The sequence below is a fragment of the Mus musculus genome, chromosome 7, assembly GCF_000001635.26.
Source record: "Mus musculus strain C57BL/6J chromosome 7, GRCm38.p6 C57BL/6J".
Taxonomy (NCBI): Eukaryota; Metazoa; Chordata; class Mammalia; order Rodentia; family Muridae; genus Mus; species Mus musculus.
The window spans coordinates 27,956,650-28,017,597 of NC_000073.6; the positions used below are offsets into that span (position 1 = coordinate 27,956,650).

Below are 60,948 nucleotides of genomic sequence, written 5' to 3' on the forward strand. Positions count from 1 at the left end.
AGGATCCAAAGGTTTGGAGACCAAGAAGAGGGGGGAGTTTATTCTGGATAGTAAATCTATTTCAAAGGTCCCTTCTTGTGGCATAGAGCTTGAGTAGCCATGTTTTCCCTGTTTCCTATTGCCAGAACTTTTTGTGATGTTCTTGGAAGTGGAACACAGCACTTTGAAGGGCAGGGCAAATAAATAGCTCCTAAGAGGGCCAAGATTTTTTGTCTCCTTCTAATGTCCTTTCCCACTACGATTGAGAAAACCTCTTTGTCTATACATATCATGTGTATGCACAGTAGTAAGGGTATAGCAACTGTCTTTGGTGGTGGAGTTTCCTTTTCCCCATTTGAATGCCTGGGTCTGATCAAAGATCTCTACTCTCTGGACTGAGGTACCTGACCTTAAGGCTGAGGGGTCCTACTCACTTCAGCCAAAATAACTGTTCAAGGCCCCACATACCAGTTTCATTTTTAATGAAGCTGCTCCCACTCTCGTAGAGTACTGCAAGATCTTCCAGGGGGATGTCATCTCGAGAGAGAGTCATGCGTGAGAACCTGTAGGTCCTCATCAGGCAAAAAGGTACCAGGATACTACTGGGTTTCTCAGATTGGACACAAGGGTGGCCCATGAGTAGGGCCTGGTACCTGCTCAGGCAGGCATTAGACAGCCAACATCTTGGGGTCCTTAGAAGAAGGCCTCAACCAGTTGGGGTGCTGAGTATAAAATACTGACCCAGAATAAACTCTTTTGTTTTTAATTAGACTAGTATTCCCAACACAGCTCTTACACAAGTGGGTCATCCTGTGGCTAAAGAGTCCAGTTGTTTGGACAGGTATGTCATAGGGTGTTTCCATGGCACCAACGCTTGAGATAAAATCCCTTTTGTATTGTATTACATGAACAAACAGATGAAAAAATTTTGAGGTATCTGGAAGTGCTAGGGCTGAAGCTGAAGTCAGCTGTTTCTAAAGCCTCAAATGCATTTTGTTTAGTCTCTCTCCCGATTGGGCAACCAGTGTGTGATTTGTTCTGTTATATAAAACTGGTGCCATTTTCACAAGCATGTTTCCTGGTCTTTGGTGTTGTGATATGAAAGGTGGCAGTAATCTTCCTCTAAGATGGGCTCCTTTTGCTGCCCCTCATCAGGTAGCCTCTGATGTACAACGCAGGGAGTTCTGAGCTGTGTTCTTTAACTCTTGCAGAGAGGTCCCTCAGGGGTCTTTAAAAATCTGATAGTTTTAGTGGCTAGGAGGAGGTTATCTACATATTGTGAGTATGGTCCCTTAAACCTCTGATGAAAGGGCAAGAGGTCAGCACTTAAGAGTCTCATTAAAGAAGGTTGGATATTTTTTTTTAAATCCTTGGGGCATCCTGGGTCCAGATAAGTTGCCCTCTGTAAATTCCCTCTGTCCATTCCAAAGCAAAGATGGGTTGACTCACCTCTAAGAAGGGGAGGCTGAAGAATGCATCTTTCTTTTTGTTTGTTTTTGGTCTTGGTTTTTTGAGACAGGGTTTCTCTGTGTAGCCCTGGCTGTCCTGGAACTCACTCTGTAGACCAGGCTGGCCTCGAACTCAGAAATCCGCCTGCCTCTGTCTCCCAAGTGCTGGGATTAAAGGCGTGCGCCACCACCGCCCGGCAGAATGCATCTTTCAAATCCAAGACTGTAGACATACTTCTCTGGAGGAATCAGACTCATGCAAGGGTTTGGGTTTGGGAGCATAGGGCGAGTAGTCTTGACCTTCTATATTATTTTTCTCAGGTTTTGGACAAGTCTATGGTCAGAGACCCAGGATTCATCACAGATAAGAGAGGTGTGTTTCAAGTCTGTCCCAGTAAGCCAGACAATAGGGACTTCAATCTCCCTTTTGGTTTCCAGGGTCACAGTATTGCTAAGTCTGATCAGGAGTGGCTGAACTGTTTAGTAGAACTTGTTTGGCCAATCCTAGAGGACTGATTCCAGCCCTCAGCCCTGGGTATGTTTGTTGGCAATCTGAAAGATGTCTTTTTGATTGGGAGCGCAACTTTCAGCTAAGAGATATTCTTCTGAAAGAGGGTCAGACACCAATATTTTGCTGGCTATCTGTAGCCTAACTCATCAATAGAGAAGTTGATGGTGGCTTTGAAGTTTATCCAAAAGTCTTTGTCAATCAGTATTTTGTTTCTGTTCTTGTTACCTTTTGAGCTATTTTCAAGAACTGGAACCTATTTGTACCTTTAAATTCATCTAAGTTTTATAACTTTTTTTTCTAATAGTGCCAACTGGATGAAAAAGTCATTTTTTTAGCAGCTGCCTTTAATTCTTCGAAAGAACTCTTAGAGAAAATTGCCTCCTTGGTCAAAGTTGGACAAAAGGAGAAATCCATTCTATGCTGCTGTGTTAACCATCAGTGTCCCCCACAACACAACGCACACCTGCCACAACATGGGGTCAGTTTCTCTTCACACAATGGTGGGTTTTGAGTTTGCCAACTACACAGGTCACATGATGAAAAGAAATAAACCAAGAAAGAAGGGGAGTTTAATATTGAGTACAACATCAGTTACACCACACAATTCGAATTATGGCATTCAAGTTACACCATGCATTATTTCGATATCCATTTAAAGTTGATTTCAATCTTTATTTATATTTAACCAAGAGTAAACTACACATATCTATGCTTGGAAGTAATAGTTTCCCCACATAGATTACTCCAAAGTAGACCTTTTAACAGAGCTCTGGCACTGCCATCTTATCCAAATGAAACTTAATTTCATCAGTAATGTGATAGCGGACACATACATGTCTTTGGACATGTTACAACAGGACATACAACCTACAATGTGTTCTTACTCAAAATGTTTCATCTGAAACTAATCTCCCTTGGGTAGAAGATACAATACCCAAGGATTGTGAATGCAGCTGGTTGGTTGAGAGCATCCCTACTATGCTTACAAAGCTCCAGGTTAAATCAACACTGAAAATTTAATAAAGCACAGAGCAAGGCCAAATGTTTATCTATACTGGAGTCTCCTCAGGATATATGCAGTTTAAATCAGTAAAGTTTGGAGGAAAATTACAAACTTCTGCATGCCATAAAATTCTCAGTCTTAAGAACATTTATGACTCTATGGTATAGATGGCATTCCATCTCGGCTGGTTAGTAACAGATAAAATGTCGTGTCTTTTTTTTTTTTTTAAATATAGGGGTCTCTATAATGCCTTAACTGGACTTAAAGTCATTATATAGCTAGGCTTGCCTCCAACTCTTTTTAATTAAGATTTATTTATTTATTTGTTTTTTATTTATTTATTTATTTATGTGAGTAGATATCATCAGACACACCAGAATAGAGCATCAGATCCCATTACAGATGGCTGTGAGCCACAATGTGGTTCCTGGGAATTGAACTCATGACCTCTGGAAGAGCAGTCAGTGCTCTTAACTACTGAGCCATCTCTCCAGCCCCTTGCCTCCAACTCTTGATTCTCCTAATTCATCTTTATAATAACTAGGATTCAGATATGCTTTGCCATATTCAGTTCTAAAACATATTAATGGTGCATCCCCAAACCTATATACACAGAAAAACAGGATCAACCTTGTAAATTGTTGACAATTTTCAATCTAGGTGAGGATACAGATGTGTATTGAATATTCCAAGCTTTCAACATGGATGAAAAATTGCACATATGTAGTCTCCCCTCCCCCAGCCTGAAACCTGCTTGTTCTGGGGTGGAGCTTCCTGCTCATTCGTTCTGCCATGCCCACTGCTAGAACCTGCCGCCTTGCTGTTCTGAAGCCATCACGTGCTCACCCTGCTACTGGATCCGAGATTATTTGGCGGGAATCGGGTCCCCTCCCCCTTCCTTCATAACTGAGTGTTGCAACAGTAAAAATGGAGCTTTGATCAGACTTTTGACTTGGCTTCGTTCTTTCTTCCGCCCGTCTAGTTCTTCTCTTTCAGCCCGAGTTGCCATCTCAGTAGAACCGTTCGTTGCGAGCTGCTGACTGGCCACAACACACATATATTTTTTTATAAGTAGTTTCACTCTGGCTATTTTGTAAAGGTGTTACAGGTTGCTCACTAGAGATGCCCACTCAGACACAGTGTAGAGCCAAATGAAAGGCTTTATTCCAGCCAGCTCTGAGTACATTCAGGTATTTGGGACCGGAGTATAATCCCAAGCATTTAGAACAAACCCACATTCTATTATCTTGCTCAGCAGCTGCAGGGGGAGCTTTTGCCCAAGCAGGCAGTTTAATAGTATGAAGATAAACAGATAGCTGGAGTGGGAGGTTTAAAAAGAAGTCACAATAAATTATCAGAGGCAATTTGACCTCTAGTAGAATTGGATATACCATGAGATTCTCCATCGAGGGAATCAAATTCTAGTTGAAGTTAAAATGTTCTCAGAAATAAGAGATTGGCTGGGCGAGGATGTACACGCCTTTAATCCCAGCACTCCGGAGGCAGAGGCAGGCGGACTTCTGAGTTCGAGGCCAGCCTGGTCTACAAAGTGAGTTCCAGGACAGCCAGGGCTATACAAAGAAACCCTGTCTCAAAAAACCAAAAAAAAAAAAAAAAAAAAAAAAAAAAAAGAGAGAGAGAGAGAGAGAGAGAGATTGAAGATCCAAAAACTTTCTTGTCCTATCACAAATATAGTTTATCTTCATGTGTGGAGAGGGCACAAATAATAGGATTTTAACTTTTGAACTTTTTATAGTTTTTACTCTTTTTAGAAAGTTCTTATTCATCAATGATTGTTTTAAAACTTTACACACAAATACTTAAGAAATGGACTCACAATTCAAATACTTTCAAGTTCCTAACCATCCATTACAAGTATTCAGAATAAAGTTATTTAAAACTTAACAGTGGGTAAAAGCATGAGACTTTCCTAAACTATCTACAGTGCAATCAGGCTTCCATGTCAGTTATGCTAATGCTCATGAAACTAGAACTATGTAAAAGCTGTATTATAGAACATGGGCACTGACCAATATTGTCAAGGACTTTATTTTCTATTATAACTCTGTTGCCATAACTTTGGCTGGTCCTGTGCTGGCCATTAACAAATTATGCAAAAAGTAAACATGTGCTCCACCATCTCAGGAACCATGGGGGGTGGGGAGCATCTCCGGCAAACACAGTTGCAGTAACTGCTCCCCCTTAGTTGACAGCCCTTGGTGACTAATGAGTGAGTTAAGTTTATACAACTAGCAAGATGAGAGTAAATCATGATTACTACATTGTATTTCTGACAATAAAAGACATTCGCAACAGAGTATCTTCTCTGAACAACCGACTTTCCACATACCCATTCCAAAGGGTTTCTTGGCAGCAACAGTACATGAATTCTTTTGATGTTGACCAATTCCCAGGACAGATTAAAGTTCCCACATTCTTTTAAGTCACAACCTTCCCAATATGAGTTCTCTGGTGTCCAGTCACATTTTCATCCACTGGCTTGTCCTCCTTGCCTACACTCGCAGGCCTCCTGGAGAGTATGGATTTTCTCAGGCTGTATAAGCTCACCCATTTGCAATAAAGGCTTTTCCTGAGTCTTCATCGTCACAGGATTTCAGACCTACAGGGACTCTCTGATGAGCTTTAACAGCTAATTCTATAAATGTCCCCACATTCCTTGTATTCACTGTATTTGAAGCCAGCATGGCTTCCTTGATTTTGAAGATCTAAGTTCCAATTAGAGCTCTTGGCACATTCTTTACAGCGATAGGGTTGATTACCGATATGAACTTGCCACTGTGCATGAAGGCTGAACTAAATCTTAACATTTTGCCACCTTACTCATATTCATAGAATTTCTCATCAGTAGAAATTCTCTGATATACAGCTCGCTAGCTTAGAATTTACTGTAGGCCTTTCATTTTCCTTACATCATGACTTCTTATTAATGTATGTATAATGTCAAAACAAGTTTCATATTCAACTAAGTCTTCCCACGTTCTTAACACTGTGAGTTTGTCACCAGTGTGAATGCTTTGATGTACTTTAACATCTCTGCCATGTGTAAAGTACTTCCCACATTCACTACATTCATGAGGATTCTTATCAATATGGATTCTAAAACGTCCAAGGAAACTGGTAATGGTATTTAAAAGCTTCCCCATATTCATTACATTGAAAGGGATTCTCACTGGTATGGATTCCCTGATGAATACTAAGGTTCGTTCCGTGGACAAAGTCATTTCCACCTTCCATGCACTGAAAGAGTTTCACATCAGTATGACTTCTCTGATGTTTACTGAGTTGGGACTTGTATCTGAAGGCTGACCCACACTGCTGACATTCAAATGATTTCTCTCCAGTGTGGATGCTCTGGTGCCGAGTGAGGTACGCCAGAACAACGAAGGCCTTTCCACACTCCTGACACTTAAACGGTTTCTCATCAGAATGAATTTTCCGATGGTGGAACAGGCTTGAGCGATGAATAAAAGCTTTCCCACACTCATTACATTCATATGATTTCACACCACCATGAATAACACTATGTTGAATGAGAGTGGATTCACGCTTGAAGGACTTCCCACATACCTTGCACTCAAAGGGTCTGTTACTTGTATGGACAATTTGATGGTTATTAAGTTCACTGGGAAGATGGAAAGCCTTTCCACATTCTTTACACTTATAAGGTCTCTCACTACTGTGAGATTTCTGATGACGAATGAGAAGTGTATTGAGTCTAAAGAACTTCCCACATTCTTTACACTCAAAGGGTTTGTTTCCAGTGTGAATACTCTGATGTTCAGTAAAATTTGATCTTTGACGAAAGCATTTGCCACATTCCTTGCACTGATAGGGTTTCTCATCAGTGTGAATTGTGTAATGTTCATTAAGTTGGTACTTACGTCTGAAGGCTGACCCACAGAGCTTACACTTGAAGGGTTTTTCTTCAATGTGAATTTTCTGATGCTCAGAAAGGTATACCTGAAGCCGAAAAGCCTTCCCACATACATTGCATTCAAAGGGTTTCTCACCAGTGTGAATAGTCTGGTGCATAACAAGGTGTGTGGCAGTTCTGAATTTCTTGCCACATTCGTTACATTCAAATGACTTCTCTCCAGTATGAATGGTCTGGTGCCGAGTGAGATGAGTCAGAACAATGAAGGCCTTCCCACACTCCTGGCACTGAAAGGGTCTCTCACCAGAATGGATTTTCTGATGTTGCATGAGGCTTTTGCTTCTTTTAAAGGCTTTCCCACACTCATTACACTTGTGTGGTTTCACATCAGCATGAATAAGCCTATGTTCAACAAGGTTAGAGATGCGATGGAAGGACTTCCCACATTCCCTGCATTCAAATGGTTTTGTACTTGTATGAATGGTTTTATGGTACTTGAGCAGGTCAGGAAGATGAAAAGCCTTTCCACATTCATTACATTTGAAAGGTTTCTCACCACTGTGAGACTTCTGATGTCTTGTGAGCTGTTGGGGGAGTCTGAAGGCCTTCCCACATTCATGACATTCAAATGACTTCTCTCCAGTGTGAATGTTCTGGTGCCTTGTGAGCTGAGCCAGAACAATGAAGCCCTTCCCACAGTCCTTACACTGAAAGGGTCTCTCATCAGAATGAGTTTTCTGATGTTGCACGAGGTTTGAGCGACGCTTAAAGGCTTTCCCACACTCACTACATTTGTATGGTTTCACATCAGCATGGATAATCCTATGTGCAACAAGGTTGGAGACACGGTTGAAGGACTTCCCACATTCCCTGCATTCAAATGGTTTTTCACCTGTATGAATGGTTTTATGGTACTTGAGCAGGTCAGGAAGATGAAAAGCCTTTCCACATTCATTACACTCGAAAGGTTTCTCACCACTGTGAGACTTCTGATGCCTTGTGAGCTGTTGGGGGAGTCTGAAGGCCTTCCCACACTCCTCACATTCATAGGGCTTCTCTCCAGTATGAATACTCTGATGCTGAGTAAGAGTTGACCTACAACCAAAGCACTTCCCACACTCTTTACATTCATATGGTTTTTCTGTATTGTGAGCAAGAGTCTGGCAGGTGTGAGGAGGCACTCCTTCCTTGTTAGTAATCTGTTGACCAGCATCACTCTGACAATCCTGTAGTCCATGGAATGTACTATAGTTGGGGCCAATACTAGTACTAGAGTCCTTAGGGTCAAAAGTTATTAATTGCTTTATGCTCTGTTTGAGGAATTTTTTATTATTAATAGGATTTTCTGGAGATATATTTTCAGCATCATAATCTGTCTCCAAGTCTGAAAGAAAATGAAAAAGCAAGAATATCTTATTTTCCTGTAACATAAAAGCTATTAAATGAATGGCCAGACTAAAGTAACAGGAGGAAGGAGAGCAGCAATAAACACAGTTTATGTAAGACAATAGTTTACAGTAGAACAGGTTAGAAATGGGAAGACATCTCTATAGTAAGAATTCTGATTTCTTTAAAAACACAGAGATGTTATGGGAATATGTTTTGTTTTGCTTCTTTTTGCGTCTTTTTTTTTTCTTTGTGCTTGTTGTTTTTCCTACGTAACAGCCCTGGTTGTCCTGGACTCATTTTGTAGCTGTGCCTGGCCCTGGCTCCCCTGTGCTGGATTAAAGGCGTAGGCCACCTCCTCCAACAGAAGTTTGTAACCCCAGGCGTGGTTATGGGAATGGACGTCCACAGCAGATGTCTATGATTTGCCTTGTACTCTGGCAGGGGCTTGTTTTTTCCAGTTGCAGACAGTTTTCTAAAGTGTCTGATGTTTGGAATTCTGGGACCTTTTGAGAGGGTATATGCTAGATGCTGTTGATGAGGTTTGTCAAGTGGTCACATACAAAAAGATGAGAAGAAGAAATTGGACATCGTGACGCTGAAGAACAAATTTGCTCCAAGAAATTTAACACCCCTAATCAGCAGGGCGTAGTCTTAACAATATCGACACCTCCTTTCCACTCAAGCCTTCTTCCCGTCCTACCCAGTGTTGGGGGTTTAGGAGGGTGGAATAAGTAAGGGTAGAGGACAGTGGTAGAAAAGAAACCCATAAAGTAGCCAAAAGTCTGTCTATATGTGTCTGCTTAATGAGATGTACTGAAATGACCTAATGTGCTCATTTGCATTCTACTTGAAATACACACTGTCAGCCATCAGACAGTTCCACCAGCCTGCCCTCAGGGTCCTAGCAACAGCAGCTTATGTCATTACCACAGCTATCCAGGTGTGCCAGGAGCAGCCCACAGAAGGTCCCAGCAACCCCAGCTCTCTCTCCTATTCTGTCTTTCTCTCTCAATCCCTGACTTCTTTTCTCTGTCCTTCTTTCTGCCTCCCTCTCTCTGCCTCTCTCTTTCTGTCTCTTCAGTCTCTGTCTCTGTCTCTCTCTCATGCTCCCACCAAGACAGCCTTTCAATTTCACCCTTGGAGCTGGTCTTTGCTACTCTGTGAGGTTCTTTTTTCTTCTGACCCCTTATTCCCCAGGTCCCAATCCCTTAACCCTAAATAGGAGAGAAAGGAGGATAGAGTGGGAAGAGAGAGAAAAAGAAAGAGAGATCCTTGGATCTAATTTATTTCCCATCCATTCTTCCAAGTTTTCAGACAAGCCCATTCAAACGTTTTTCCCAACTGTATCTCCCTCAAGCCCCCAACAATGAGCTTTAAACACAGTCCCTTCTAGCAGTTTTTCCAATACTAGAAGCTCTAAACTATAACAACTGTTCTAGCCCATCTGCTCACTTCAGCTTCTCCTGACCCACCTGTCTCCTAACAATATCTTCTGTCCCAATTGCTTTCTCCTCTCTGCTCAATCTCCTTTGTCAGCCCCTGCTGGCTTTTTATATCCTACACTGAAGGTAAAGCAGTACTAATGGTTAAGAATTCGTAAAAGTCCAGTTGATCTTTTAAAGGGCCAGGAACACAAGAGAAATCACACTATACCCCCAGCCCCCAGTGAAACTCTTACACTAGATCAGTTGTGTGGAATACTTTCTTTCTTTTTTTTTTTTTAAAGATGTATTTATTATATTTAAGTACACTGTAGCTGTTTTCAGACACACCAGAAGAGGGCATCCAATCTCATTATAGATCGTTGTGAAGCACTATGTGGTTGCTGGGATTTGAACTCAGGACCTCTGGAAGAATAGTCAGTGCTCTTAACCACTGAGCCATCTCTCCAGCTCCTGTGGTATACTTTCTTAGCACAGATGTATACCAACTAACTTCCTTCTCTATATTAATTGCTTTATCCCAGCCCCCCAACTCCATCAGGCCTTCCCTGGAAACTCAAAGACTACTCTGGTCAGTGAAACAGACAGACTAACTGCACATCTTCACCTCTCCCTCCATTCCTCCAAGTCCAATCCCCGGGCTCATCTCCAGTTCTGTAGGAGACCATCTACTTTGGCCTCTTCTCACTCTGTTCCCATTTCTAGGGGAATAAGCAGATTCTAGTGGAAGACATGCTTTCCTCCTTCTTATGGATCCCTGCTTTGTTGGGGTTTCACTGCTGTGAACAGATACCATGATCAAGGCAACTCTTATAGGAATAACATTTAATTGGAGCTGCCTTACAGGTTCAGAGGTTCAGTCCATTATCATCAAGGTGGGAGCATGGCAAAGTTCAGAAAAGCATGGTGCAGTATTAGCTGAGAGTTCTATATCTTCATCTGAAGGCCTCTAGAAGAGTGGCTCCCACGTGGTTAGCAGTAAGGTCTCACTGCCAACCTCCACAGTGACCCACTTCCTCCAACAAGACCACACCACCTAATAGTGGCATTCCCTGGGCCAACCATATTCAAATCACCACATTCCACTCCCTGTCCCCTATAGATTTGTTCAAACATCTGAGTCTATGGGGAGCATACCTAGACATAGCATAATAAATTCATTTAGTCCAATTCCAAAGTCCCCATAGTCTATAGCAGTCTCAACAATGTTAAAAGTCCAAAGTTCAAAGTCTCTTCTGAGATCCATCCAATCACTTGACCATAATCCCCAAAGCAAGACAGAAAAACAGCTGGGAAAACTCCAAACTCTGCATCTCCATGTCTGATATTAAAAGCAGTCTTCAGATCTCCAACTCCTTTTTCATCTTTGTTGACTGCAACAAAGTTCTTTCTCCTGGGCTGGTTCCATTCCCTGTTAGAAGCTTTCCTCAGCAGATAGCCCACAGCCCTGGCATCTTAAACATCCTGGGGTCTCCAAGGCAACTTCAACTTTACAGCTTTTTGTTCCAATGTCTGGGATTAACAAACGATCTTCTGGTCTCTACCTCTTTCCTCTGTAGCATTCTATCTAGGTTCTGGTTGACACCACTCCACTGCTGCTGCTGTTCTTAGCGATCATGCCAGGGTACTGACAACTCCAATATATTGGGGTCTTCAACTGTAACGAGGCTTCAGCAATAGCCTCTCCTAAGCTCCCGTCATGGTGTCAAGTCTCAACTTCTTTGCATAACCTCTTCAGTCCTGGTCATCACCTGCATCTGAAGCTGCCCCTTCACCAATGGCCTTCCCTGGCCTCTCACAGTGCCAAGCCTCAGCTGCTCTTCATGACCCTTTCATGCCTTCAAAACCTGATTCTTATACATTACCAAGTCCAGCTGCAGTATGAGGTACAACCTTGGTTATCCCTGGAACACAGCTTCTTTGTGCTCTCAGAAAACACTTCCAGCCATTTTCACTTCAGTGCTACTGGTTTCTTCTTAATCACTGATAATTTCTTAGCTCCGGCTAACTAAGATAAATTGTCCCAGTACTTCTATTCTGGACTCTAAAGCCAGAGCCACAAGGCCAAAGCTGCTGAGTTCTGTTGCTTCCAGAGGTGGAACATGGCCCCTTATTCTATTACCAGTTTTCAGATTTTCAAATCCCTCACTTGCCTAAGCTTGGCTGTCCTGGAACTTGCTCTGTAGATTGGCCTTGAGCTCAGAGATCTGCGTGGTTCTGGCTCCTGGGATTAAAGGTTTGTACCACCATGCCTTGATCTAAATTTAGCTGGGTGGGATCTTGCCCTAAAGTCCCACTGCCTTAATCTGTTATTTCCTAGAACACAGGATTCAGCTCCATTCTACTTCCTAGTGCCCCTTTACTACTTGAACCATGTTTTCTATTTTTCCTTTCTCAGTTTGTTCTTTTTCATTAAAACACTCAAACACTCTTCATAAGACTGAACTGTAGTAACCACAAAACAATATTTATACCACACTGTTTTGAGACTTCCTTTTTCAAAGCAATTTATCAAAATCTCTTCAGCTTAGCCTCAGGCAAACTCTTTGAACAATGGCAAAAAGCAGCCACCTTCTTCACCAAAATACCACAAAAACAGTCTCTAGGCCACACACTGAAATTCTTCTCCACTGAAACCTTTTGGGCCGGATCTGCACAGTTCAAAATCATTCTCAGCAACAAAGTCTTCCATATTCCTACTAGGATAGCCTATTAAGTCCCATTTAGAGGACTCCACTGCTTTCCCAGTCCAAAGTCTTAAGATCCACATTATTCCAAACAAAAGCATGGGCAGGCTATCACAGCAATATGCTAGTCTCTGGTACCAGCTTCTGTCTTAGTAAAGTTTTACTGCTGTGAAGAGACACCATGACCAAGGCAACTCTTATAGGACATTTAATTGGGGCTGGCTTACAGGTTCAGGCCAGTATCATCAAGATGGAAGCATGGCAGCATCCAAGCAGGAGGAGCTGAGAGTTCTACTTCTTTTTCTGAAGGCTGCTAGGAGAAGACTGGCTCCCAAGTGGTTAGGAGGAGGGTCTCATTGCCCACCCCCAAAGTGTCACACTTCCTCCAACAAGGCTACACCTCCTAATAGTACCATTCACTGGGCCAAACATATTCAAATAACCACAATCCCTGGACACACCCCTCCTACCCCATCCCCATTCCTAAGTGTCAGCTCCCATTACCTAGGAACACATTTTACCTGGAATTCTCAGTGTTTATACCCATCAGGATTCCACGAGAATTTCCTTCCAAGTAATACATAGCTACCACACTCTCCTAGGAACCGGAAAGAGCAATAGAAACCAAATAACAAAAAAACCCAGCCAACAAAGACAAGATCAGATATAAGCACTTCACAAATACAGATGCCTAAAAGTCAGTACAAAAACATAATAAAAGCTAGGTGATATGTGTGCACCAGAGCCCAGCAACTGTACCACAGCAGACCCTGAGTATTATTAAAACATTGCTGAAGCGCAAGAAAAATATTTAAATAGCCTTTTAAAACATGATATAAGTCATTAAAGAGGACAATATCCCTTAAAGCAATCTATTAAAACACAAACAGTGGAAGGAAATGAATGAAATAGTTCAAGACCTGAAAGCGCAAATAGAATCAATAAAGAAAACTAAAACTGAGAAACATCTGGAAACAAAAAGCTTACAAACTCAAACAGGACCCTCAGAGGCAAGAGTAACCAACGGAATACGAGAGGTGGAAGAAAAATCTCAGACACTAATGAAGTGGAAATTGCTGGAGACTTCGTTGTGTCATGTAATGTTTTTCTGGAAGCTGTCTTATGAGAGAGATGATGTTTTGCTGAGAACAGGCATATGGTGGTTTTCTGGAAACTCTCTGGTGAAAGGGCATGTGATGTTTTGCAGGGGCAGACGCTTGAGAGAGTATGTGATGTTTGGAAGGGTATAAGAATAACCCAACAGACAGTGGACAACGCCTTTGCATTGGTTCGCCTTGCAACTCCTCACTAGTCTTTGTTGGTCTTTCCTGACACTGGTCTTCGCTGATGATGCTCTTGAAATTGATTCGCCTTGCTTTCTTTGCTGATCTTTGCTTGTCATGATTTTGCAGAGAAAAATGCACCAAAGTCCTTCTGGTATCCAAGCTGCTTTTTGCTGCTTCTGCGGGCTTGTGCCAATCGGCACAGCCTTATAGTTTCTTCTGGCCTGAGCTGCTGCTACAGATTCATGTTTGGTGTTTTGCTAGTGAACTGGACTGCTAACAATAAAGATTGGAATTGCCCCAAAGAATTATTTCTAAACAGATCAACAACTCCTGTTTTCTATTAACCTTTCTTTTCTACTACCTCTGGTGGGTGGTGGGTTGAAAGCATTAAAGAACTAGAATTAAAATAGGTTTTGAAAAAAATCTAAGGCTACACATTGAAGACACAATAAAAGAAATAAATACCTGTCACAAATAAAATGGTAAATCTAAAAAAAAAAAAAAAAACCTGTGCAAATCGAAGGAGGAGGAGCAGGACCAGTTCAAAGATAAAAGAAATATTTTCAACAAAATCATAGAAGAAAATTCCCCTACTCTAATGAATAAGATGCCTACTACGGTACAAGAACCATGCAGACTCCCAAGTAGACTGGACTTGACACCAGAGTAAGGGAAGCAGACAAAGAGCAGAGCTTCCTTCACATCCTGTTCCCAGGCTGCACCACAAGGAAGACCCAGATGTAAGGTGGGTCTTCCCATCTCAAAAGATGTGGATTAAAGGTGGGTCTTCCTACTTTAAATACTTTACTTAACAAAAATCTCTCATAGGTGTACTCAGATGCTTGGATTTTAGTTAGTTCCTAGTCAATTTGCCAACTAAGAAAACCATCACAGCTCCCTGCCAAGCTAGGTAGAAGGCTGTGTGGTATATGCACTCAGATGTCCCCCTGGCTTGTCCATCTGTGCTTTGTGAGTCAGGGTCTCTCATTTGCCTGGAGCTGACTTGCCAGCAAGCCCAAGGGATCTGCCTTTGCCACCTCCCCAGTGCTGCAGGGAGGCGCCACCATCACACCGTGACTACAGTGACCACGAAGACACAGAATTCAGACATTTGGTGCCCCTCCCTGCGTTACAGCTGTCAATGCTGCTGAAACCGTCTTGGCTTTGGTTCAGTGGTCAAGAACTCTGAGAGCTCTGCCCGAGGCCCTGGGTTAGAGACCCAGCAGCCCCTATAACTCCAGCCCAGGGAGCTGACCCTCTCTAGGGCCTCTTAGGATACCTGCACACGTGTGTGCGCACACAACCAATAATGAATCACTTCACTCTTACTCACCTGGGCTCGGCCTGTCTGTTTCTTCCTTCACAGCCATCCAGGGCTCTTTCTCCTGCTCTAGTAAGACGATCAGATCTGGCTTGGAAATGCAACGTCCCACTTAAACGAAAGAAAGAGATGACTCATTGTGTAGATTTTCATTCATTCATTCATTCATTCATTGGGACTGGGTCTCTTTTAATAATCCCAGGATATAGAGAACATATTACATCAGCCTGGCCTTGAATTTACATGATCTGCTTGCCTCTGCCTCCCAAACGCTGGGACTAAAGGCCACTATTCCCTGCTTGTGTAGATTTTAAAAATACACATTTATTATAAAGATCTATACAGCTGGGCTCAGTGGATCATGCTTTGTGAGGCCAGCATGGAGGAAATGAGCCATACCATTTACCCTGCATAGCAAGACCCTTATCTTGGAAAAACGGATTAAAAGCTTCTAGAAGCCAAAATAATGCTGAGGAAAAGAATTCAGAGAAGGAAGAAAAAGCAACCTGGGTAAGAATTCAGCTGCTTTAGAAATTTTTGTGTGTTTTTTACCAGTGTCATATATATTTAATATACATTTTCTTGTTGCTTAAAGAAAAAAAAAGAATTCAGCTGCTTAAGATTAGTTTTAATCTCCTTTAAATGCAGATAGGGGCTTGTCACTTAAAAACAAAAATATAATTGAGTAGTGAGAACATGAACCCTTAAGCTATACTGTCTAGTATAAATCCCATCTCTGCAGCTCACTAATAATAACATTCATTTAGGCAAGTCCCACAACATTCTATGCTCAATTTGCCATCTGAAAACTAAGCATGGTAGCATACACACAAATGGTCACAACACAGCAAGTCCATAGATGGCCTGTGCTGTGGGAGACTTGGCCTCAAAAACATGAAATTAGTAGAAGTGGTAGTAGTAATGATAGTAATTGAATTAATGTTTTCTTTTTTTTTTTTAAGATTTATTTATTTATTATATGTAAGTACATTGTAGCTGTCTTCAGACACTCCAGAAGAGGGAGTCAGATCGGATGGTTGTGAGCCACCATGTGGTTGCTGGGATTTGAACTCTGGACCTTTGGAAGAGCAGTCGGGTGCTCTTACCCACTGAGCCATCTCACCAGACACGAATTAATGTTTTCTATTTGATAGAGTTGATACTAAGATTAAATACTATCACAAGTACTTTAAAGATTGTCTGACCTACGCTAATACAAAATCATTATTTTTTTACACTTCCATGTATTTATTTAGTAATGCCGGGAATGGGACTAGGGCCTTGAGCATCCTGGGGAAGTGTTCTACACCTGACTTACATTCACAGCCATAAAAATTATTCTCATTATTGTTATTTCTATTGCCTTTTGTTAAAATTTACACCTCGTTCTTCAGATTTGGTCAATGAAAAGCAAACTTCAAATCCTAGAATTTCCACTACAAAGCGGATAAAGGAAGTGTTCGCTGAAGGGAACAGAATGTGCCCACTTCTGTTTTTGAGTAAACTCTATAAATTCACTAACGAGTAAATGATAATGACTCTTTCATTTAGTTATGCATGTAAGGGGGATGTATGTGCTCATGAGGGTCTGTGCACACATGTACATGCACATATAGGCCAGAGAAAAATTACTTTATGTGTATGTATTGCTGAGCGCCACATACAAGCATGGTGCCCATGGAGGCACAAGGGCATCAGAGTCCTGGAGCTACACCTGGTTGTGAGCCCTCTGTGGTTCTGGGAATTGAACCTGAATCATCTACAAAAATAGCTGGGTTTCTTAAGTGCCAAGCTATCTCTCTAGCCCAAGATTCTATTTATGGATTTATCTCTTTATTTATTTTATTTATGTTTTTTGTTTTGTTTTTTTGTTTGAAACAAGGCTTCTCCCTGTACAGTAGGCTAGCCTGGAACTCAGGACATATCTGAGGGTGATGCTGCACTCACAACATTCTTCCTGCCTCAGCCTTCTCAGAGAAGCAATGACAGGAATCGGCCTCCATCCCAGATTCAGCTACCACTGGAAAGATGTCACTGTCTTTTAATTCAGAGTGAGGAAAGCCCACAGTGTAGAGGACACATCCCCCATTCATGGGGCACAGGCTTACCCACTGCGACCAGGTTGCTGTAGGTCTCCAACATCATGTCCCTGTATAAGACCTTCTGAGTAGCATCCAGGCAGGCCCACTCCTCCTGAGAGAAGTCAACAGCCACATCCCTAAATGTCACTGACCCCTGAAAGAGCAAACACAAGGAGAGTGAAACTGGGGAAGCTTTCAAGATGGAAACCAGAAGGGAAAGGACTCAGCGTGGGAAGGGAGCCATAAGGAAATGCTCAAGGCACCTGACTGCATGAGCCCCCCATAAACGACGACTGTGCCCACCTACATAGCCAATACCTGTGCCTCTCCACTCCACCCACATCCCTCAGGCTATACCCACAGAAGGGAAATGTCACCTGGGGTCAGAGCAAAACACATAAGGAATGCTGTGAGTCCTTGAGTTTATCATACTATCACATGATGTCATTAAGATTTTTTTGTCATGAGAATGATTTTATACACTATGTAAGAGTCCACATTATGTACATACTATGTTTAACCTTTCCGGGGGTCAGTGTGTCTCAGGTCTTCCCCAACTCGGGAGACTACAATCACCTCCCTATCACAGCCTAGATGATCTTTCTCTCTGATACCTCAACTCTCTTCTAAAGCCTCCTCAGGGAGGTCACCTTGTCACACACATACACAGGGAATACTCATTCTCACACTCTGGGTCATCAGCCTGACAACACCTCAGATGTCAATCAGGTTTCCCAGGGCAGTCAATGAGACCATCCCGTCAAAGCTCTGAAGCCCCCAAGGCCCCTGTTTCCCTGTGGGACTGACACCTCCACTGCAGGGACAGTCCTCCCTGAGCACAGACCAAGCAGAGAGCACACGTGGAGGAATGCATTCAAAGTCAACCGCAGTGCCAGCTGGGAAGAGGCACAGACAGGAAGTGCTCAGACCTGCCAGCCCTCACTGGAAAGGGGCAGACTGGGCTGGGGGATTCCGGATCCTTGGGAAGCTTCAAGAGGGAAAGAAGGAAGGAGTCACGTAACCTGAAACTCGCCCTATGTCAAAGAGAAAACTCAACTTACACAGACCATGTCTTGAGAATTAGAGTTGGCCATTCTTCTTCAGGCTTCCTCTCCTGGGGGACAAAAGGAAAGCCTCTCATTGGATTGTGACTTGATGTTCCCAGACTGAGTTATGTTACTGTGATGTCATCGACTACACTTATTTCTCAAGCCTCCCCACTCACTCTCTCCCCTCCCACCGCTCACAGCCTCCCACACACAAATTGGAAGCACACAGGAGTCTACAAAAAGCCGATCCCCTCCTAACCCAGACAACCCACTGCCAAGGGGGCAGTGTGGGAGTGCAGGGCACAAACATGTCTGCCTTGAACTCCTCCAGAGAGTCCAGCAGAAGGGAGCCATCTTCCACTCTGAGATCCAGCTCGACCTGCACCTGGGCCGCTCCTCCTACTGTGCGCAGATCTCAGATCTTCCTACTGGAACCCCACCTATCAAGGCTCAAAGGGGCTCACAGCATCCAAGTGGCCCCTCCTGTGTAAACTCAGGGCTGAAACACAGCGAGGCTGGAGGGGCTGCAGTGCTCAGGCAGCGTCCAGCATTCTGTGCCCACTGTTAGTGAATGGGACTGTGCACCATGGACCACTCTCCTGAGAACCTTCCCTCATCTATGATAACGCTTATGTTGTCTCAAGCCATGATCCTTTATGAAGATAATAACTATAAAATATTCTGTCACAGGAGGTGAGTATATGTTTCCCTCTCTCCATAATATGCGATACTTTGAAGAAAATAATACTAAATTTGGTCTGGGCGTCATAAGTGTTTTGCCCCTAGAACTGAGTTTCTCAACCTCCGCACGGCTGACACAACTGTTCTGTCTTGGGCTGTGTGAGGACCATCTTGTGCTCTGTACTACACTCCGCAGCACTGACCCTCCACTCACAAGCTCTGGGCAGCACACACAACCCTCAGACCTCCCTAAGATGCTGCACCAGGGAGCAGTCATCACCAAATGGGGACCCAGTGCTCTAGCCAACAGGTCTAAGCCTTTATTCAATCCTCTCTGGGACTGTCCATCTGTTTTTGAGATCGTCTCCTGTATACCAGGCTGACCTTGAACACCTCTTGCTCCTTCCTCCTTCTCCTCTCAAGTACACATCTGATCATCTTATATGAAATTTTACATTTTCATATCCCCAGAAAGTTTACAGACAAATTTTCCTTCTATCTTTATCCTTCCTTCCCTCCTCCCTCTGCGTACACCAGGCTAGCCAGCCTGCCAGGGATTCTCTTGTCTCCACCCCACTTCTTGTCATAGAAGGGCTGGCATTGCAGACATGCACTGCTGCATCTACACAGTTCCATGCTTGCATGCACGGCACCCACTGAGCCAGGTTGGCAGACTACATTCTATGCTATTTATAATGTTTGTACATTTTATACACTTCCAAGAGATAGTCACACCCTCGCTTTCATTCCAGTATCATTTCCATAGCAGTGATATGCGACCCCACCAACAGAGGAATGGACCAAGCACATGGAGGATGGGGCTGACGCACAGTGAACCACTTACTACAACGTGGATGGATGCACATGGAGAATAACACGCGCAATAAGCTAAAGAGGAAGGCAAGCTCTGGGGCTGGGGATGGCTCAGGGGCTGAGAGCCGCTACGGCTTTTCCAGAGGAGTTCAGCCTCCTGACAGCTACAGTGCCTGGAACCCAAGCTGCAGGGGATCCTGTACCTCAGGCCCCTAGACCACCTGTGCTCATGGACACACAACTCCACACACATGCATTTCAAGAAGAACATAAAGGGTTAATCTTTTTTTTTTAATTTTATTTATTTATTATATGTAAATACACTGTAGCTGTCCTCAGACACTCCAGGAGAGGGCATCTGATCTCATTACGGATGGTTGTGAGCCACCATGTGGTTGCTGGGATTTGGACTCAGGACCTCTGGAAGAGCAGTCAGTGCTCTTAACCACTGAGCCATCTCTCCAGCCCCAAGAGTTAATCTTTAAAGAAAAAGACAAATACCCACACTGTCACTCACGTGGGATCTGACCCTGTCGTCTCATTGGAACAGTGAAACGCTGGACAATGCGGTTTGAATGGCAGAGGTTGGATGTGCAGCACTGTGGTGGTGGGAGAGACGAAGAACCATAAGGAAGAGTTGGGAAGATGCTGATCATATAGAGACGACAACACTTCAGCTACGCAGCAGAAGTCCAGAGATGCACCATGAGACATGGTGACTGTGATTAATAGTTTGTAAAGACTAAGGAGCATAGACAGGAAGTACACTCATTACAAAAATGGCAATTCAGTCGTTCCGATGCACACAAAGTCTCCAAATTATCACACTGTACACAATACAAACAAATCATCTGAAAATTGAGAAAGTTCTGCTTTACATTAATACACAGTTTGTGTTCTTGTTGTTTTGAGACAGGGTGTCACCATGTAGTCCAGCCAGCCCAGAGCTCGTCCTGTGGATCAAGCTGCTACGCAAGTCACAGGGATCTCCTGCTTCTGCCTCCCAAATTCCAAGATTGAAGCCTAGCTTTTCTTTTTGAGCCGCTTTCTTAAACATCCACCAGCAATCGCATTGTTTCTCACACTCCCTTGTCCTGCAGAACACTGAGGGGAATGAACCCAAGATGGCCTCACAGAGAACAACTAAAGCACACCAGGCCCTTAGGATATGGTGGCACTGCACTAACAGGCTTCACCACAGGCATCCTAAGGTTCCTGACAGGCCTGGAGAGCCTGAGGGAACAGAACCAAGACTCCAACCCGATACCACAGATCCACACCCACTATCAGCCATGGCATTGCTCATCTGGACCTGGCCAACATTACCCATTACACACACACACACACACACACACACACACACACACACACACACAGAGTCAGAAAATCACTAGCTCTCAAAGATGCCAAATTCAGTGCTATCACTTTTCCACTCCCAAAGTTCTCAAGAGTGAACAGAAATCGTCTACCACCTACATTTTCCCCTGTACAGAACACCTATTAAACACATCCCATCTAACCTTAAGTGAATGAGACTCAAACTACCATATTTATTTATTAGGTTCTGTGCAATTACTGCGGGATGACCCTAATCTATATCTCTAAATGACAGTCTGGCGACTGGCTCGACTGCACTTCCCAAATCCTTGCTGTTTCAAACTTCCAGGGCTACTTCTGCTCCAGCCGTCTGGTGTCCCCGGGAGGCATATCACTCTGTCAGGAACGGTTGGTCCAGCTCTTGGAGACCTCCTGTTCTCTAGTCTTTTCCTCCCCTGTGCTCTGCCTCTGTTCTCTCTCCTCCCCTGGTGGTGCCTACTTGAGACCCACAGCTCAGTTACTCAAACTCTACCTCTCTCTATTCCTCTCAGGAACTGGCTGTGGCTAGTTTTATTTAAACTCAGGTTTTAAGCTGGGGAGCAAAGTTCACATAGCATCACTTGGAGTATGTGAGGATCTGCTCATGGCGAAGGGTGGGGGGGGGGGGACACCAGATCTTGGGAGCCAGTATTTAGCATTAAATACAAGCAGCACCAGCACCCCTGAAGTCCCCCTGCTTTGAAAGGAAGGTCTATAAAGATCAAAGTCCATCTGCTATGTGATGCCATGGATAGGAATTGGTTTGAGTTTGAGATTCCTAAGGTTAACCTCTGGAGATTCTTATCTATAAAGTCTAGGGGAAAGGTCTGATTATTGAGAGATATCAAGGATCACTGAAACAATAGTGAGAATACTAATTGGGAGGAGAACGAACAATGTAAGAGCCACAAAGTTGGAGCTATCAGTTTGTCTGTTACTCCTTCATTTACTGACAATTCTATAGTCTAAACCTAAAGCCTCGTTTCTCACACGGAGAGAAAGCACAAACTTCGCCCTTGAGTCTTAGCTGAGTAGCAATAAAGATCTCATGCTTCTCTAGCCCTCCTTTGGAATAATGGCCGAAATGGGGAGCCTGTGGGGAGCCCAAGGAAGCCTGAGATCCCAAACTAGATCTGAGAGCATCCTCAATGAGCACTTTCCCTCCCTTCCCGCAACACTCGCATTGCTACAGCTCAGGGAAACCTAGGGATCTTATCCCCCTAGGGGCCCCTCGGAGGCACTTCCGGCCTCAGCTACTCATGTACCTCAAAGGAAGCTTCCCTTCAGACTCTGCACCTGATCTTTCCTTGCTTCAGCCCCTGTGCCTGCAAGAGAAAGCAGGAGCAGAAAGCTACAAGCATAGTGACACAGGAGATGCAGAGTGCTCAAGGTGCGTATACATACAGAGAAACAGACACACACATCACCGCCCCTACACACTCACACAAATATCAACATCCATCCCACACCCACACCCAGCATGCTGGCTCCGATCTTACTCTGTGAGGACGTAGGCCATAGAGCGATTTCTTCCACCTACGAGAAAAACCTGACTTTTCAAGGGAGCGATACACGACACCGGAATTCGATCCGTTACTTCCGGTGCGGTGGACCCTGGGAAATGTAGTCCTTGCGGCGGAACTCCGGGAAGCCCAGAGCTCAGAGGTTCAGGGCGATCCGAGCTTGCTACTGGGACCAGCCCACCTGGGAGCTGCGCCTGGTGGTGTCAGGGGTTTTTCCAAAAAGGCACAGCCTTTAAAAGCTCCCGTGTGGTGCTCAAAAGGTACTTCCGCTTCTGCGCGCCACTGATTTTTCTCTTCCCTGGAGCGGACTGACAAGCAGAACAGGAAGTAAGATCAGAATGGGATATAAGTGACTTGAGTCCCACTGAGTGGGATTCCACCTCGCTGTGACCTGGTAGGGACTATGGTAAATTTGGAAAGACTAAACTAAAGAATTGTTGGTGTTAAACGTGGATAGTTTACATCAGCGATTTCAGACAGCCAGGTGTTCTGGACCCTCCCTGAGTTCAGGGTCCCTGTTACCTAGATAGAAAACGGTGAGTGAGGAACACATCAGAAAGTTTCAACTGAGTCGTGTCCGTTAGACAGTAATTTACCTCACGTTGAAGGATGAAAACAAGGAGGATTTGAAAACAAGTCAGACTCAACCGAGTATCAACTACAGAAAATATGTTAAAGTTCAGTACTCTAGAAGATTACGAGTGACCGTAATGAAGACTCAGGTTGATTTGATAATCGAGACAGACTGGGGACACAACATTGCCAGTGTAAATAAAGAGGCCAAGTCATCAAGTATAATAAACATGGCTGCGCGTGGTAAGACATGCCTTTTATCCCAGCAAAGGGGAGGCACAGCTCACTGCATGTGTGTGAGACTGAAGCCAGCTACAAGTATAGAGTGAAACCCTCCCTAAAAACTAAAATAAACTAAAAGTACTAATAGCGCAGCTTCAGGCACGAAGCAGGGGGAAAGCCTGGTAAGTAATAAGGTAGTAATAAGAATGACAGCCAGAAAATGGCCTAGTTGGCCGTCATTGGGAAGAGAGACCCCTTGGTCTTGCAAAGTTTATATGCCCCAGTACAGGGGAACGCCAGGGCCAAGAAGTGGGAGTGAGTGGGTAGGGGAGCAGGGCAGGGGGGAGGGTATAGGGAACTTTCAGGATAGCATTTGAAATGTAAATAAAGAAAATATCTAATAAATAAGAAAAGAAGCAGGGGGTGGGGGTGGGGGGAGATCAAATTGTGAGGGCTGGAGGGATGGCTCAGTGGTTAACAGCACTGACTGCTCTTCTGAAGGTCCTGAGTTCAAATCCCAGCAACCACATTGTAGCTCACAACCATCCCTAATGAGATCTGACGCCCTCTTATGGTGTGTCTGAAGACATCTACAGTGTAGTTACATACAATAATAATAAATCTTTAAAAAAAAAAAAAAAAGAAAGAAAGAAAGAAAAGAAAAAAAAAGAATGACATCCAAATCCACCATCACCTCAATAATTTTCAACCTCAATAATGAATAGAACAGACAGAAAAGCAATAGGGCATAATTGAATTAGAAAACATATCAAAATGGAGACAGTTAAAATGTAATGAAATCCAGACGCTTTGAAATTACTGCTTTCATTTACACACATGTAGCAGAAATGGTCCCTAGTCTCCTTCGAAGACCATACTTGTGTACAAGGCCCATTTTTTACTCTACACACAAAAAAAATGATTTCTGTGAGCACATCTGTTGGTTAAGTTTCTCTTCAAGTATAGACTGATGTCTTTTTGTTATTCATTCTTGGAGGCAATGTTGTTTCAAAACAACTTCTTTGACCTCCATTTTACATTTACAAACCCTTGCCTTTCTTTTTTGTTTGTTTTTGTTGTTGTTTGTTTGTTGTTTTTTGTTTTTCAAGACAGGGTTTCTCTGTATAGCCCTGGCTGTCCTAGAACTCACTTTGTAGACCAGGCTGGCCTCCAACTCAGAAAGCTGCCTGCCTCTGCCTCCCGAGTGCTGGGATTAAAGGCATGCGCCACCACGCCCGGCTAACCCTTGCCTTTCTTGACCTCCCTAAATTAACCTATGTTCTGTTGTTTGTACAGTTTCCATATTGCAGTCTTCTGCTTGTTCCTGGGTTGTCTTTGAGACATTTACTCTGTTTTTATTAATGTTGGCACTACCTACTTGGTCTTAGGTTTATGCAACACTCCTCACAATGACAAGAGAAGGAAATGTTTATTGACATAAGTTATATATTCTGAGCTATAAGACAAGTCTCCAAAACAAAACAAAACAAAAAAAGCCAGGCACTTGTGGTGCATGCCTTTAATCCCAGCATTTGGGAGGCAGAGAAAGGCAGATTTCTGAGTTGGAGGCCAGCCTAGGATACAGAGTGAGTTCCAAAACAGCCAGGACTACACAGAGAAACCCTGCCTCAAAAAAACCAACCAACCAAACAAACAAACAAACAAAATAAGACAAGTCTCAATGAATGTAAATGAATCTAAGTTATGCACATGATGTTTAAAAATGGAATTAAATTAAAAATCAAGGACAGATAACTGTATGACAATATATTAATTTCCCTGTTCCTAGGAAAAATAGCTGAGAAAGCAACAGAAGGAAGGAAATGTTTTTTGTTGCTCTTGATTCTAGTATTCAGTCCTTCACAGCAAGAAGAGGTCATGGTGGGAGGAGCTTGGGACTGATGGCCACACTGTCTGCAGAAGCAGAGAGAGAGTGACATGCTCATTTTCAGCTAGCCTTCTCCTTTTTATGTAGTCTAGGATATCGCTTTCAAGGTGTGTTTTCTCACCTCACTTAACCTCATGTAGATCATCCCTTACTGACACATCCAGAGGCTGACTCATCTAAGAGATCCTCATAGTCATGGCTAGAGGCTCCTCTCCCAGGGGATTCCAGATCCTGCCAAGATGACAATATCATAAACACGTTTACTAAGATACTGGAAACGTGAAAGTGTATGAGTAATAAAATAACTGAAATTGTATGTTTGAGTTATCCCTTTATGGAATATAATTTTCTGTTACTCAATGTCTTAGAGTGTTACTGCTGTGAACAGACACCATGACCAAAGCAATTCTTCTAAAAGATGAGATTTAATTGGGGCTGACTTGCAGATTCTGAAGTTCAGTCCAAGATCATCAAGGCAGGCGTGATGGAGGAGCTGAGAGTTCTACATCTTCATTCAAAGACAAACAGGAGAAGACTGGCTTCCAGGCAGCTAGGACAAGCCCACACCCATGGTGACACTCCTACTTTAACAAGGCCACACCTCCAAAGAGTGCCACTCCCAGGGGCAAGCATATTCAAACCACATTTGCCTTGGGATAAAAATAACAGTTGTGAGGGGTTGGGGATTTAGCTCAGTGGTAGAGCACTTGCCTTGCAAGCCCAAGGCCCTGGGTTCAGTCCTCAGCTCCGGAAAAAAATAAAATAAAAACAGGTGTGAAAGTTGTCAGACCAATTTGAAGTCATTTGTATCAGACTCTGGCTAGATGGAACTTCAAGGCCAAGAATGGAGGTTGTAGCTGTGTTGAGAATCCCTCCTTTCCCTTCCACCTTCCTGGCTTCACATTCACCTCTGCTAAATCTATTTCATGTGAGTGAGCCATGCCTCTCCACAGTAGACACAGATTTCCATCCTGTGTGGAGTGTGTGTCAAAAACCCATGTTTGTGTTTTGTGTCTATGTGAGTTTATGTCTCATGTCTGCTTTGGAAGCCAAAAGTGGAGTCTGAGGATGTGGTGGTGGGTGTGGCCATCCACACTTAGACTGGAATGGGGATCCTGGAAATCCTTGTATTGGCCTCCTTCTTTTAGACCCTCTTTTTAGAAGACGTGAATTAAGGCCATCAGAGAAAATAACCAACCATTTTGTGTTGGCCAATATCCTTTAGATTCCTTGGGCAGGAATCCCACAGAGCATGGAGACATTTGGAATTCAGGATTTCATAGCCAAATGTTAGATGCAAGCTTATCTTCTACTTTCTCCCAGAATTTTCCTCAGCACCACCTGTGTTTCAGGTGGCTACCATGTCTTACGTCTCAACCCCACAGACTCCACAAGAAAAAAACTACCCCTGTCCTGATCTGGTTGTCTCCCCTACTAGAAAATTCATTGTCCTCCATGACACTGACAGGCCCAATGTCTAGCATGAATACATCTGCAACTTCAAGTCTTAGATGTCACTCTTGTCTACTCACTGGTGTAGGCAGAGACTCATTCTTCCTTCTCATTATCACCTGTCCTGGTGTGATTTGTCTAGGAGTCATGAAGTGGGTTAGTGCATTTATCTCATATATCCTCTACAGGCACAAACTGCAAGTCTGATAGCTTTATAGCACTAAGCCATCTCTCCAGATGGCTCCAGAGACCAGAGTCATGAGATCTAGCCTGACACTTGGGAACTCCTTTGTCTAATTATTTTCTGTCTCATTTGCTTTTGAAACTTTTGTTTTTCGTTACAGCATCCAGAAGTCACAGTTTATGAGATGGTGTGACCCTAATGTCTTGTCTTCCAGCCTTCCCCTTTTGCCTAAGATGTCACACCAAGTCAGTATGTGCTTATCCTGCTGAGGAAGCTGTAGAAGATATCTGGTTACTACAGCAGCATTGTAGGTGTTCCCTGGTCTGCTCATGTCAATGGATCAAGAACCCATTTTGTAGCACTCAGATTTTACACACTTGACTGGACTCAGATTTTACACAGGGTGACTACAGAGCCACGACTCTGGGGAAACCATGCACTTAAAACCCACTACACAGACAGTGCTGTGCCACAGTTGCACTGGATGCTGCAGTAAGCATCTTGGATGAGTCTGTTCAGGGCCTTTGTCCCATTAAACCCACAGGAGCTGCTGAGATGAACAGTGCAAGAAGGCTCAACAGATCAAGCCGAATTGGAATCCCTCATGCTGAAGTTCCACGTGACCAAGCCATTTTGCAAAGCTCCTCCACTAGTTTATTTTCCCAGACTCCTTCCCCAGAAACTCCTAGTTCACTCTCCATATGGACCTCAGGGTAACAGATCAACACATGAGATTTTTCTACTAGAAACCTGGAAATCTTCTGTTGCATATAATGATCACCAGGCGGCAACAGGAGTGTAAGGATAAAAGCAAACACAAAGGGCTTCATTGCCCCTCAGTTGTCCACAGACTCATCTCCATTACTGTACCAGTATCAGCAAGGAGAAAGAATGGAGGAGTGGAACAGAAGAAACAAAATGAAGGCAGCTGGAGGAGGAAGAGGAGGAGGTGATCAAGGGTCCCCTTACCCCCAGCAAGGAGATGATCACAGTTTTAGTGATTTTTGTTTTTCTAAGAACAAGACAACTCTGCTATGAAATTCCTTTGTAAGTTCAATTAATTAAAAAATCTTTTCAATATATGACATCAATTTTTCACTTTGTTCATGATCTAAGAAAATCCATTCCATAATACTATCTTCCCTTTGCACAATGAATACAGTAGGGGAACGAGTTGAAGGTAAAATGAACAGAATACAATCACATTTAGAATCAACATGATCCACATATGCCTCTTGTAGTCTTTGTTCTAGAAGAGTCAACTCTTTATACTTTAGCTGACAGACATTTTGGACTGTTTAAATTTTCCTTGTATCATTTGAAACAAATTACTTAACTCATAAGTACTTAACCCAATTGTAGACCTCAGCCAGTTAATATCTTCCATTAATTTTTGAAAATCATTAAGAGTTTGCAATTGGTTCCTATGAAACCATACTTTTATTTTTTTAACTTTGCAGGTTTTTATTCAGATGAGATGCACAATCCATCCATGCATTCGAGAGCCCTCTTCCTCCTGCTAGAAGTTTGCCTTCCTGGTCCTAGTCTGAGTATCTTCTGGGCATTGGTCTCCTCCCCGTGACTCTTGGGTGTCACTTTCACAAACAAGTTTTTGGAGAACAAAACTCTGAAGAACTTTGGGTGGCAGTTGGTGCCGTCAACATTCCAAATGTCAAGGTTGGAAAGCCAACAGACCTGTAGCGTGTCCTCGTTCTGCGGCAGTGGGAGGCTGACTTGCAGAGGACCTAATGTGTCCTCTTCCTCCACGGAGCTCCTGTTGACACAGGTAGCTTCATGTTCAGCCAGCTTTCTGATGGGAGCCACGTGGCAGGTGTTGTATTTACAGCTGGCCATCTTTTTGGCTTTCTGGGGTTCTTCTTCCTGCATGACGCCAGGTGGTACTAGAATCTGCTGGGTGGGATTCAGTGATGAGGATTATAAGGACAAATTTCTATGGATTCTGGCTCCATTGGGGAGTTGACTTGAAACCAAGTGTCCTGCTGCCCAAAGTGTAAGTGGTACACCTCGCAAGGAAAAGCCTCTTCCTGTGAAAGATTGTGCTGTCTTCTGCTAAGCTTTGGCTCTTGGGTCTCTGGAGTGAACAAGACATACAACCTACAATGTCTTATTAAAAATGTTTCATCTGAACCTAATTTCCTTTGGATAGAGGATACAATGGCCAGGGACTGGGAATGTAGCTGGGTGACAGAGCACTCCTACAATGCACAAGTCTCTCAGATAAAACACCATTAAATAATGGTCGGATAAAGGCCATTTATCTATATTGGATTCTTCTTAGGATATATACATTTGAACACAGGACAGTTTGGAGACCAATAACAAATTTTTGAACGTTGTAAAAATTTGCATCATTTCCTCAAGGAAAATTATGACTCTGTGATATAGAGGACATTCCATCTTGGCTGATGTAGGAAAGGGCAAAATGCTATGTCTATTTTTTTTTAAGAAAGGGTCTCTAGTAAACAAAAGCTGGACATGAAGTCACTGTATACCTATACTACATACAACTCTTGATTCTCCTGCCTCAAATTTCCAATTACTGTAATCAAGGCATGCACTACTATACAAACTCTTAAAACTTTCTGAATGTACAGTCCTGTGGTTAGAATATGCTTGGCCCATGGGAATTGGCACTATTAGGTGTGGCCTTGTTGGACAAAGCAAGTGACTGTGGTCTATGAGGTCCTATGCTTAAGCTCTGCCCAGGGCAAAGGAGATCCTCCTCCTGGCTGCCTTCAGATTATGATGTAGAAACCTCCTTTCAGTACCATATTTGTCTGGAGACTGCCATGTTTGCACTATGATGATAATAGACTGAATCTCTGAAACTATAAGCCAGCTCCAATTTTTCTGTTTAAGAGTTGCCTCAGTCATGGCATTTCTTCACAGCAATGAAACCCTAAGACAAACCCCAAATACCCTATATATAAAGAGAAATACAATCAGCATAGAAATTGTTAACAACTTTAAATCTAAGTAATGATACAGAGGTGAGTTCTTGACTATTTCAAGTTTCCCATAAGCATAGAAAACTTCATACATGTATTTTTCTAAGTAGTTTCAATTTGGCTATTTTGGTTGTTATGAGAACACCACTCAGACAGTATATGGCCAACTGAAAAATAACTCCAGCCAGCTCTGAGTACATTCAGTTATTTGGGACCCAAGTATACCTCCAAGCATTTAGAGCAAAACCCACATTCTATTACCTTGCTCAACAGCTGCAGGGGGAGCTTTTGTCCAAGCAGGAAGTTTAAAAGAAGCCAAGATAAGCAGGTAGCTGGACACAGGCCATTTAACATATGCCAGGATAAATTATCAGAGACATTTTGACCTCCATATCCTAGAACAGAGTTGGGTAATATTCCATGAGATTCTCCATCAAGGAAATTCTAGCCAAACCTGAAATGACCTCAGCAAGACTAAGAGATGGAGGATCCTGTAGACTTCCTTGTCTTATCACAAATGTGTAGTTTATCTTCAGATGTGGGCAGAGGGCAAAAATAATCAGTTTTAATTTTTAAAAATGGTTTAACCCCTTAGAAAGTACTTATTCATCAATGACTGTATTTTTAAAATCTCTACACAAATATTTAATGGACTCACAATTCAAATCCTTTAATGTTCCTTCATTTATTAGATGTACCCAGAATGAAGTTATTTAAAATTTAACAATGAATGAATGCACGTGGCTTTCCTAAACCATCTAAAGTACAATTATCTTTTCATAAGAGTTGCAGTAATGTTGATGAAAGCAAGAACACTGTAGAGGCCACTTTACAGAACATGAGTACTGACCAAATACTCGCAAGGATTTTATTATCTATTATAACTCTGTTGTTACAGCTTTGGCTGGTGCTGTGCTAGCCATTAACAAATTATACAAAAACAAAGTAAACATCCAGTCTAATATCACAAGAGCAGTGGGATGTGAATGGTGACAATGAAGTCATCGCAGGTAAACCTAGTTCCAATAACTGCCCTCCCTAAGTTGACTGTCCTGGCTGACTAATGATTGATAAATTAAGATTATACAACTAACAAGAGAGTAAATCAAAATAATGCTGGCTCCCCTGTATTTATGACATTTAAAGACATTCTCAACAGAGTACTTCCTCTGAATAGACTTCCCACATTCACATTTTCAAAGGGTTTGTCCCACTAGGAATATATGAATACTATGACGTTGACCAAACCAAAAGGCATCCTAAAGTTCTTCCCACAATCTTTTCAGTCATAGACTTAAGAATATGAGTGCTCTGATCTTCAGTGAAATTTTCATACAAAGGCTTGTCCACATTCCTTACATGCACAGGACTCCTGATGATCATGGATTTTCTGATATTGTGTAAGCTCATCATTGACAATAAGGGCTTTCACAGCCTTTGCATTTATAGGGTTTCAGATCTACCTGTCCTCTCTGAAGAGCTTTAAGAGCTTTGCTATTTCTGTTATGTTTCTACATTCCTTGTATTCAAAAGGTTTCACACCAGCATGGATTCTTTTATGTTGAAGAAGACTTGATCTCCAATTGAAGTTATTTCCACATTCTTTACAGTGACAAGGTTTTACACTGGTATGAATTCTCCAATGTGCATGGGAGGATGAACTAATTCTAAATGTTTTCCCATACTTCTTATATTCATAGGGTTTCTCACCAGTATAAGTTTTCTAATATACAGGTAGCTTAGAATTATTGCTAAAGGCCTTTTCACATTCTTTATATTCATAAGGCTTCTACTAATATGAACTCTAGAGCCCAACCAGCTTCATTTTTGACTAAAGGCCTTTATACATTCTTAACACTGATAAGGTCTCTCATGAGTGTGAATCACAACTGTGAGTTCTCTCATGAATTCTAAGACTTGGACCACTAACAAAGCTTTTCCACATTCCTTGCAATGATAGGGATGCACATCAGTATGAATTCTCTGAGATTGAATAAGTTGGCACTAAGTCTGAAGGCTGACCAGCACTACTCACATTCAAAGGACTTCTTTCCAGCATGAATGTTCTGGTGCCTAGTAAGCTGAGCCAGAACAGTGAAGGCCTTTTCACAGTCCTTACACTAAATGAGTCTCTCATCAGAGTCAATTTTCTGATGTTGCATGAGATTTGAACAATTAAAGGTTTTCCCACACTCATTACATTCATATTGTTTCACAGCAGCATGAATAACCCTATGCCAAACAAGAGTGAAAACAAGCTTGAAGGACTTCCCACATTCCTTGCATTCAAACATTTCTGACCTGAATAAATTATTTTATGGCTCTTAAGATGAAAGGCCTCTCCACACTCTTTACCTTCTCACCATTATGAAATCTCTGGTGGCGAATAAGATGTATATTAAGTCTAAAGACTTTTCCACATTTATTACAATCGAAGGGTTTCTTTCCAGTGTGAATACTCAGGTGCTCAGTAAAATTTGAACTTCTACGAAAGAATTTCCCACATTCCTTGCACTGATACGGTTTTTCACCAGTATGAATTCTCTGATGTTGATTAAGTAGGGACTGAAGTCTGAAGTCTGACCCACACAGCTCACACTTGAAAGGTTTTACATTAGTATGAATACTCAGATGCTCAGTAAAATTTGATCTTCGACGAAAGAATTTCCCACATTCCTTGCATTGGTATGGTTTTTCACCAGTATGAATTCTCTGATGTTGACTAAGTAAGGACTGAAGTCTGAAGGCTGACCCACACAGCTCACACTTGAAAGGTTTCACATTAGTGTGAATACTCCGATGTTCAGTAAAATTTGAACTTCTACGAAAGAATTTCCCACATTCCTTGCACTGGTATGGTTTTTCACCAGTATGAATTCTCTGATGTTGATTAAGTAGGGACTGAAGTCTGAAGGCTGACCCACACAGCTCACACTTGAAAGGTTTCACGTTAGTGTGAATACTCAGATGCTCAGTAAAATTTGACCTTCGACGAAAGAATTTCCCACATTCCTTGCACTGGTATGGTTTCTCATCAGTATGAATTCTCTGATGTTGACTAAGTAGTGATTGAAGTCTGAAGGCTGACCCACACAGCTCACACTTAAAAGGTTTCACATTAGTGTGAATACTCTGATGTTCCATAAAATTTGAGCGTCGACGAAATAATTTCCCGCATTCCTTGCACTGATATAGTTTCACATCAGTATGGATTCTCTGATGTTCAGTAAGGTGGTACTTACGTCTGAAGACTGACCCACACAGATTACACTTGAAAGGCTTCTCATCAGTGTGAGTTTTCTGATGCTCAGAAAGGTATACCTGAAGCCTAAAAGCCTTCCCACATACATGACACCCAAAGGCTTTCTCACTGGAATGAATACTCTGGTGTTGGATATGGTAGGAACCATTACTGAATATCTTTCCACACTGTTTACACTCAAATGATTTCTTTCCATTATGAATGTTCTGAGGCTGAGTGATGAGCTGTGCTAGAACAGTGAAGGCACTGCCACATTCTTTACACTGAAAGGGTTTCTTGTCATAATGAACTTTCTGATGTCGCATGAAGTTTGAGCGCCGATTAAAGGCTTTCCCACATTCATTACATTCATATGGTTTCACACCAGCATGAATAATCTTATGTTGAACAAGGCTGGAGCCATGCTTGAAAAATTTACCACATTCATTACATTCAAAAGGTCTCTCACCACTGTGAGCTTTCTGATGTCTTGTAAGATGCTGTTGTAATCTGAAGGCCTTCCCACAATCCTTACATTCATAGGGCTTCTCTCCAGTGTGAACACTATGATGCTGTATAAGAGTTGACCTACAACCAAAGTACTTCCCATACTCTTTACATTCATATTCATTGTCTGTATTGTGAGTTAGAGTGTGGCAGGTATAAGTGAGCATTTTTTCCTTGTTACTAATCTTTTGATCAACATCTCCTTGACAACCCTGTAGTCCCGTGAATGTACTATAGCTGTGGCCATTACTAAAACTGGAGCCCTTGAGTTCAAAAGTTTCACTTATATGCTTTATGGTCTGTTTGGGTAAATTTATAGTATATATGTGGTTGTCTGGAGATATTTGTTGAGCTTCATAATCTGATTCCAAATCTGAAAAAAAAAGAAGAAAACAAGAGCATTTTATTTTTCTGTATACAAAATAGCCTGACTCTAAAGCATTTTCCGAGAAGCTAAACTGTAGCAAGGAGAGAAACAATAATGATCTTTTCCTTAAGAAAATACTCCTTACAGTAGATCACTTGGAAATGGAAGTGTGTCTGCTCATCGAGACTATAACTAATTATACTGAAATTATCTAATGTGATTGGTTTTTTTTTTTTTTTTTTTTTGCATAATACACACTTTGGGGTGAAGTTTTTTTGAAGCAACTAATGAGAAAATAACACATCACACTAATACAAAATATATGTCATACATTAAGAAAACTGTCAGGAAACTGAAAACCTCATAAAGTGTGTGTGTGTGTGTGTGTGTGTAAACATCATCTGTGGTGGTGGTAATTCAAATGGTAATAATACCAGCAACAAGGAACCAGAGTTACCAGGGTCATGAGTTCCAGGCCAGCTTGAACTATATACTGAAACTCTGATAAAAAAGGAACAAGCTAAAAAGAAAACAGAAAGCAAGCAGGAGAGAATTCATTGTAATTTTTTAAAAGAGTAAGTAAGGCTCTCTGGCCAGTGAAACAGGTAGGCTAACTTCAGAACCTTACCTACCTTTCCTCTCCTCCAAATCCAATCACCTAATCTCATCCCTAGATCTGTACCAGACCACCTGCTGTAGCCTCCCTGTCTCCACCATGCAGCTGTGTATCTCCAAACTTACTTTTATCCATTCACTGCTTGATCCCAATGCACAATTCCATCAGGTATGCCCTGGAAGTTTGAAGGTCACTCTAGCCAGTGAAACAGGTAGACTAACAAGCAGCTCTTTACCTCTCCTTGATTCCTCCAACTCCAATCCCTAGGCTCATCCCTAGCTCTGCAGCAGATCACCTGCTATAGCCTCTCCTCACTCTTAGACCCCATTCCCAGGGGACTAAGCAGATCTAGTGGAACACCTGCTTTCCTCCTTCTTGTGGGATCCTTCAACACTCCTAAGTGTCAGGTCCTGATACCTAGAAACACATTTAACCTAGAACTCTGAGTGGCAACATCTATCAGGACCCCTGAAGAACTTCCTACCAGGCAACACACAACCACCACACTTTCCTAAGTACCAAAGAAAGCAAGAAAAAGCAAAGCACGCCCAACAAAGACAAGACTAGATATCAGCACCTAGAATTGTAATTTTCCCAAACTCAATGTCTATCTGCCATATTATACAAAAACACCATACCAGTCAGGACAGTATGTGTGCACTAAAGCCTAGAAACCCACTATAGCAGAACCTGAGTCATGCAACACAGGTGAAGCACAAGAAAAGGCCATTACAATAGCCTTTATTACTATGATAGAAGCCATTATTGAGGAAATGAAGAAATCCTTTTAAATAAATCTATGAAAACACAATTCATAAATGGAAATCAAATAATTAAACAATTCAAGACCTCAGAGTACAAATAGACTCAATAAAGAAAACCCAAACTGAGGGACATCTGTAAGTTAAAAGATTAGGGACTAGAAAAGAAAACTTGGAGGAGAGTTTCACAAACAGAATACAAGAGAGGGAAGACAGAACAGCAGACATTGAAGATATGATTGTAAAAACAGATACCTCTGTCAAAGAAAATGGCAAAGCTAAAAATGTTCCTATATGAATCATCTTGGAAATCAGGGACACCAAGAAAAGACCATATCTAGGAACAAGAACAGAGGAAGGAGAAGAAACCTAAGTCAAAGGCAAGGAAATATTTTCAACAAAATGATAAAAGAAAGTTTCCCCAAACCGGGCCTGGTGGCGCATGCCTTTAATCCCAGCACTCGGGAGGCAGAGGCAGGCGGATTTCTGAGTTCGAGGCCAGCCTGGTCTACAGAGTGAGATCCAGGACAGCCAGGGCTACACAGAGAAACCCTGTCTCGAAAAACCAAAAAAAAAAAAAAAAAAAGTTTCCCCAATCTAAAGAATGAGATGCCTAACAAGGTACAGGAAGCAATCAGAACACCAATTACACTGGACTAAAAGAGAAAGTTCCCTCAGCACATAATAATCAAAACATTAAACATACAGGACAAAGAAAGAATATTAAAAGGTGTTAAGAGAAAAAGACCAAGAAACATAAAAAGGTAGACTTACTAGAATAACATGTGGCTTCTCAATCGAGACTTTAGGAACTAGAATAGACTGGACAGATGTACCACAGACTCTGAGACCACGGATCCAGCCTAGACTAGTATATCCAAGAAAAATTTCTAACACCATAGACGGAAAAGAGACATTTCATGATAAAATCAAATTTAAGCTATATCTATATACAAATCTACCCTATAAACGTTACTAGAACAGTGATTCTCATCCTTCCTAATGCTGTGACCCTTTCATACAGTTTCCCATGTTGTGATGACTCCCACCACAAAATTTTATTACTTCATAACAATAATTTTGTTACTGTTATGAATCATAATGTAAACATCTGATATTTCTAATTGTCTTAGGCAACCCCCTATGAAAGGGTCACAAGTTGAGAACCACTGAACTAGAATGAAAACTACAGATTAAAAAAGGTTAACCATACCCAAGAAAACACAAGTAATAAATAATCCTAGATTAGCAAATGAAAAGATGAGAAAGATACACCAGCACAACAAAGTAAGAGAAATCAAAAAACACTGCTCACTGATATCTCTCAACATCAATGGTCTCTATTGCCCAGTAAAAGGACACAGACCAACAGAATGGATTCAGAAAACCTGCTGCATCCAAGAAACAAACATTTACACCAAGAATAACATCATCTCCGGGCAAAAGGATAGAAAAAATATTCCATTTCTAAACAAATGGAATTGCTTGAGCAAGCTTGTATAGCCATTTAAATATCTGACAAAATATAGAGTTTAAACCAAAACTAATTAGAAATGATAAAGAAGGTCAACACATGATTATCAAAAACAAAACAAAACAAAACAAAACAAAAAAACAACAATCAAAACACCAACATACATGCACTGAACAGAAAGCACTCAAGTTTGTAAAAGAAACAATATTTCTGTTTAAATCACATATGTTAATGTAGTCTAGCATTAATAATAATGGGATACTATAATACCGCACTCTCACCAATAGACAGGTCAGCCAGACAAACTAAACAGAGAAATGCTGTCATTAACTGAAATTATAAACCAAATGACCCAACAGATATTTATAGAAGCTATCACCCAAACACAAGAGACTAGATCTTCTCAGCACCCCATCAACCTTTCTGCAAAATTAACCACATACTTCGACAAAAAGCAAGTCTCAAAAAACACAGAAAATTCAAATAACACCTTGAATTCTATCTACCACTATTGATTAAACAATAACAGAAAGCTTACAAACTCATGGAAAATGAACAACTTATTACTGAAGAAAACATGGGTCAGGAAAGAAATTAAGAAATTAAAAGTCGGGTTCCAGGACTCTGCCGAGAGTAGTCTGCAAGGTGAGAGTGTGGACTACAGAAGCTAACAGCTTCTGGGACAGGCAGGAGCCACAGAGCTTCTGAAGCAGCCCCCCTTTTGGGCTCCAGACATCTGAGCACATTCCCGGCCAGAGGAGAGATGTCCGCCCTACCCGAGAGGGCTTTGCAGGAGCACCTTGGGGAGCCATCTTGGTTCCCGGATCCCTCCGACACTAGTCTGTGCAGGTGAGAGTGTGTGGACTACAGAAGCTAACAGCATCTGTGACAGGCTGAAGCAACACAGCTTCTGGGACAGGTCCTGTTTTGGGCCTTCATCTTCAGCCAGGCGGGAGGTACGAACGCCAGATATCTGTGCATCTTCCCTGTAAGAGGAAAGCTTGCCTGCAGAGAGTGCTCTGACCACTGAAACTCAGAGGAGAGAGCTAGTCTCCCAGGTCTGCTGATAGAGGCTAACAGAATCACTAGAGGAACAATCTCTAACCAGAGACAACTATAACAACTAACTCCAGAGATTACCAGATGGCGAAAGGTAAACATAAGAATCTTACTAACAGAAACAAAGACCACCCACCATCATCAGAACCCAGCACTCCCACCTCGCCCAGTCCAGGGCACCCCAACACACCCGAAAAGATAGACCCAGATTTAAAAGCATATCTCATGATGATGGTAGAGGACATCAAGAAGGAATTTAATAACTCACTTAAAGAAATACAGAACACTGCTAAACAGGTAGAAGACCTTAAAGAGGAAGCACAAAAATCCCTTAAAGAATTGCAGGAAAACACGACCAAACAGGTGATGAAATTGAATAAAACCATCCAAGACCTAAAAAGGGAAGTAGACACAATAAAGAAAACCCAAAGTGAGGCAATGCTGGAGATAGAAACCCTAGGAAAGGAATCTGGAACCATAGATGCCAGCATCAGCAACAGAATACAGGAGATGGGAAGAGAGAATCTCAGGTGCAGAAGATTCCATAGAGAACATCGGCACAACAATCAAAGAAAATGGAAAATGCAAAAAGATCCTAACTCAAAACATCCAGGATATCCAGGACACAATGAGAAGACCAAGCCTATGGATAATAGGAGTAGATAAGAATGAAGATTTTCAACTCAAAGGGCCAACAAATATATTCAACAAAATTATTGAAGAAAAGTTCCCAAATCTAAAGAAAGAGATGCCCATGAACATACAAGAAGCCTACAGAACTCCAAATAGACTGGACCAGAAAAGAAATTCCTCCCAACACATAATCATCAGAACAACAAATGCACTAAATAAAGATAGAATATTAAAAGCAGTAAGGGAAAAAGGTCAAGTAACATATAAAGGCAGGCCTATCAGAATTACACCAGAATTTTCACCAGAGACTATGAAAGCCAAAAGAGCCTGGACAGATGTTATACAGACACTAAGAGAACACAAATTCCAGCCCAGGCTACTATACCCAGCCAAACTTTCAATTACCATAGATGGAGAAACCAAAGTATTTCATGACAAAACCAAATTCACACATTATCTTTCCACGAATCCAGCCCTTCAAAGGATAATAACAGATAAAAACCAATACAAGGACAGAAACCACGCCCTAGAAAAAGCAAGAAGATAATCCCTCAACAAACCTAAAAGAAGACAGCCACAAGAACAGAATGCCAACTTTAACAACAAAAATAACGGGAAGCACAATTACTTTTCCTTAATATCTCTTAATATCAATGGACTCAATTCCCCAATAAAAAGATATAGACTAACAAACTGGCTACACAAACAGGACCCAACATTTTGTGCCTACAGGAAACTCATCTCAGAGAAAAAGATAGACACTAACTCAGAATGAAAGGCTGGAAAACAATTTTCCAAGCAAATGGTCTGAAGAAACAAGCTGGAGTGGCCATTCTAGTATCTAATAAAATCGACTTCCAACCCAAAGTCATCAAAAAAGACAAGGAGCGGCACTTCATACTCATCAAAGGTAAAATCTTCCAAGAGAAACTGTCAATTCTGAATATTATGCTCCGAATACAAGGGCAGTCACATTCATTAAAGAAACTTTAGTAAAGCTCAAAGCACACATTGCATCTCACACAATAATAGTGGGAGACTTCAACACACCACTTTCACCAATGGACAGATCATGGAAACAGAAACTAAACAGGGACACAGTGAAACTAACAGAAGTTATGAAACAAATGGATCTAACAGATATCTACAGAATATTTTATCCTAAAACAAAAGGATATGCCTTCTTCTCAACACCTCATGGTACCTTCTCCAAAACTGACCACATAATTGGTCATAAAACAAGCCTCAAGAGATAAAAAAATATTGAAATGGTCCCATGCATCCTACCAGATCACCATGGACTAAGGCTGATCTTCAATAACAACATAAATAATAGAAAGCCAACATTCATGTGGAAACTGAACAACACTCTTCTCAATGATACCTTGGTCAAGGAAGGAATAAAGAAGGAAATTAAAGACTTTTTAAGAGTTTAATGAAAATGAAGTCACAACATACCCAAACTTATGGGACACAAGGAAAGCATTTCTAAGAGGAAAACTCATAGCTCTGAGTGCCTCCAAAAAGAAACTAGAGAGAGCACACATTAGCAGCTTGACAACACACCTAAAAGCTCTAGAACAAAAGGAAGCAAATTCACCCAAGAGGAGTAGACGGCAGGAAATAATCAAACTCAGGGGCGAAATCAACCAAGTGGAAACAAGAAGAACTATTCAAAGAATCAACCAAATGAGGAGCTGGTTATTTGAGAAAATCAACAAGATAGATAAACCCTTAGCCAGACTCACTAGAGGGCACAGGGACAGCATCCTAATTAACAGAATCAGAAATGAAAAGGGAGACATAACAACAGATCCTGAAGAAATCCAAAACTCCATCAGATCCTTCTACAAAAGCCTATAATCAACAAAACTGGAGAACCTGGATGAAATGGACATGTTTCTAGACAGATACCAGGTACCAAAGTTAAATCAGGATCAGGTTAATGATCTAAACGGTCTTCTATCCCCTAAAGAAATAGAAGCAGTCATTAATAGTCTCCCAACCAAAAAAAAAAAGCCCAGGACCAGATGGGTTTAGGGCAGAGTTCTATCAGACCTTCAAAGAAGATCTAACTATTCCACAAAACAGAAGCAGAATGTACTCTACCCAAAGCATTCTATGAAGCTACAATTACTCTGATACCTAAACCACAGAAAGACCCAACAAAGATAGAGAAATTCATACCAATTTCCCTTATGAATATCGATGCAAAAATACTCAATAAAATTCTCGATAACCGAATCCAAGAACACATCAAAACAATCATCCCTCCTGACCAAGTAGGATTCATTCCAGGGATGCAGGGATGGTTCAATATACAGAAATCCATCAACGTAATCCAGTATATAAACAAACTCAAAGACAAAAACCACATGATCATCTCGTTAGATGCTGAGAAAGCATTTGACAAAAGCCAACACCCATTCATGATAAAAGTCTTGGAAAGATCAGGAATTCAAGGCCCATACCTGAACATGATAAAAACAATCTACAGCAAACCAGTAACCAACACCAAAGTAAATGGTGGGAAGCTGGAAGCAATCCCACTAAAATCAGGGACTGGACAAGGCTGCCCACTTTCTCCCTACCTATTCAACATTGTACTTGAAGTCCTAGCCAGAGCAATTCGACAACAAAAGGAGATCAAGGGGATACAAATTGGAAAGGCAGAAGTCAAAATATCACTTTTTGCAGATGATATGATAGTATATGTAAGTGACCCTAAAAATTCCACCAGAGAACTCCTAAGCCTGATAAACAGCTTCAATGAAGTAGCTGGATATAAAATTAACTCAAACAAGTCAATGACCTTTCTCTACACAAAGGATAAACAGGCTGAGGAAGAAATTAGGGAAACAACACCCTTCTCAAGTCACAAATAATATAAAATACCTTGGCGTGGCTCTAACTAAGGAAGTGAAAGATCTGTATGATAAGAACTTCAAAACTCTAAAGAAAGAAATAAAAGAAGATCTCAGAAGATGGAAAGATCTCCCCTGCTCATGGATTGCCAGGATTAATATAGTAAAAATGGCTATCTTGCCAAAAGCAATCTACAGATTCAATGCAATCCCCATCAAAATTCCAACTCAATTCTTCAACGAATTGGAAAGGGCAATCTCCAAATTCATCTGGAATAACAAAAAACCTAGAATAGCAAAAACTCTTCTCAAGAATAAAGGAACCTCTGGTGGAATCACCATGCCTGACCTAAAGCTGTACTACAGAGCAATTGTGATAAAAACTGCATGGTACTGGTATAGCGACAGACAAGTAAACCAATGGAATACAATTGAAGACCCAGAAATGAACCCACACACCTATGGTCACTTGATCTTTGACAAGGGAGCAAAAACCATCCAGTGGAAAAAAGACAGCATTTTCAACAAATGGTGCTGGCACAACTGGTGGTTATCATATAGAAGAATGCGAATTGATCCATTCTTATCTCCTTGTACTAAGGACAAATCTAAGTGGATTAAGGAACTCCACATATAGCCAGAGACACTGAACCTTATAGAGGAGAAAGTAGGGAAAAGCCTCGAAGAGATGGGTACAGGGGAAAAATTTCTGAATAAAACAGTAATGGCTTATGCTGTAAGAAAGACAATCAACAAATGGAACCTCATAAAATTGCAAAGCTTCTGCAAGGCAAAAGACACCTTCAATAAGACAAAAAGGCCACCAACAGATTGGGAAAGGATCTTTACCTATCCTAAATCAGATAGGGGACTAATATCTAACATATATAAAGAACTCAAGAAGGTGGACTCCAGAAAATCAAATAACCCCATTAAAAAATGGGGCTCAGAGCTAAATAAAGAATTCTCACCTGAGGAATACCGAATGGCCGAGAAGCACCTGAAAAAAATGTTCAGCATCCTTAATCATCAGGGAAATGCAAATCAAAACAACCCTGAGATTCCACCTCACACCAGTCAGAATGGCTAAGATCAAAAATTCAGGTGACAGCAGATGCTGGTGAGGATGTGGAGAAAGAGGAACACTCCTCCATTGTTGGTGGAAATCAGTCTGGCGGTTCCTCAGAAAATTGGACATAGTACTACCAGAGGATCCTGCAATACCTCTCCTGGGCATATATCCAGAAGATGTTCCAACCAGTAAGAAGGACACATGCTCCACTATGTTCATAGCAGCCTTATTTATAATAGCCAGAAGCTGGAAAGAATCCAGATGCCCCTCAACAGAGGAATGGATACAGAAAATGGTACATTTACACAATGGAGTACTACTCAGCTATTAAAAAGAATGAATTTATGAAATCCCTAGGCAAATGGATGGACCTGGAGGGCATCATCCTGAGTGAGATAACCCAATCACAAAAGAACTCACATAATATGCACTCAGTGATAAGTGGATATTAGCCCAGAAACTTAGAATACCCAAGATATAAGATACAATTTGCTAAACGCATGAAACTGAAGAATAACGAAGACCAAAGTGTGGACACTTTACCCCATCTTAGAATTGGGAACAAAACACCCATGGAAGGAGTTACAGAGACAAAGTTTGGAGCTGAGATGAAAGGATGGACCATCTAGAGACTGCCATATCCGGGGATCCATCCCATAATCACCTTCCAAACGCTGACACCATTGCATACACTAGCAAAATTTTGCTGAAAGGACCCTGATATAGCTGTCTCTTGTGAGACTATGCCGGGGCCTAGCAAACACAGAAGTGGATGCTCACAGTCAGTTATTGAATGGATCACAGGTCCCCCAATGGAGGAGCTAGAGAATGTATCCAAGGAGCTAAAGGGTTCTGCAATCCTATAGGTGGAACAACAATATGAACTAACCAGTACCCCCCCGGAGCTTGTGTCTCTAGCTGCATATGAATCAGAAGATGGCCTAGTCGGCCATCAGTGGAAAGAGAGGTCCATTGGTCGTGCAAACTTTATATGCCTCAGCACAGGGGAACGCCAGGGCCAAGAAATGGGAGTGGGTGGGTGGGGGAGTGGGTGTGGGAGCTTGTGGGGGACTTTTGGGATAGCATTGGAAATGTAAATGAAATAAATACCCAATTCAAAAAAAAAAGAAATTCAAGCTGAAGAGATGTAAAATTGGTTCTGTATAATTGATAGTAGAAATGTGGACCCCTATATTTCTAACAGCTGCATTGCTTTGGAATGGCTGTGAAAGAGATCTAAATATAGATGTTTACTGAGGCTTGTAGTGTTGATTACTGGGCAAGTGTTTGGCCTCCTTGAACTAACTGTATTGTGATTGTGGAGTTAAAAAAATAAATTGGTTTATTCTGAAAAAAAAAAAAGAAAAAAAGAGAAACTAAAAGTCTAGCCGGGCGTGGTGGCGCACACCTTTAATCCCAGCACTGGGGAGGCAGAGGCAGGCGGATTTCTGAGTTCGAGGCCAGCCTGGTCTACAGAGTGAGTTCCAGGACAGCCAGGGCTACACAGAGAAACAAGAAACCCTGTCTCGGAAATCCAAAAAAAAAAAAAAAAAAAATTAAAAGTCTTTCTAGAATTAAATGAAAATGAAGACACAGCAAACCCAAACTTAGAGGACAAGATGACAATGGTTTTAAGAGGAAAGGTCATATAATTATGTACCAACTTAAAAAAGTTGGAAAGGATCTTATACTAGCTAGTCAACACTACACCTGAAAGTTCTAGAACAAAAAAAGACAAAGTTACACCCAAAAGGAGTAGATGGAACAAAAATAAAATAACTAAACTCGGGAACGAAATCAGTAAAACAGAAACAACAGTAAAACAACTCAAAGAATCAATAAACAAAGAGTTGGTTCATTGAGAAAATCAGTAAGACTGCCAAGCCATTAACCAAATTACCTCAAAGGCAGAGAGAAAAGATCCAAATAAGCAAAATAAAAGGTAAAAGGAGGACATAACCACAGACACCAAGGAAATCCACAGAATCATTAGGACGTAAGGAAAAACATGCACGCCACCAAATTAGAAAATCTAAAAGAAGTGGGTGATTTTTCAAATACAAACTACTTACCGAAGTTAAAACAAGACCAAATAAGCCATGTAACCAAACCTATAACTCCTACTAGTGAAATAGAATCCGGAATTTAAAATCTTCCAACAATAAAAAGTCCAAGGTCAAATGGTTTTAGCACAGAATTAGACTAGACTTTCAAAGCAGAGTTCATGACAATTCTACTCAAATTACTGTTCAAAACTGAAACAGAAGGAACATTACCTGTCTTAGGGTTTTATTGCTGTGAAGAGATACCATGAACAAGGCAATAGTTATATAGGCAAGCATTTAATTGGGGCTGACTTACAGTTTCCAAGGTTTAGCTAATTATCATCAAGGCAGGAAACATGGCAGCATGCAGGCAGACGTGGTGCTGGAGGAGTCAAGAGTTCTCAATTTGTTTGGAAGGCAGCCAGAAAGAGTCTCTGATTCTACACTGGGTGGAGCTTCACTACAGGAGAACTCAAAACCCACTTACACTGTGATACACTTCTTCCAACAAGGCTGGAACCTCATCCAATAAGGCCATACCTCCTAAGATAGGTCACTCTCTATGGCCAAGCATTGAAACACTTGAATCTATGGGGGCCAAACCTATTCAAAACACCATACTGCCCAATTCCTTTGATGAGGCCATAGGCACCCTGATAAACAAACCACATAAAGACTCAACAAAGAGAACTATAGACCAATTTCCTGATAAAAATAGAACATCTATGTAGTACAGTAGTAGTAGCAGTTCATTTGGTGGCAGTTCCATTCATGGAGTTCAAAGGGTAGTTTTTACTCAGACATTTGTACAGAGACAGCGTCCAGAGAGAAAACAAGTAGATACAGGTGAAGACAGAATGAGGCAGAGAATGAGAAGGAGCCAGAAGATTAGAACAGATTGCAAAAGTTAGTATGTGGCCAAGCAGAGCAATTCAGTGAGAAGCCAAGAGATGATAGATTCAGTCAGCTTAGGGAGGAGTTTGAGCCACAACAGCTGAGTTGAACCAGCCAGCCAGAGTTCAGAAAGAGTTAGAAAGGGTAAGTATATTCAGCAGTAAGGCTCCTAGGCGACAATTATGTCTGACAAAGAATCACAAGCATGGAATTGTCACAAAACCAGACTTGTTGGTCAAGGGAAGTTAATTGAAGACCCAGACATAAGCCCTTCAAAAAGCATCTTCAAAAAATGGGGCCAGTCAAAAAGTACAGGAGCGTGTACAAGAATGCAAAAAGATCCACGCTTATCACCCTGCACAGAACTTGACTCCAAATGGACCAAAGATCTCAACATGAAACCAGATACACGTAGAAGAAAAATGTAAAGTAGACTTGAACTCATCAGCACAGGAAAAGACTGAACAGAATAAATACCATTAGCACAGCTACAGAGATCAATAATTAATAAGCATGGCTTTATAAAACTGAAGAACTTCTGTACAGTAAAGGACACTGTCATTCAGACACGATGGCAACCTACAGATTAGGAAAAGATTTCACCAACTACACATCCCATATAGGGCTTATATCCAAATTGTATAAAGATCTTAGAAAACTAGGTATCAAGAAAGCAAACCAACTAAAAAGTGGGATACTGACCTAAACAGAGAATTCTCAAAAGAGGAAACTCAAATGGCTGAGGCACACTTAAGGAAATGTTCAACATCTTTAGCCAACAGGGAAAACTGCAAATCAAAACTACTTTGAGCTTTTATCCTGTTCCCATCAGAAAGGCTAAGATCATTAAACAAGTGACCGACCACTCATGCTGACAAGCTTGTGGAATAAAGGGAACGCTCGTCCACTGATGCTGTGTGTGTGAACTTGTACAGCTACTATGAAAATCTATGTGGTGATTCCTCAGAGAGGTGAGAATTGCTCTATCTCAAGATCCAGCTCTATCACTCTTGGGCATATGTCCAACAGATGTGGCATCCTAACACACTGACACTTGCTCAGTCATGTTTGCTGCTGCTTTATGCACAACACTCAGAAATTGGAAACAACCTAGGTGTCTATCAATAGAAGTATGGAAAATGAAAATACAAAATGGAGTATTCCTCAACTGTTGAAAAAGATGAAATTATGAAATGTTCAGGTAAGTACTGGATGGAACTAAAAAAATCATTCTAAGTGAGGTATCATAGATTCAGAAAAGACAAAAATGGTATGTATTCACTTATATGATAAAATAGCAGTTAAATTAATGATAACCAAGCTATAGTCCATAGAACTACAGAGGTTAGATATAGAGTAAAAAACTGGGGGAACAGAGCTTTTATTTGAAAAGGCAAATAGAATATATAGTTATGGATAGATGGGGGTGGGGCTAGAATGGGAGGATGAGTTGGAGAGGGAGAGAAACATGAGGAGAAGTAGATAAAGGTATGGATCATTTGAGAAGTAGTATGGATATCTAACACGGTAGAAACTTCCAAAAGTATACACATATATGAGGGCTATCTAAATGAAATGGCCAAATACTGGAGGAGACAAGAGTCCCAACTGATTATCTCTTGTCCCCTAATAGAGCTTACAGTCCCAGGGCTGGGTTACATACATCTAATTGAGTTGTGGGCCAAAGGGGCTCCATGCAAAACGACAAACAACTCAGGCTGCTGCCACAGCTGATGGCAAAGCTGGCGGGAGTAGCTGGTTAATGTAAGATTTTATTTAAGGTCCACTCCCTAAGATGCTACCCATTCCTGATAGATAAAAGCTCAGTCACCAAGAACCTGAAAGTAGACAGGCTCCTAGGGTTAAACCAAAGATTCTGCTCTAAAACTGTTCTAACACAAAACCAAAAACAAAAATGCAGCAATAAAATGAGTCCTAAAGACATTCTGCTGTACTTATAGATCAGCCATTTTCATGTTCAGCCATTATCAGAGACACTTCCTTCTACAGGTACTGGGAATGGATACAGAGGTCCCCAGCCAGACACTATGTAGACAATTAGAGACCTTGGGACACTCAGCCATAAAAGGGATGTATCCTTCAACCCCCTCCCCATAGCACTCAGGGACACCAAGAAAACAAGGTCCTCTAAATAAGCGTGATCAAAGCCCACGTGACGTCACAGACACTGAGATACTGGTATCGCAGGGCCTGCGCTCCCCAGTCTGCGCCACGACCTTTGCCTGTGAATTTATTATGGCTTCCAAGTTAGCGTTTTTTATGGGATTTGTGAGGACACAGACAAGTGGGTCAGTATCTTTTGCTTTTTCCTGGGCTATTTCCTTTTTGTTTGTTTTGTCCAATTCCAATGTGTTAGTTTTGTTTTAGCTTATTTTATTTTATTACATTATTATTATCCCTTAGAAGTCTGTTTTCGAAGGAGAGGTAGAAAGGGAGTGGATGCAGAGGGGAGGAGACATGAGAAGGAACTGGGAGTTCTACAGTGAGCCTTTAATCCCAGCACTTGGGAGGCAGAGGCAGGCCAATTTCTGAGTTTGAGGCCAGCCTGGTCTACAGAGTGAGTTCCAGGACAGCCAGGGCTACACAGAGAAACCCTGTCTCAAAAAAAAAAAACCCAAAATAAATAAATAAATAAAAATTAAAAAAGAGAGAGAACTTCTGACGATCATTTGAGATGGTCATTTTATTAGTATGAGAGTAACAAGCTTGTTTACATTAACTACGACTGATGGAAGACAAAATAATAGCCTACAAAGGGATGCACTGAATACTTCGTATCAAGTGTACATCACTAACTTACCATCAAAGTTTAAGTGTCTAAACATGGAGTTGTAGACATAAACACAGCACATAGGACAAATGCTGTCAATGTTCATTTAGAGAACAACATTTTGTTTTTCGTCTGTTTAATGTGGGAACAATGCTTATTGTTGCTGTTATTTCATCAGGTTTTGTTTGTTAATGATCCAGTTATCTTCATTTTATATGTTTCTGTGAGTATATGTATGTAAACATACCATTTCTAGGCCTGGTCTCCAAGGAAGCAGCATCAGACCCTTTGGAATTGGATTGTAGCAGCTTGCAAAACTGCATGTGGGTGTTGGAAACTGAGTGGGTATTGGGAGCCAAGCCTGGGTACTCTGTAAGAGCAGGAAGTACTCTTAAACACTAAACCGTTGCTCCCATCCTGCTATACTCACATAGAGCCTCTCTGACCACATCTGTGCCTGGCAGGGCTGCAGGCTCACCTCACTCTTACTCACCTGGGCTCAACCTGTCTGTTTCTTCCTTCACAGCCATCCAGAGCTCTTTCTCCTGCTCTAGTAAGACGATCAGATCTGGCTTGGAAATGCAACTTCCCACTTAAAAGAAAGACAGAAATGACACATAGTATAGACATTATTATTATTATTATTATTATTATTATTATTATATTTTATTTGGAGATTCAGTCTAATTATCCCAGGATGTCCTGGAACCTGATACGAAAACAAGGCTGGCCTGAACTTACTTGATCTGCCTGCATCTGCCTCCCAAATGCTGAGACAAAAGCTGTGTGCCACCATGCTCTGCCTGTCCAGATTTTTAAAATACAGACTTATTATAAAAGTCTATACAGTAGGTGGGGGAATGAGCCAGGCCCTCTGGGCTGCAATGCAAGATCCTTGTCTCTAAAAAAAAAAAAAAAAAAAAAAAAATAAAAAATTCTAAAAGCCAAAATAATGCTGAGGAAAGACTTCAGAGAAGAAACAAACTGAGCAAGAAACCACCTATTTCAATTAAGGTTTTAATCTCCTTTAACTACAGCAGAGGCTTGTCACTTAAGAGGAAAGCAGAACTGAGTGGTGAGAACATGAACCCACAGGCTATATTGTCTAGTGTAGACCCCATCTCTGCAGCTCACTACTAATGACATTCATTTAGGCGAGTCCCATAGGGTTCTATGCTCAATTTTCCATCTAAAAACTGGGCATGGTGGCGCGCACACAGAGTCACAACACTTGAAAAGTGAAAGCAGGCAGAGGAGAAGTTCAAGGCTGGGTTTACTTTCTTAGCATGTCCAAAGCAAGCCTGTACTATGTGAGACATGGTCTCAACAAAAGCAATTAATAATAACAATTAACAATAATAAGTAGTAGTAGTATTTAGGAGTCGTTTATGAGTAGGGCCAATATTAAGATTAAATACTACTTCAAATATTTGAATAGTGTCTGATCTCTATGAAAACAAAGTCACTGTTTTTTTCAATTTCCATTTATTTACTTAGTGATGCGGTGAGCATCCTGGGGAAATTGTCTCTGCTGACCTGCATCCCCAGCCATGGGAACTGCTCTCATCATCGTTATGATGCTGCCTTCCTTCACATTCACGCCTCATCCTTACAGACTTGCTCACTGAGAGAGACAAACCTCACACCCTAAAACGTCCACTACAAAGCAGGTAAAGAGATAAATAAAGAGATAAATTCATAAGCAGAATCTTGAGCTAGAGAGGAAACAGAATGTGTCCACTTCTGCTCTGAGTCAACTCTACTGATTCATTACTAAGTAAACCATAATGGCTCTTGTATTTAGTTGTGCATGTCCAGGTGTGCATGTAAGTATGCGTGCATGCATGTCTGGATAGTGCAGAGATGAATGTCAGGTGTCTTTGTTGATTGTTGTCCACTTTAGTATCTGAGGCAGGGTCTCTCCCTGAACCTAGAGCTCACTGAGAGGACCAACAAGGGGTGGGAAAGCAGGGGCTTAATGAAGCTCCTATTCGGGACCAAAGAAATCTCAAACTATTGCTTTGGGAAGAAGGAGGAACTCAGCTATCGCTTTTGGGTTCTATTAACTAAATTTTATTTTATGTGTATATGAGTGTATGTATGTATGTATGTATGTATGTATGAGCACCAAATGTGTGTATGACCATGGAGGTCAGAAGAGGGCATTAATTAGATCCCCAGGAACTGGAGTTACACATAGTTGTGAGCCCATCTGCGGTGCTGAGAATTGAATTGAACCTGGATCATCTGCAAGAACTTCTAGTTCTCTTAACCACTAAGCTACCTCTCGAGCCCAAGATTCTATTTATGAATTTATCTCTTTATTTATTTTATTTGTGTGCCTTGTTTTGTTTGAAACAAGGCCTCACCCTGTAGACTAGGCTAGCCTGGAACTCAGGAAGGATCTGAGAGTGATGTTGCACTCACAGCAATCTTCCTGCCTCAGCCTTCTCAGAGAAGCAATGACAGGAGTCGGCCTCCATCCCAGCTTCAGCTACCACTGGAAAGATGGCACTGTCCTTTAATTCAGAGTGAGGAAAGCCCACAGTGTAGAGGACACATCCCCCATTCATGGGGCACAGGCTTACCCACTGCAATGAGGTTGCTGTAGGTCTCCAACATTATGTCCCTGTATAAGACCTTCTGAGTAGCATCCAGGCAGGCCCACTCTTCCTGAGAGAAGTCAACAGCCACATCCCTAAATGTCACTGACCCCTGAAAGAGCAAACACAAGGAGAGTGAAACTGGGGAAGCTTTCAAGATGGAAACCAGAAGGGAAAGGACTCAAGCGTGGGAAGGGAGCCATAAGGAAATGCTCAAGGCACCTGACTGCACGAGCCCCCCATAAACGACGACTGTGCCCACCTACATAGTCAACAACTGTGCCTCTCCACTCCACCCACATCCCTCAGGCTATACCCACAGAAGGGAAATGTCACCTGGGGTCAGGGTAAATTACATAAGGAATGCTGTGAGTCCTTGAGTTTATCATACTATCACATGATGTCATTAAGACTTTTTGTCATGAGAATGATTTTATACACTATGTAAGAGTCCACATTATGTGCATATTATGTTTAACCTATTGTACCATTAAAAAAGAAAAATCAAAAAACTTTCCAGGTGACAATGTGTCTCAGGTCTTCCCTAACTCTAGAGACTGCAATCCCCTCCCTTTCACAGCCTGGATGACCCTTCCCTCTGATACCTCAACTCTCTCCCTCCTAAAGCCTCCTCAAGCAGGTCACCTCATCACACACCCACAGGGGACATTCATCCACACATACTGGGTCATCAGTCTGACAACACAGCAGATGCCAATCAGGTTTCCCAGGGCACTCAATGAGACCATCCCCTCAAAGCTCTGAAGCCCCCAAGGCCCCTGTTTCCCCGTGGGACTGACACCTCCACTGCAGGGACAGTCCTCCCTGAGCACAGACCAAGCAGAGAGCACACGTGGAGGAACGCATTCAAAGTCAACCGCAGTGCCAGCTGGGAAGAGGCACAGACAGGAAGTGCTCAGACCTGCCAGCCCTCACTGGAAAGGGGCAGACTGGGCTGGGGGAATCCGGATCCTTGGGAAGCTTCAAGAGGGAAAGAGGGCAGGAGTCACCTAACCTGAAGGTCACCCTATGTCAAAGAGAGAAAAACAACTTACACAGACCATGTCTTGAGAATTAGAGCTGGCCATTCTTCTTCAGGTTTCCTCCCCTGGGGGACAAAAAGAAAGCCATTCACTGCATTGTGACTTGATGCTCCCAGACCGACTTCTGTCACTGTGTTGTCATCGACTACATTTATTTCTCAAGCCTCCCCACTCACTCTCTCCCCTCCTACCGTTCACAGTGCTTCCAGACCTGAGGGTCCCTGCCCCCAGCTGGCTTCAACTGATAATAAAGAATTGCTGTACAGCCCACCACTGGGCAGGGAGATGGAGCAGGACTTTTAAATTGCGTGGGAAAGGGACCAAGAGAACTTGTGTGCACATGTGCGTGCGTGTGCATGCATGCTTCATTCTCAAATGCAGAGAGCTCTTGGGCAGGTGCATCACATGGGACCCACTGAGAGCCAAAAAAGTTTAACTAATTTGCTGCTATACTGTAGTATCTTCTTTGATCTATGATTACAGCGTAGATTGTATCAACTAAGCTATAAGTCTTAATGAAGACAATTAGCTGTAAAACATCCTGCCACAGGAGGCGAGTATGATCTGTTTCTCTCTTTCCATATTATGGGAGATTTTGAACAAAACATTACTAAATTTGTTCAGGTGTCCTAGGTCTTTTGATCCTAGAACTGGGTTTCTCAACCTCCGCCCGGCTGACACAACTGTGCTGTCTTGGGCTGTGTGAGGACCATCTTGGGCTCTGTACTGCACTCAGCAGCACTGACCCTCTACTCTCAAGCTCTGAGCAGCACAGTCAGTTTTCAGATCAGGGACAAGGGGCCGAGGTGCGTATTTTACCAAAACAGATTAGGTCTCCAGGTTCTCCCAGCATCCCTCAGTCTCTAGCTGGCATGTCCTGCCCTGCCCCCACAGGGTCTTCCCTTATGTAATCCAGGTATTTTGGGTCTCTCCGGTTCCCTTTCCTTCTCGCTCTCTCCCCTTTCTACTCCACTCTTTCTCCCTTCCTCTCTTCTCCATCCCCTCTCCCTCAGTGTGGCAATTTCTCTAGCCTTGGTCCTTGGGGCCAGTGAATTCACTGGAGGACAGCTTCCCAATAAACCTGCATGTGTGTGTGTGTGTGTGTGTGTGTGTACATATACACATACATATACAGACACAGGTGTAGATGTAGATATAGATAAAAATCTGGCTTGAATTGGCTCATTTCACTGGCAGAGAAATAACTCATCACACACAACCCTCAGATCTCCCTATCTTTGCCCCAGGGAGCAGCCATCACCAAATGGGGACCTAGTGCTCTGGCCAACAGGTCTAAACCTTAGTACACTTTGTTATCGTTTGTTTTTGAGACGGCCTCTTCTATATCTCAGGCTGGCCCTGAACTCCTAAAGCTCCTTCCTCCATCTCCTATGCTGAGATTACAGCCATGGATCTCCACACCCAACTTTCAAGTACACATCTGTGATGGTTAGTATATGCTCAGCCCAGGGAGTGGCACAATTAGGAAGTGTAGCCGTAGGAGAAGGTATATCACTGTGGGTGTGGGCTTTAAGACCCTCCTCCTAGCTGTCTGGAAGTCAGTGTTCTCCTAGCAGCCTTCAGATGAAGATGTAGAACTCTCAGCTCCTCCTGCACCCTGCCTGCCTGGGCACGGTCATACTCCCATCTTAATCATACTCTGAATCTCTGAACCTGTAAGCCAGCCCCAACTAAATGTTGTTCTTTATAAGAGTTGCCTTGGTCATGGTGTCTGTTCACAGCAGTAAAACCCTAAGACAACATCTGATAATCTTTTTTTTTTAAGATTTATTTATTTATTATATGTAAGTACACTGTAGCTGTCTTCAGACACTCCAGAAGAGGGCATCAGATCTTGTTACAGATGGTTGTCAGCCACCATGTGGTTGCTGGGATTTGAACTCCAGACCTTCGGAAGAGCAGTCGGGTGCTCTTACCCACTGAGCCATCTCACCAGCCCCAACATCTGATAATCTTATGAAATCATACTTTTGTCTCCCCACAAGATTCATAAACAAACTTCTTTCCTTATCCTTCCTTCCCTCTGCATATACCAAGCTAGCCAGCCTGCCAGGGATTCTCTTGTTTCCACCCCCATCTTGCCATCTGGCACTGCACAGTTCCATTCTTGCATGCACTGCACCCACTGAGCCATCGCCACAGCCCCTATCTTTATATTTCTGTGATAGTTTTAGTGTAACCTCATGACACTTATAACTGTTTATGCTTCATAAAGTTGGTGACTGACAAAGTTGGCCAGAGATAAAAGCCCAGGAGGGTCTGCTGGATGTGGCAGCATGGGTCTATAATTCCAGCCCTGGGAAGTTGATGTAGGAGGCTTGCTCAGAGACTCGGGCCAGCCTGGCCTATGTGGAGCTGCAATCAGTTGTTCTGGTCAGACTCAGTTTTAACATTCAGTACAATGACATTGGACCTTCAGAGGCACCACAGGTGTAAGTCCACTCAAAACAGATTACAATTTGCAAACTGAAGCTACTAGAAAAATATAGTCTCCATGACACTGGATATTTTTGGTATTACTCTAAAAACATAAGTAACAAAACCAAATGGGCAAATGGGGTTTACACCAAACTAAAAACCTTTACACTGTGTTAGTTAGGGTTTCTAGTGCTGGGAAGAGACACCATGACTACAGCAACTCTTATAAAGGAAAACATTTAATCAGAGCTGGCTTACAGTTTCAGAGGTTCAGTCCATTATCATCATGTAAAAAGCATGGCAACATGCAGGAAGACCTGGTGCTGGAGAAGGCATAACTTGAGCATAGGAGACCTCAAAGTCCACCCCCACAGTGACATATTTCCTCCAGAAAGGTGACACCTATTCCAACAAGGTCACACAACTCATAATAGTGCCATTCCCTGTGGGTTTTGGAGGCCAATTACATTCAAAATACCACACACAGCAAAGGAAACAATCAACAGAGTAGAGGAATAGACTAGACTATAAGAGAGAATAATTGCAAACTGTACATCCGACAAGGTGTTAACATCTAAACTGCACAGCAACTTTATAAGGAATGCAGACAAGTCAGTGGCAAGGAAACTTCCTATTCAAAAAAAGGAAAACCAGAAAAAGCTATTTCCCCAAATGGAACATCAATATGGCCTATTAATAGGACATGAGGGATGGAGAGATGGCTCAGTGGTTAAAAGCACTGACTGCTCTTCGAAGGTCCTGAGTTCAAATACCAGCAACCATGTGGTGGCTCACAACCATCTATAATGAGATCTGACAGCCTCTTCTGGTGCAACTTAAGACAGCTCCAGTGTACTTGATATAATAATAAATAAATCTTTAGGCCAGAGCGAGCAGAGATCCTGAATTCAAATTCCCAGCAACCACATGATAGCTCACAACCATCAGTTCAACTACAGTGTACTTATATACATAAAATACATAAGTAAATCTTTTTAAGAAAATAGGACATGAAAAATTAGCATCTCGGTGATAGCCACTGAAATCACAAGGAAAGGAACAAATGGCTGGGTATCACTCCACTGTGTCCATGAACCTCAATCCAGATGTGTCTGCTCATTTCTTGGTGGGGCTGCATATCACAGCTGCATAAATGATGCTGAATTGAAAGCAGGAGTGTAAATGTCTCCGGAGGGTACCGGTTTTATTTCTGTTGTGTGACTACTCTGTAGTGGGATTGCTGTATCACATACCAGTTCTAGTTGTAATTGAGAATCCGCCATATTGTTTTCTACAATGACAGCATTAATTTACACTCCCTCCACAATGCGTTCTTTCTCTACATGAATGAAAACTTTTTTTAAAAAAAATTATTTATTTTATATTTCTGAGTATTTTCCATCTGTATGCGCACCAGTAGATCCTATACCTCTGGTCTCTGAGCTGTGCTCATGTACACATAACCGCACACACATAATTTAAAATTGAAATAATTAATCTTGAGACAAAACACCCACAATCTTACTTGTGTAGAATCTGAAGCTGTTTTCTCATAGAACCAAGTAGGATGCTGGGTACTGGGGTTTGAGTGGCTGAGGCCGGATGTGCAGCATCATGGTTGACAGTGGGAGGCGTAGGTCCTTAAGTGAGTTCAGAAGATGTTGATTAAACATCACAAAATCTCACCTACATAACAAAAGTTCACCTGATATATCATGTAAAAACGGTGACAATTAATGGGTTTGAGTAGACGCTAGCATATTCTCTACAAAAGTGTGACCGATTTAGTCATCCCAAAGTATAGAAAAACTTCAAAATATTATGCTATGCACAATATGAACATTTTTATCTGAAAAGTTTTAAAAAAATATGTTCTGCATTAGCACATTCATTTTCCTGTCCTTGTTTTTAAAACAGCATCTCACTGTGTGGCCCAGCTAGCCTAGACCTTGCTATGTGGACCAAGCTGACCCTGAACTCACAGTGATCCTCCTGCTTCTGCCTCTGAGATTAAATGTATACCACGAAGCCTAGCTTTTCTTTTTAAGTCACTTTCTTAAACATCCACCAGCAATCGCATTGTTTCTCACACTCCCTTGTCCTGCTGAACACTGAGTGGAATGAACCCAAGATGGCCTCACAGAGAACAACTAAAGCACACCAGGCCCTTAGGATATGGCGGCACTGCACTAACAGGCTTCACCACAGGCATCCTACGGTTCCTGACAGGCCTGGAGAGCCTGAGGGGACAGAACCAAGATTCCAACCCGATACCACAGATCCACACTCCACGATCAATCATGGCATTGCTCATCTGGATCTGGCCAACGTTACCCATTACACACACACACACACACACACACACACACACACACACACACTCAGAAAATCACTAGCTTTCAAAGATGCCAAATTCAGTGCTATCACTTTCCCACTGCCATAATCCTCACAGTGAACACATCATCTATCCCCGACATTCCTGGCCTGCTTTGAAAACAAGGCCTGTAAGGATCAAAGGATCGCATCTGATATGCGATGCCATCCAAATAGAAATCGATTTATAAAATCAGAGTTTGAGAGACCTAACGATAACCTCTGGAGGTTTCTACCTAGAACATCTTAGGAAAAGGGTGATTGTAGAGAAGAAAAGGCGGGGTTCATTGAAATGATAAGGTGAAGTGGAAAGGGAAGGGACAACGTTATGGGCCCCAGAGGTGAAGGTATCAATTTTCACGTTCCTCCTTCATTTACTGATAATTCCACGAGATCTCAGACTATATCCGAGAGCATCCTCACCGAGCATTTTCCTTCACGTCCCTCAACACTCTCATGGCTACAGCTCTGAGAAACTTCGGGTATTCAACCCAGAGCAGCCCTCCTAAGCGACCCTCGGAGGCACTTCCGGCCTTAAAAGCACCTCCCAAGCTCGTGTGTACCTCAGGGAAAGCTTCCCTTCAGACTCCGCACCTGACTTCTCCTTAGTGATGCTTAGCCCTCTGCTCCAACCCCTGTGGCCTTGAAAGAAAATGATAAGCACAGTGACACAGATGAGCAGAGAGCTCAAGGTGTGTATACACAGAGAGACGCGCGCGAGCGCGCGCCCACCCACCCACACAAACACACGCTCACACACGCTCACACACGCCCGTACGCGTCAACATCTCCATTCACCCTACACCAGCGCCCACACCGATACCCAGCCCACCTTACTCTGTGGAGACCGAAGCCAACCAGCAATTTCTTTGGACCAGAAAGATCAGACCTTCCGTGTTGGTGGCACCGGGATGCCAAAGACCCTTGGCGGCGTCCGGAGCTATGTGGAGCCTTCAAGAAGCCCGGCGTTTCCGAAAGGTCCCAGCATGCAACTTAGCCCGGCCCATCCGGGAACTGGGCCCAGTGGCTTGTGGGAGTTCCCACGGTGGGGGGGCAGGGGGCTCCCCATGCTTCGAGGGGAGGCTGCCTCCTGGGATCAAAACGGAGTTTGGTGTTCTGTGTCTACCTGATTTTCCCTCCTGTGGCGTGGACGGACGAGCGGAAATTTTAAAATTTAGAATAGGAAGTAGATCAGATCGGGACGGACGCTTTGCCTGAGTCCCACTCAGTGGGATTCCACTACGCTGTGCTCTGCTAGGGACTATGGTAAATTTGAAAAGACCGAACTAAAGAATTGGTTGGTTTCTAAAGTTGGGTAGTTTATATTAACGATTTCAAAGAGCCAGATATTCTGGACCCTTCCAGGGTTCGGTGTCCCTGTTGACTAGATAGAAAAAATTGAGTGACGACTACATCTGTATGTATCACCAGAACTGTGTTCAATAGGCAGTCATTTACCTCCTGTTGGAGGATGAATGACTAGCACGCGTTAAGTGTCCTAAAAAACAAAAAACTAAAAAACAAACAAAACACAAACCCAAAACATAGGCCTCTTTTTTATAGGATAGACACATTTATTGTAACTTGACACTATGGAACTTTCGAAACCACTTTTGTTTTTTCTCATGTTATACAAAGAACTTTTTCCAAACATGATAGAAAGAAATTGTGAAAAGGCTAAACAATCCTAGTAATAAAACTAATTGCATTAAATGTACTGTAAATTATGTAAATGCTAAAGTATAGGTGCCACATTAATTTGCAGATAAGTGTTAACTACAGAAAATGTGTTAAATATTCTAGCCGATTCAAAGTGACCATCCTCACAATAGTATTAAAAAAAAAAAAGACTTAAGTCAACTTTAAAATGGAGGCAGTTCTGGGGGCAAAGAGCATCGCCAGTACTAACAGCAATAACAGAGACAGCAAGTCATCAAGTGAAAATATCCTTGGCTGGGCGTGGTAGCACATGCATGTGACCCCAGCAATGAGGAGACACAGCCAGTGAATGTCTATGAGATGAGGCCACCAAGGACTATTTAGTGAAGACCTGTCTAAAAAACTAAAATAAACAGTATGCGTGTAATACCACACCTTCAAAACATGAGGGGAAACGTCCAATAGAGAAATAAGGAGAAACAGCCAAATCCAGCATTGCATACAAAAGTTTTCAGTCTCAATAACTGATAGAAGGAATCCAGAAAAGCAACAGGGCATAGATGATTTAGACAGCATCATCAGCTATGAATGCAGACAGAATAAAAATCAAGACAATTAAACTTTAATGGAATCAGGGGGCCTTGAAGGGAGGGTGTTCTTGTATACACACTCCTGGCAGAAATGCCCGTTACCTGGAGATGCTTCTGTTTAAAGCTTCCCTTTTTATGCTTTTTTTTTTTTTTTCGGGGGAAGGGGAAAGCCAATACCTTATATATTTTGTACTGCACTTTTAAAAATGAAAGACTCCATCTATTTTAAGGTATTCCTTAAAGGTGACCATAGGCATGTGTTGAGAAATCCCCTTCCTGATGGATCCTCTCTTCACACCCATCCTCTTCTACATCTATCCTGTGAGTGAGCCGCCCCTCTCCACAATGAACATGGATTTCCATACTTCTGCCATGTTCTTACATGGGTTTTGTGTGTGTGTGTGTGTGTGTGTGTGTGTGTGTGTGTGTGTGTGTGTGGTTGCCTGGTTTAGGTTTCAGTTGGTTGGGTTCAGTTCTTTTTGAGACAAAATTTCTCTGTTTTTCCTTGGTTGTCCCAGAACTCTCTCTGTAGACCAAGCTGGACTTGAACACAGAGATCTGCCTGCCTCTGCCTCCCAAGTATCTGGTTACTACAGCAGCACTGTGGGTGTTCCCTGGTCTGCTCATGACAATGGATGAAGGACCCTCTGGGTAGCACTCGGATTTCACACCCTTGGCTGGATCAGCAGGGCAGCTACAGAGCCACGTCTCTGGGGGAACCATGCACCCACAACCACTACACAGACAGTGCTGCCACAGTTGCACTGGATGCTGCAGTAAGCATCTTGGATGAGTCTGTTCAGGGCCTTCGTCCCATTAAACCCACAGGAGCTGCTGAGCTTGAGATGAGCAGTGCAGAAGGCTCACCAGACCAAATCCAAATGGAGTCTCTCATTCCATGTGAGCAAGCCATTTTGTGACTCTCCTCCAGTAGCTCCTTTTTCCTAGACTCCTTCCATAAAACTCCTAGCTCACTCTCCATATGGGCTCCCAGTTAACAGAGTCCTTCCCTCTCGCCTGGTGTCCAGGAATCGGACGGCCTGATTGCAAGCACAGGTTGTAGACTGCCTGTCAGTCACACGGTACAGAACATCTCCCTGTAACAGGTATAAGAAGGGACACTCGTTCACAGTTCAGGGTGTTACAATGCATACTTTTTTTTCTTTTTTCTTCTTAGACACATGTTTTTTTTTGTTTTTTTTTTTTTTTTTACTGTGTAGCCCTAGCTGTCCTGAAACTCACTCTGTAGACCAGGCTGACACAGAACTCAGAGATCTGCCTCCTCCAGTGATAGAATTAGAGACATGAGCCACCACCACCTCTCCAGTGGCACACACTTTTAATCCCAGCACTCAAGGAAGAAGCAAGCAGATCTCTGAGTTTGATAGATAGACTTGTAGTAATGTCATAATGAAAAATGCATTTAGTCCAACTTCAAGAGTCCCCACAGTCTATCACAGTTTCAACAGTGTTTAAAAGTTTAAAGCCTATTCTGAAATTCATGTAATCCCTTTTATAGAGGATTCTGTAATCCCCTATAAAATCAAAATCAAAATGTAGATCAAATATTCCTAACATATGGTGGCACAGGATATATATCACCATTCCAAGAACGGGAGCACAGTGAGGAAATACTGGACCAAAGCAGGACTAAAATCCAGCTCAGCAGACTCCAAACTCTGCATCTCAACTGATTTATTTATTTATTATATGTAAGTCACTGTAGCTGTCTTCAGACACTCCAGAAGAGGGCATCAGATTTTGTTACGGATGGTTGTCAGCCACTATGTGGTTGCTGGGATTTGAACTCAGGACCTTTGGAAGAGCAGTCAGCACTCACTCTTTTTTTTTTTTTTTTTTTTTTTTTTTTGGTTTTTCAAGACAGGGTTTCTCTGTATAGTCTTGGCTGTCCTGGAACTCACTTTGTAGACCAGGCTGGCCTGGAACTCAGAAATCCATCTGTCTCTGCCTCCAAGTGCTGGGATTAAAGGCATGCACCACCACCACCCGGCCCACAGTCGGCACTCTTAACCGCTGAGCCATCTCACCAGACACCCCGCCCCCCAATCCTCTTTGACATCAGATCTCCAACTCCTTTCATTTTTGTTGGCTGCAAAACTGTTACTAGCTTTCCTCAGCACCTACCCCACAGCTCTGGCATCTCT

At 42.2% G+C, this 60,948-nt stretch overlaps 2 protein-coding genes and 1 pseudogene across 15 annotated transcripts; 1 reads left to right on the forward strand and 2 right to left on the reverse strand.

Annotated features, from left to right (window-relative positions):
- Positions 1-2,485: 2,485 nt before the first annotated feature.
- On the reverse strand, positions 2,486-22,687 carry Zfp780b (zinc finger protein 780B). Of its 9 annotated transcripts, none has more exons than XM_030242709.1 (6): positions 22,441-22,687; positions 20,103-20,184; positions 18,104-18,156; positions 17,070-17,196; positions 14,974-15,072; positions 2,486-8,753 (listed from the first exon to the last, which is right to left on the reverse strand). In XM_030242709.1, the coding sequence occupies exon 6, from the start codon at positions 8,264-8,266 to the stop codon at positions 6,059-6,061; it is 2,208 nt and encodes a 735-aa protein (XP_030098569.1). In that variant the 5' UTR covers positions 8,267-8,753; positions 14,974-15,072; positions 17,070-17,196; positions 18,104-18,156; positions 20,103-20,184; positions 22,441-22,687; the 3' UTR covers positions 2,486-6,058. The 9 variants fall into 9 exon arrangements, with proteins under 9 accessions (XP_030098569.1, XP_030098567.1, XP_030098566.1 ...); XM_030242707.1 differs by having other exon boundaries at positions 2,486-8,220; positions 22,441-22,680; XM_030242706.1 differs by having other exon boundaries at positions 2,486-8,220; positions 20,091-20,262; positions 22,441-22,680.
- Positions 26,212-27,164, forward strand: Vmn1r-ps87 (vomeronasal 1 receptor, pseudogene 87; annotated as a pseudogene).
- Positions 27,822-57,561, reverse strand: Zfp850 (zinc finger protein 850). Of its 6 annotated transcripts, none has more exons than NM_001254951.1 (6): positions 57,367-57,466; positions 55,687-55,801; positions 51,735-51,787; positions 50,665-50,791; positions 48,570-48,668; positions 27,822-33,873 (listed from the first exon to the last, which is right to left on the reverse strand). In NM_001254951.1, exons 3-6 carry the CDS (start codon positions 51,765-51,767, stop codon positions 32,063-32,065), a joined length of 2,070 nt encoding a protein of 689 aa, NP_001241880.1. In that variant the 5' UTR covers positions 51,768-51,787; positions 55,687-55,801; positions 57,367-57,466; the 3' UTR covers positions 27,822-32,062. The 6 variants fall into 6 exon arrangements, with proteins under 6 accessions (NP_001241880.1, XP_030097790.1, XP_011248707.1 ...); XM_030241930.1 differs by lacking the exon at positions 55,687-55,801 and adding an exon at positions 48,818-48,977 and having other exon boundaries at positions 30,581-33,873; positions 57,367-57,561; XM_011250405.3 differs by having other exon boundaries at positions 30,581-33,873; positions 57,372-57,559.
- Between the last annotated feature and the right edge of the window lie 3,387 nt (positions 57,562-60,948).

What these genes read in the sequence shown, in the direction of transcription:
- Zfp780b (XM_030242708.1), bottom strand. Translation starts at nt 18,136, where the DNA reads ATGGCCAACTCTAATTCTCAAGACATGGTCTGT. An exon ending in CAGCAACCTGGTCGCAGTGG is followed by an intron (nt 15,073 to 17,069) that starts GTAAGCCTGTGC and finishes CTTTCGTTTAAG; the next exon opens with TGGGACGTTGCATTTCCAAG. An exon ending in AACAGACAGGCCGAGCCCAG is followed by an intron (nt 8,221 to 14,973) that starts GTGAGTAAGAGT and finishes ATTTTCTTTCAG; the next exon opens with ACTTGGAGACAGATTATGAT.
- Zfp850 (NM_001254951.1), bottom strand. Translation starts at nt 51,767, where the DNA reads ATGGCCAGCTCTAATTCTCAAGACATGGTCTGT. An exon ending in ATTCTCAAGACATGGTCTGT is followed by an intron (nt 50,792 to 51,734) that starts GTAAGTTGTTTT and finishes TTGCTCTTTCAG; the next exon opens with GGGTCAGTGACATTTAGGGA. An exon ending in AACAGACAGGTTGAGCCCAG is followed by an intron (nt 33,874 to 48,569) that starts GTGAGTAAGAGT and finishes TTTTTTTTTCAG; the next exon opens with ATTTGGAATCAGATTATGAA.